The sequence below is a fragment of the Mobula birostris genome, chromosome 3, assembly GCF_030028105.1.
Source record: "Mobula birostris isolate sMobBir1 chromosome 3, sMobBir1.hap1, whole genome shotgun sequence".
In the NCBI taxonomy this organism is placed as follows: Eukaryota; Metazoa; Chordata; class Chondrichthyes; order Myliobatiformes; family Myliobatidae; genus Mobula; species Mobula birostris.
This window is the reverse complement of record NC_092372.1, coordinates 168,021,106-168,093,194: the sequence shown is the minus strand read 5'-3', so window position 1 is coordinate 168,093,194 and position 72,089 is coordinate 168,021,106. Positions and strand designations below refer to the sequence as shown.

The 72,089-nt window shown below is 40.5% G+C and overlaps 1 protein-coding gene across 1 annotated transcript; it reads left to right on the top strand.

The window, feature by feature from the left end:
* Positions 1-18,194: 18,194 nt before the first annotated feature.
* Positions 18,195-68,628, top strand: dazl (deleted in azoospermia-like). Its single transcript, XM_072254418.1, has 11 exons — positions 18,195-18,308; positions 46,712-46,762; positions 48,124-48,264; positions 51,016-51,107; positions 56,139-56,193; positions 62,039-62,105; positions 64,613-64,740; positions 66,594-66,668; positions 67,000-67,050; positions 68,078-68,200; positions 68,554-68,628. The coding sequence occupies exons 1-11, from the start codon at positions 18,195-18,197 to the stop codon at positions 68,626-68,628; spliced, it is 972 nt and encodes a 323-aa protein (XP_072110519.1).
* Positions 68,629-72,089: the final 3,461 nt, after the last annotated feature.

Below are 72,089 nucleotides of genomic sequence, written 5' to 3'. Positions count from 1 at the left end.
AGGTAGGTGCCCAACTCAGCAATGAATTGAATCACCTGGCAAAGTGAGAGTTGTGAGTGGAAAGCCAGGAGTAACCCAAGATGAGAGGAGTGTTGGGCAAGTTGATAAAAAGGAATTAGATGGACTCACAGTGCTCTCTATTGTTCAAGTGGACAATTTATGTGCGCATTCTGACCATCGCAGATTCCAAGGGAAGTTTGCCAATCACCGTGATGCAGAAGGGGTGAGAGATAGGCTCGGCAATGAATCTAAACTGCACACACAGAGTGAATCCCATCCTGTAAGTTGCATGCTGTACCAGAATACACCAGAGCCTCCTGTGTGTGTGTGTGTGGAGGAGGGCAGAGTGAGTTGAGCTATGGTGCTGGAATTAGAGGCCAGGGGTAGCTTACCAAGTAGAATGCCCTTCATCTCTACCTGGTGGTGCCGTTTTCCCAGATGCAGTGGCCATTTCAGGCGTGGATGATCGGTGACCCTGCAGTAAGTGCACAAGTTGTTTCTCCACCAATGCTCAAGCTCTTGTGGGGTGCGGGGGGGGGGGTTAACGGAGCTCTTGCTACCAGCATGGGTTCTGGAGGCATTCATGATGTGAGTGCTGCAGCCTGAAATGGTTCTGGGAATGGAACTGGGGTTCTGGCTGATGACCTGGAGGGTTATTCCATCAGATACTTATCAATTCAGAGGACCAGAGTGATGAGGATTTTGAGGTTGGTGGGCATCTCCCGGTTAGACAGCCTACCTTTCAAATACTCTAAGAGGCCATGATGGTCTTGGGCCAGCAGCATTTCCACATTCCAGCTCCACTCTGCCACAAGGGTCCTGAATTCCACAGTGTAATCCAGCATCGAGTGTGAGATTAATGTAGGCAAATTATCCAGTCAGCTGGCCCACTTCCATGTCCTGGATGGTTGAAAACTGAGCAACTGAGCAGTGAATTTCTTGTATTTATTGCAAATGGTGGTTTTACTGTCCCAGTTAGCAGTGGGCTCAATCAGAGCTCATCCAATCAGGAGAGAAATGACATAGGCAATTGTTACCAGCAAGGATGACAGGGAACATCTCCAAAATCTCAAGGCAGTGTTTAAAAAGAGTACAAGATTATGGGGTCAGAGCATGATGCAAGGCATCACTTACTGTATTCATGCCATTGATGCACAAGATTTACACAAATGTGCTGAGTAAATTCAAGCAGTGGTGGATGCCCCAAGCCCAAATAATGTGTCAGAGTTGTTGCAATCCTTTTTTAGAATTTGACAATTACTACAACAGGTTCCCGCCAAACCTGGCTACTGTGCTTCACCCCTTGAACTCATTACAACAGATTGGGAAGAAATGGCAATAGACAAAGTAGTGGAAGGTGGCTTTCCAAAAGGCAAAGGAAATCATGATGGCAGACACTGTACTCACACATTATGATCCACATCGTCCAGTGAAGTTTGCTCGTGATGCCTCACCTTCCAGAGAGAGTAGGTTACGTGGTCGGCACAACATTGTGGACCAAAGGGTCTGTAAATGTGCTGTAAATTTCCATGATCTACATTCTTTTGGTATAGGTGCAATCACTTCATATGTTATCAGTGATGGAAATGAACACCTCATAGCCGTTGCATCACATTTCCTTTTTGCTGCAGAGAAAAATTATGTACAGATTGACAGAGGCCTCAAGTTTAGTTTGGGGTGTAAGATGTTTCAACCAGTATTTGTATGGGAGAGAGTTTACCCTCATTTCTAACTATTGAACACTAGTGCCCATTTTCAATCCACAGAAGGGTATTCCACCAACAGCAGCAGCATGAATACTGAGATGGGCTCTGTTTCTTGGAGGACACAATTACAAGATCAAATTGAAGAGGATGACTAATCATGGAAATGCTGATGAATTGTCCCGTTTACCCTTGGAAAAGGAAATACTGGAAAAATTCACAAAATTTGCTCCTCCTGATGTATTCTCCCTAACACAAATCAAATGTCTCCCTATTATGGCAGGGATGATCCAAACATAAACCAGAAAAAAATCCCACATTGTCTCATGTCTATGTGGCCACCCAAAATGGTTGGAACATTCAGTAGAAATTCCAGTTCTCCTAGTTTCACCAGAGCTGGGTAGAATTTGCCCTTGACGGAAGTTGTATTATGTTGGGCATGAGAGTTTTTTTATGATCCAGGCTCAGAGCTAAAGTGTTGGAGGAACTACATGCAGGTTATCTAGGTGTGGTCAAAATAAAAACATTGGCTCAAAGCTTTGTCTGGTAGCCTGGGACAGATTAGCAGCTTGAGCAGCTTGCCATGCATTGTTCAGGATGCCAACACATCGAGAAAAAAGGTGTCCAGAGCAGTCAGGACCACTTCCGGCAGTCCCAGAGTCAACTCCTACAACCACCATGGAGGAGGCCCCAGAACATAAGATTGTTTCACAGCTACAAGTCTCATCTGTCAAACAGAGCGAACCACCCCCCCCCCCCCCCCAAAATCAGGAAAAATGTCATCCAACAAGAGTCAGAAATCCTCCACACATTGATTAAATATTTAGGCCTGAATTGGGCAATTTAAAATTTACTCTGCTGTAGATGTGCATATAGTAGTTGTATTATATTGTATACTGTGTGTATAAGACGACTAGAGAGTAATACATTACATTTTTGAGCAACACGCACAAAAAATGCTGGTGAACGCAGCAGGCCAGGCAGCATCTATAGGAAGAGGTACAGTCAACGTTTCGGGTCAAGACCCTTCACCTGGCCTGCTGCGTTCACTAGCATTTTTTGTGTATGTTGCTTGAATTTCCAGCATCTGCAGATTTCCTTGTGTTTGCATTACGTATTTAAATTGAGATGCATTTTATGTTGAGTTGGAGTTTGTGGAGTGTTGTGTATTTAATATATCAGTAATATTGTAAATACATTGTTTGATTAACCGTTCTTCACTTCTAATATACTTCACTGTGGGTTATTTTATAAAATATAAATGCCATACATGGCCACCATGGAATAAGTGCGCACCTTGCTTGAAGTAAAAAATGAAACTAAATACATAACTCTCCTGACTCCATGTTTTCATGCAATTAGTTTTATGTTTTGGAGTTACAAAACATAACAGAGACGAACTACGTGCAAAAGAACCAATCCACTACTGTCACGATCACTGTGGCTCCATTGGAAGATGGCAAACCCATGATGAAATACATGGCGATGTAGGACCATGGTCATAGAGATAGCAGGAGCCCAGTGGCCTGCTGGTTGGAGGAATTCTACTAGCTGCACTGAGGGCTGTCAGCGACAAACTGATGCACATCTGCAATCATGTTGGGCCACTAAAGCCGTCTTTGCAGAAAATCCAAAGTCCATGGATAGCCAGAGAAGAATGAGGAATGGGATCACTGGAGGGTATCAGAGCACAAGGACGGTGGCAGATACGTACATATGGTTGTCAGGTATGTTGGCTGGAGCTGGCTTGTGCTGTACAGCCAGGCGGATCTGGTTCTCAAGGTTCCAGATGACAGGGATAAGGGTCTGGGAGGATGGAATGATGAGTTGATAAATTGGTCTCTGGTTCAGTTGGGTTGAACTGTTGTGACAAGGTGTCTGTCTTTTTGTTCTTGGAACCAGGTCAGTAGAAGCAAATTGAATTGCTTGAGATGAGGACCCAGTGAGTCTGACATGGTTTGAGTGGGAGGGTCTGTTATGAGGTCAGATATGAGGTTCTGATGGTCATTCCAGATCAGGAAGGATTTAGTGTTTCCCATCAGCAAACATTTCCATTTATCCAAGGCCTATTTGATAGTGAGGAGCTCCCTTTCTTCTTCTCCATAGCAGTGCTGTTTAGGTTTGAATTGTACCCATTCAGCCCTCGTTAAGAGAGGATAGCCTCGGCACAGATGTCCAATGAGTTCACATCTATCACAAAAGGTCCAGAGGGATCCACAGAGAGTGAGACAGCCTATGGTACTGGAACAAAGGTCCAGGGAGAGCCTGCTAGCTAGGAGGCCCCTCATCTCTACCTTGAGGTGAGGTTCTTCTGGCCACAGTGGGCATTTGATACATTGGTGGTGGGGGCATGGAGGAGAGGAGGTTTGGGCTCTGTGCTTCAGTTGGAGAATAGGAAGGAACCAGATATTCATATTGGAGGTTTGGGAAACTGCACAAAGAAAATGTTTGAAGAGCATCATCTGCAGGCAAAAAAAACAATAGACACTTTAAAAAACAGAAGCATTTATTTGGACAGCAGGAAATGCAACATGGTAGAACGTTCTAGTGGCATCTAGTGGCTAGGATGTAGAACTGACTGCAGAGTCTGAAATATTTGTGCCTGCTAAATAAGACAAAGATCTGCCAGGCCTCAATTGGAAAATATACTCTGCCACATACAAAAAAGAACCATGAGTGAATTAGCACCATTAAGATTTAGAGTAAAATCAAAAATTGTTAGTATTAGGGAATTTGAAATAAAAACAGAAAAACAGAAAACAGACATTTATCAGGTCAGGCACCATATGCTTGCAGAGAAAGAGAGTTCATCAAAAGAACCCTCATCAGAACCCAAATAAAATTTTAAAAATGACAGGAACAATTTTTTTAATTAGTTTTTTAATAAGTTTTTACAATGCAGCAAAAAAAACAGTAAAAAAAAGATTTATACAGTGCAAAACAAACATATCAAATGTACAGTTTGTAACAATTAAGGAAAAGCACCCATAATAGAATCATATAAAGTTATTTACCACTCCAACGTCCCAATACCCAACTTCAAGCCAACCTTACAATATATAGAGAAGTTAATCAGAACTTCTATCACCACAGAGCTGTATCTATAAAAAGGAATATTGTCTACTACCTGAGCTATAATATGTTTACATTTCAAAAAAAAACTTAAGTCTTAACCAAAAGAAGCTGGAAGTAAGCGGACAGGAATAAATTTGCTGATTTTATAGTATTCTAGTCAATCATTCAGAATTTTACATATTAAACTGTCAGGAGATCACCAACTTTATGATTGGATCTGATGCCTTTACTGGTTCTCAGTCAATCATCCATTTATCTTCTTTTTGTCTTGCCCTCTTCAGATTGCTTCTTTTTTTCCTCTATTTCATTTTGTTAGGAAGTGGTTTGGAGCGCAAAAGAACATTTTGGGAGAGAGCCACCTAGACGATGCTGGTGACATTGTGAGAATCACATTTTTTGATTTCTCTAGTGCCTTCAACACAATCCAGCCACCACTTCTGAGCGAGAAGCTGCAAAGGATGAGCATAGCAAATCCACTAACTTCTGGATTACTGACTACCTGACGGATAGACCCCAACTTGTACAGCTGGGTAGTTCTCTGTCTGAGAGGGTGGTGAGTGGCACTGAAGCACCACAAGGGACTGTCCTGTCTCCATTTCTGCTCATACTGTACACCTCAGACTTTCAGTACAAATCTTGAGTCTTGTTATTTGTAGAAGTTCTCTGATGACTTTGCAGTGGTTGGATGTATTAGAGATAGGCAAGAGTCTGAGTACAGAAGTGTGGTGGACAAGTTTGTGGAGTGGTGTGAGAGGAATCACCTGCTCCTAAATGTGGCCAAAGCCAGGGAGATGCTGATTGGTTTTAAGAGGAAGGGGACTGTGATGAGTCCAGTATATATTCTGGGAGAAGAAGTTGTGGTGGTGGAGGAGTACAAATGCTTGGGTGTTCACCCCGACAACAGACTTGACTAGAAAACCAAGGCTGTTTACAAGGGAATGAACAGACTATTTCCTAAGGAAGCTAAAATCCTTCAATGTGTGCAGCAGGATGTTGGCCGGCTGGTGGCGCAATGGCATCAGCGCTGGACTCCGAAGCGAAGGCTCCTGAGTCGAATCCAAGTCCGGCCACCCCCCAAGCACGCTTTCCATCTGTGCCGGGTTGAGTGTCGAGCTAGCCACTTGGCCTCGTTAAAAAAAGGGTCCAGTCAGGAACGTGCATATCGCGACCCAGTTAATTAAAAAGGAGACCAATCCTGACACTACATGCCAGACAAGAATGGCTGACTCTCTGGTGCGACACGCTAAAAAAAAAGCAGGATGTTGGTGATGCTTCACCAGTCTGTTGTAGCAAGTGCGATCTTCTTTGTGGCATTATGTTGAGGGAGCAGCATCGGTGCCGGTGATGCAAAAAAGATATAAACTCATCAAAAAGCCTGGATCTGTCCTTGAAAACAACCCAGACTCCTTTGAGTTAGTAGTGGAGAGGAGGTCACTGAACAAACTGGTATCCATTATGGACAATCTGGCATATCTTCTCCATGACCTACTTTGAATAAGCAGTGCAGCACCCTTTTGAACAGACTCATTCAGCTGTCACAAGGATTTTTACAGAAAATCTTTCCTACTCGGGATCAATAAAGTATTTATTATTATTAAAAGTGGACCATGCCTCATTTCCTTTCAAACATTCTCTCCTCCCTATAGCTCCCATCATCTCCTTTACTGTCTGGCCTTCTGACCAGACTGTGCCTATCCTAATACCCTTGAGCTCACTGAAAATGTAAAGTTACATAAAATGAAACACACACTTCCCTGAGTAGCGCCATCGTTCCAATGTGCTTCAAGGCCGCCACATTCGTCCCCATGCCGAATAAGTCTTCAGTGTCCTGCCTCAACAACTACTGTCCCGTTGCACTCACATCCATCATCATGAAGTGTTTCGAGAGGCTCCTCATGAGGCACATCAAGACCCTGCTGCTCCCCTCACTGGACCCCCTGCAGTTCGCATATCGTCCCAACCACTCAACAGACGACACCATCGCCAGCACCATCCACCTGGCCAAAAAAGACACGTACGTTCGAATGCTGTTTATAGACTTCAGTTCAGCATTCAACACAATCATTCCACAGCACCTGATTGGAAAGCTGAAACCGCTAAACTTCCTGACTGGGAAACCTCAGTCAGGCCGGATCTGGAGCAGCATCTCCAACATCATCACACTGAGCACGGGGGCCCCCCAGGGCTGTGTGCTCAGTCCACTGCTATTCACTCTGCTGACCCACGACTGTGCAGTAATACACAGCTCAAATCACATCATCAAGTTCGCCGATGATACGACCATGGTGGGTCTCATTAATAAGAACAATGAGTCAGCATACAGAGAGGAGGTGCAGCGGCTAACAGACTGGTGCAGAGCTAACAACCTGTCTCTGAATGTGAACAAAAGAGATGGTTGTTGACTTCAGGAGAGCACGGAGTGAGCACTCTCTGCTGAACATTGATGGCTCCTCCATTGAGATCGTTAAGAGCACCAAATTTCTTGGTGTTCACCTGGCGGAGAATCTCACCTGGTCCCTCAACACCAGCTCCATAGCCAAGAAAGCACATCAGTGTCTCTACTTTCTGTGAAGGCTGAGAGAAGTCCATCTCCTACCCCCGTCCTCACCACATTCTACAGAGGATTTCTCGAGAGCATCCTGAGCAGCTGCATCACTGCTTGGTTCGGGAATTGCACCACCTCGGATCGCAAGATCCTGCAGCAGATAGTGAGGTCAGCTGAGAAGATCATCGGAGTCTCTCTTCCCGCCATCACAGACATTTACACTACACACTGCACCTGTAAAGCCAACAGCATTGTGAAGGTCCCCACACACCCCTCATACAAACTCTTCTCCCTCTTGCCATCTGGAAAAAGGTACCGAAGCATTCGGGCTCTCATGACCAGACTGTGGAACAGTTTCTTCCCCCAAGCCATCAGACTCCTTAATACCAGGACACTTGACTGACATCTACATCATTTATTATTATATTGTAATTTGTCCTCTACTGTGCCTATTGTCTTGTTTATTATTTATTGTACTGCCCTACACTGTTTTGTGCACTTTATGTAGTCCTGTGCAGGTCTGTAGTCTAGTGTAGCCTTGTGTTGTCTCACTTAGTCTAGTGTAGTTTTGTGTTGTTTCATGTAGCACCATGGTCCTGGAGGAATGTTGTTTCGTTTTTACTGTGTACTGTACCAGCAGTTTATGGTCGAAATGACAATAAAAAGCGATTTGACTTGACTTGACACCCTTAGCCTTCCTTTCTCTTTCAATCACCTTGACACTTGCTTACCGGGATCGGAATTTTGCTTCTAAGTAGAACTCCGAATTGCACATCACTGTCAGTGCCACGCTTGCATTTTGCCGAACATTGGCCCACACCTCTATTGGGTACAATCACCAACCCAGTGGATCGGGTGAGTTGGTCCCACTTTACTATTTATGCAAATTGCATTAATAAGATGAACATCACGCTTCTGACTTCTAGACCAAAGACCTGTGCGTTTTTTATACTCATTCTCGCAAATGACATTAATTTAAATCCAGGGCTGTATCAGCCAGAATTCCCTTGTATGGTTTGTAACAAAGCTGCTAAAGATGGGCAACAAGCAATTAAGTGTGAAACTTGTAATTTTTGGTTTCATCGTGCATGTATTGAAATGAATGTACAGATTTATAAGATTTTAGTTCAGCATCCATCTTACACCTGGACCTGTTGTAACTGTGGTCTCGCCAATTTTGAATTTTCCCTCTTCACTGTTGATAATATTGAAACTTATAATAGATTTGATTTACTTGCATCTCAGTCCTCGGATCCCTCAGAGTCAGAGTCGGACTTAAATGTCCCCCCAGATATTGGATCCCCTACCAAGGCATCCACACCATACTTTAAAATTAAAGGGAAGAGTCGTAGACCTACAAAGACGTGCAACCAGCAGAAGTTTAAGACTTTAAAAATTATAAACATGAATTGTCAGAGCTTGAGAGCAAAGAAAGCTAATTTTCAAGCCTTGATTAACAATGAAAACCCCGACATAATAGTTGGTACTGAGTCATGGCTCAACAACGATATTGCTTTGGGAGAAATCTTTCCCCCCTACTTCCAGGTTTTTAGGAAAGACAGGAAATCTAGCTCCCATGGTGGGGTGTTTATTGCAGTGAAAAATACTCACATAGTTACTGAAGAAAATACCCTAGACTCAAATTGTGAAATAAAGTGGATTGGTATTCATGTTAAATGGCTAAAACTGGTGTATGTTGGAGCATTCTATCGTCCTCCATCATCTGATGTTGATTACCTAAAGGAACTGGATTCATCTCTTTCAAAAATCCCTCAATCAGCATCTATTTGGCTTCTTGGAGATTTTAATTTGCCTAGTGTGGATTGGGACAACAGTACTGACCGCCAAGGGGGCAGTTAGTAAACTAATGCTTGATATTGTAGCTGATTTTAATTGGACACAAATTGTTAGACATCCAACTAAAGAAAGTAACGTACTGGATTTATGTTTTATGTCAAATCCAGCTTTAGTTGTGAATCACCATGTCACTGCAGGGATTAGCAACCATGATGTTATTGTAGTGAATGCAAAACTTACTGCAAAATTAATTAAACCCCTAAAAGGAAAATATTTCTGTATAGGAAAGCAGATTTTAGTGGAATTGCAAAACTTGTTAGTGATTTCAACCAGTCACTAACTAAGAAATATTTAGCATCGGTCAGTATTAATATTCTTTGGTCTAACTTCCAAGAGGTCCTTCAAGCAGCGATTGACAAATATGTCCCTTCTAAAATGAGCTCTTCCAGGTTCAACTTACCATGGGCAAACCAGTCCACCCGGCGTGCAATACGTAGAAAGCAAAGACTCTGTAATAAAGCTAGGAAATCCGGTCATAGCGAAGACTGGCAAAAGTTTAAATCCTTGCGCCGACTAATTGATAGAAACATCAGGAAAGCTCAGCATCAGTATGTTAATGAGGTAATAGGCGAGAGCTTAAACAGTGACAACACCAAACCCTTCTGGAGCTTTACTAAATCTACAAGGCAAGAAGTTTTTGGAATTTCTTCTCTCTCATCCGGGATCCGCATTGTATCTCTTGCTGCAGACAAAGCACAAGCATTTAACCAGCAGTTTTGCTCCGTGTTTACAAGGGAAAATTTGAATGAACTCCCCACTTTAGACCCCCATAATTCCCCAGACTTGCCAGATCTCATTATAACTGTAAAAGGTGTGAAGAAGCTTCTTGAGGAATTACAGCCTAAGAAAGCACCAGGACCTGATCAAATACCAGCTATGATTCTAAAGAGTTGTGCTTCCAGTCTAGCTCCTGTTTTGCAAAAGATATTCCAGAAGTCTATTGATACTGGGACATTACCGGGCTATTGGTTGAAAGCAAATGTCGTTCCAATTTATAAGAAAGGCGAGCGTACAAACCTGGGAAATTACAGACCGGTTTCACTCACTTCTATCCCTTGTAAAATTCTTGAACATATTATTCACTGTCACATTATGGACCATCTAGATGAACACAATGCTGTTACTCATCATCAACATGGATTCCGTCCGGGCAGATCTTGTGACACGCAACTTGCCGGGTTGGTCAACGACTTAGCAAAGATCCTTGACAATCGAAGCCAAGCATACTCGATCATACTCGACTTCAGTAAGGCATTTGACATGGTCCCCCACCAGAGATTGCTAGGTAAGCTTGCACATGTGGGCATTAACAACAGCTTTCTACATTGGTTAAACATGTTCCTTACCAACAGACAGCAACGTGTACTTCTTGAGGGGGCAGAGTCCCCTGAATCTCCAGTAACATCCGGAGTGCCCCAGGGGACCATGTTGGGACCCTTACTTTTTCTCATTTACATCAACGACTTGCCAAATATAGTCAAGTCCAAAGTCAGACTTTTTGCAGATGACTGCATAATCTACCATGAGATAAAAAAAATGACCAAAATGCTCAGCTGCTGCAAAACGATGTTGATACATTATGTCAATGGGAGTCTCAATGGCAAATGTCCTTCAACTCATTTAAATGTTATGCTACGCATGTTAGTCACAAAGTTAAACCAATCAACACGACATATGATATGAATGGACAGATTCTTGAAACAGTCACCCACCACCCATATCTTTGTGTTGAAATTAGCAAGGATCTTAACTAGGCATGCCACATCAATCAGATTACAGCCAAAGCAAACACCACGGCCTCCTCTACTGTAAAGATGAAGCCACACTCAAGTTGGAGGAACAACACCTTATATTCCGTCTGGGTAGCCTCCAACCTGATGGTATGAACATCGACTTCTCTAACTTCTGCTAAGGCCCCACCTCCCCCTCGTACCCCATCTGTTACTTATTCTTATGCACACATTCTTCCTCTCACTCTCCTTTTTCTCCCTCTGTCCCTCTGAATATACCTCTTGCCCATCCTCTGGGTCCCCCCCTCCCCGTCTTTCTTCCCGGACCTCCTGTCCCATGATCCTCTCGTATCCCCTTTTGCCAATCACCTGTCCAGCTCTTGGCTCTATCCCTCCCTCTCCTGTCTTCTCCTATCATTTTGGATCTCCCCCTCCCCCTCCAACTTTCAAATCCCTTACTCACTCTTCCTTCAGTTAGTCCTGATGAAGGGTCTCGGCCTGAAACGTCGACTGCACCTCTTCCTACAGATGCTGCCTGGCCTGCTGCGTTAAATGCTGGGTGTCCTGAGTAGAAGCCTTCACTCATGTAGTAAATCCATCAAGGACATGGCATATAAGCCACTCGTCCGTCCAAGCTTGAGTATTGCGTGGCCATATGGGGTCCCCATCAAGCTAACAATAAGAAGTCCATTGAAAAAATCCAACGCTGTGCTACTTGCTTTGTGTTAAACGATTATAGCAGGAAAACCAGTCTCACCAATATGCTCTCTAACCTTCAATGGGAACCATTTGAAAACCGACGTATTAAACTACGCAAACAACAGGAATTCTGCAGATGCTGGACATTCAAGCAACACACATCAAAGTTGCTGGTGAACGCAGCAGGCCAGGCAGCATCTGTAGGAAGAGGTGCAGTCGACGTTTCAGGCCGAGACCCTTCATCAGGACTAACTGAAGGAAGAGTGAGTAAGGGATTTGAAAGTTGGAGGGGGAGGGGGAGATCCAAAATGATAGGAGAAGACAGGAGGGGGAGGGATAGAGCCAAGAGCTGGACAGGTGATAGGCAAAAGGGGATACGAGGGGATAATGGGACAGAAGGTCTGGGAAGAAAGACAAGGGGTGGGGGGGGACCCAGAGGATGGGCAAGAGGTATATTCAGAGGGACAGAGGGAGAAAAAGGAGAGTGAGAGAAAGAATGTGTGCATAAAAATGAGTAACAGATGGGGTACGAGGGGGAGGTGGGGTCTTAGCGGAAGTTAGAGAAGTCGATGTTCATGCCATCAGGTTGGAGGCTACCCAGACGGAATATAAGGTGTTGTTCCTCCAACCTGAGTGTGGCTTCATCTTTACAGTAGAGGAGGCCGTGGATGGACATGTCAGAATGGGAATGGGATGCGGAATTAAAATGTGTGGCCACTGGGAGATCCTGCTTTCTCTGGCGGACAGAGCATAGATGTTCAGCAAAGCGTATCTTCTCGTATCCCCTTTTGCCTATCACCTGTCCAGCTCTTGGCTCTATCCCTCCCCCTCCTGTCTTCTCCTATCATTTTGGATCTCCCCCTCCCCCTCCAACTTTCAAATCCCTTACTCACTCTTCCTTCAGTTAGTCCTGACGAAGGGTCTCGGCCTGAAACGTCGACTGCACCTCTTCCTACAGATGCTGCCTGGCCTGCTGCGTTCACCAGCAACTTTGATGTGTGTATTAAACTACGGTTAATTTTCATTTTCAAAGTTCGCAACATCACTCCATCAAACATCCAAATTCATCACACCGTTCTCAACTCAACAGCAAACTAGACCTCACATATTGGAAACTCCTTCATTCAATAAGATTTGCTACCAGTACTCCCTCTACCCAAGATCAATAAGAGAGTGGAATCTTCTGCCGCCAGACCTGCGCAGTGTTTCTGACATTAATATTTTTAAAGATAGACTCAATCAAATCGATTTAAGGGACTTAGTCAAAAAAAGCTTACCTTCAATTTAACTCCCACTCTGTTCACACTGACTGCGCGTTATAACAGCCGTCCGGCAGTACTTGCGCAGTACCAAGCAGAAGCAGAAGTACTTCTCTTCTCACCAAACATAGAATATTCACATGTACAAAGTATGTTGTACATAAAAGCAAGTCTTAAAGCTCTGGATGGAGCAAAATTTATTAAGTGTGCCCAGGAAAGTCTTCTTAAGTAATATGTAGATACCACTACAGTATTAGAGAGGAGTAAGCACTAGCCTTCCTGATAGAAAAATGAGTCAGGGCAAGTGATTGAGACCATAGACCATAAGATATAGGATCAGAATTATGCCATTTGACCCATTGAGTCTGCTCTGCCACTTCATCATGGCTGATCCAATTTTCCTCTCAGCCCCAATCTCCTGCCTTCTCCCCATATCCTTTCATGCCCTGACCAATCAAGAATCTATCAACCTCTGTCTTAAATGTACATAAAAACTTAGCCTCCACAGCTGCCTGTGGCAAAGAATTCCACAGGTTTGCCACTCTCTGCCTAAAGAAATTCATCCTCACCTCCATTTTAAAATGACTCCTCTATTCTGAGGCTGTGTCCTCTGGTCTTAGACTCTCCTACTGCAGGAAACATCCTCTTCACATCCACTCTATCAAGGACTTTAACCACTCGATAGGTTTCAATGAGATCATCCCTCATTCTTCTGAATTCTACTGAATACAGGCCCAGAAACATCAAATGGTCTTCATATGACAAGCTGTTCAATCCTGGAATAATTTTCGTGAACCTCCTTTGAACCCTCTCTAGGTTCAGCACATCCTTTCTAAGATAAAGGGCCCAAAATGGCTCACAATATTTCAAGTGAGGCCTCACCAGTGCTTTATGAGGTCTCACCATTACATCCTTGCTTTTGTATTCTAGTCCTCTTGAAATAAATGCTAACATTGCATTTGCCTTCCTCACCACATACTCAACGTGCAAATTAACCTTTAGGGAATCCTGCACAAGCACTTTCAAATCTCTTTGCGTCTCATTTTTTTTTGTATTTTTTTCGCTATTTAGAAAATAGTCAACCCTTTCACTTCTTCTACCAAAGTGTATGACCGTACACTTCCTGACATTGTATTCTATCTACCATTTCTTTACCTACTCTCCTAATCTGTTTGTTCTTCTGTAGCCTCTCTACTTCTTCAAAACTATCTGCCCCTCCACTTATCTTCTTATCAGCTGCAAACTTTGCAACAAAGACAAACCATTTACATATTACAGAAAAAGAACCATGCTGCCCTTGTGCCCACAGCTTTGTCTCTTGGGTGATAGGACAATGATACCTAATGTAAGCAAAGACAAATTTACTATTTTAAAGGTGGGTCTCATCACAGTTGCAAGAATTATACAGGTTTCCCCCACCATCCAAAGGTAGAGCATTCCTATGAAATGGTTTGTAAGCCAGAATGTCGTAAAGTGAAGATGCAATTACCATTTATTTATATGGGAAAAATTTGTGAGCATTCACAGACCCAAAAAATAACCTACCAAATCATGCCAAATAACACATAAAACCTAACAGTAACATAAAGTAAAAGCAGGAATGATATGATAAATACACAGCCTATATAAAGTAGAAATTCTTTTCTGCAATCATTGCACTGACCACAGTTGCGAAAATCTCACGCAAGCGCTCTCGGCAGAAACACTCGGCGCAAGTGCTCTCGGCAGAAACACTCTCTCCAGTAATCTTTAAGCTATGAAACTGCCAAATCATACCAAATAACACATAAAAATGCACAGCCTATATACAGTAGAAATAATGTATGTACAGTGTAGTATCACTTACCGGAATCGGGAAGACAGCGAGCACACTGATGATGGTGTGTTAGGCTGAGTCGTCGGAAGTTGGGGTGGTGGGACACTGGGGTGTCATCTCATCGTCGTCTGTTTCCATCAGGGCAGGCAGGTGTCTATGTCTACATGTCTGTCTGCCTCAATGTCGAAGGTTGAGGTTCGTAGTCTGCTGTGGCTGATGTGGAAGGCTTGAAAAACGACAGTATGCTTGACTGCTTAGCCTTGCGCATTTTTCTATCATACAGTTCTTTGTAAGCACTCAAACCATCCTGCAAATATGCCCTAAATCTATGTACCTTTTCAAAATTAAAATCATACTTTTCTGCAATCATTGTTGTCAATTGCAGCAAAAATCTCACGCAGTTGCTTCACGTTCAGTTCCTGGATGATTTCACTTTCGGTCCATTCACTACTGCATTCAGTTTCGATTGTTATCCTTTCCTCTTCCAATTGCATCAGCTCTTCATCTATCAGTTCTTGGTCATAGGATGCCAAAACCTCTTCAACATTATCTTCGTCAACTTCCACAAGCCAAACTCACTTTGTCCTTACTTTGTTCACCACGATCGAAACGCTTAATTATGTCTAGTTTTACGCTAAATGTAACACCCTTATGAGCTCTTTTAGGCTTTTCTGATACCTTAGAACTCACCTTGCTAACGGATGCTCAAAATAAACCGACATAAAGCACGGATGCTCACAGGCACGTGTTTAAGCAATGCTGGCTAGAATGCAGTTCCAGGGGAGGAGCTTGGCTGCTCAGGGTGTGTGCTGCCTTTTTTCATAACAGTGAAAACACCTTCTGTTAGCGAAAACAGGTAACTAATGTAGGTCTTTTGTAATAGCGAAGTGTCGTAAAGCGAAAGTTCGAAAACTGAGGGACACCTGTATTGCAAAACTGGAAAAAACCCAGATGTCCCACTGTGAAGGAATGGACTGAGGAAATGATTAAAATTTCATCATATGAACACATGTTGGGAAAAATTAACAGTGAGGGAAAAGTGCAAGACATATGGGATTAATTTTGGTTGTACGTTAATTTAAAGGTAAATTAGAACTTCTTTCTGTCGCTAAGTTTTATTTGTTTTCCTGTCATGGGATGGCTCTGTAAATATGCTGTACTGTATCTGGTCTATGAAATGCTGTGATGCTTTGTAAAATAAGAATAAATAATAATAAAATTTTGAATTATAAAAAGAACCAGTCCCAACACAGAACCCTGTGGAATATAACAACTCACCGGCAGCCAAACAGAAGAGGCTCCTTTATTCCCACTCTTTGCCTCCTGCCAGTCAGCCACTGCTTTATCCATGCTGGAATCTTTCCTTGGGTTTATAGCTTGTTAAGCTGCCTCATGAGTGGCATCTTGTCAAAGGCTTTCTGAAAATCCAAGTACACTACATCAACCATTTTTCCTTTGTCTATCTTGCTTGTTATTTCTTCAAAGAATTCCAACAAGTTTATCAGGCGAGACTTTCTCTTGAGGAAACCATGCTGACTATGCCCTATTTTGTCATGTGCCTCCAAGTACTCTGAGACCTCATCCTTAATAATTGACTCCAATATCTTCCCCACCACTGAGGTCAGGCTAACTGCCCTATAGTTCCCTTCCTTCTACCTCTCTCCCTTTTTGAAGAGTGGAGTGATATTTGCAATTTCCAGTTTTCTGGAACTATTCCAGAACCTAATGATTCTTAAAAGAACATTCCACAGTGAAGACTGATGCAAAATACTTGTTCAGTTCATCCGCCATTTCCTTGTCCCCCATTACTACCTCTCCAGCATCGTTTTCCAGCGGTCCAATATCCATCCATCCTCTTTTTTACACTTTATGTATCTAGAGAAACTTTTGGTATCCTCTTTCATATTACTGGCTAGTCTACTATCATATTCCATCTTTACTTTCTCAATGACATTTTTAGTTGCCTTCTGTTGGTTTTTAAAAGCTTTCCAATCCTCTGACTTCCCATTAATTTTTGTTCTATTATATGCACTCTCTTTGGCTTCGACCTCTTGCTAGCCACGGTTATGTCATCATTCCTTTAGAATACTTCTTCCTCGTTGGGATGCAAATATCCTGTGCCTTCTGAATTGCTTCCTGAAATTTCAGCTATTGCTGTTCTTCCATCATTCCTACCAGTGTTCTTTTCCAATCAGTTCTAGCCATCTCCAATCTCATCCAAGCTATCTAATCAATTCCGGTTCATTACAAAACACCCAGTCTAGACTAGCTGATCCCCTGGTGGACTCAACACGAGCTGCTCTAAAAAGTTATCTCACAGGCACTCTAGAAATTCTCTGCTTTGGAATCCAGTACCATTCTGATTTTCCCAATCTACCTGCTTATTGAAGTCCCCCATGATTATTGTAACATTGCATTTTTGGCATAGATTTCGTATCTTGCACTGTAATTCGTAGACCACATCTTTACTATTGTTTTCGGGTCGGTATACAACTCCCATCAAGGCCTTTTTACTCTTGCAATTCCTTAGTTCTATCCACAAGGATTCAACATCTGCTGACCCAAGTCACTGCTTTCAAGTGCTTTAATTTCATTTTTTTTTTTTTACCAACACAGCAATGCCATCCGCTCTGTGTTGCTGCCTGTCCTTTCAATATAATGTGTATCCTAGGACATTAAGTTCCCACATCTTCTTTCAGCTATGATTCAGTGATGCCTACGACTGTGTGGAAAACATCATGTGTGGTCCCAGTACCCAAGAAGGGCCAACTGAAACTCTTGAATGACTACCATACAATGGCCCTGAACTCACATCATGAAGACACTAGGAAGGCTGGTCCTGGCTCACCTCCGACCCCTGGTCAAATTAGCCCATGATTCCTTGCAGTTTACCTACCTGGAGCATATGGAGTTGATGATGTTGTCATGCATCTGCTGAACAGAATCTACTCCCATTTGGATAAGCACGGCAGCACTGTGAAGATCATGTCTTTTGATTTCTCAACTGCCTTCAATACCATACAGTCCTCATTGCTGGGGGGAAAGCTCCATTCAATGCCGGTTGGCACTTGCATTGTATCCTGGATAATGGACTACCTGACTAGCATACCACAGTTTGTGTGGCTTCAGAGCTGTGTGTCAGACATGGCTATAAGCATTGGGGCCCCACAGGGAACTGCATTGGCTCCATTTCTGTTTACCCTGGACTTTAAATGCAACACTGAATCATCATCTCCAGAAATTCTCTGATAACTCAGCAAAAGTTGGATGAATAAAGGGAGGATAGGAGGATGATTTTGTCAAATACTGCAAGCAGAATCATCTGCAGCTCAATATCAGTTAGAAAAAGGAAATGGTGATGGACTTTAGGAAGACTAAGCCTGCACTGCTCCGTTACTATTGATGGTGAGGACGTAGATGTGGTGAGGGCCTCTCCTTCATATATTCTACCAGTCTGTTGTTGGCAGTACAATCTACTATGCAGTGGTGTGCTGGGGCAATGGCATCAACATGGGTGATGCCAACAGGATTAATAAAATGAATAGAAAGACTGGCTCTGTTATAGGAGTCAAGCTGGACACACTCGAGGTTGTGGTAGAACAAAGGACCCGATGGAAAATCCTGGTAATTCTGGACATTTCTCAACCTCTATATATGCCACCTTGCCTGAACAGAGCAGCACTTTTAGTATAGACTAAGACAACTGCGCTGCTAAAAAAACACTATGTGATGTCATTCTTACCCTCGGTCATTAATCTCTATAATGATGATCCACATTTAGTAACTTTTTGCAGAAAGGGAGGAAATAGTGGGTGTTTGCAGATGGAATGTTTTCTGCTTGGAGGTTGGTGATCTGTGGTGTTCTGCTGAGATCTGTTCTGGTACCTCTGCTCTTGGTGATTTTTGCAAATGATTTGGATGAGGAAGTAGAAGGGTAGGTTAGGAAGTTTTCAGGTGACACTTAGTTTGGTGTTGTTGTGGAAAGTGTAGAAAGCTGTCATCATCAATAATGGTATATTGATAGGACATAGAGCTGAGCTGAGAAGTGGCAGATGGAGTTCAACCCAGAAGTATGAAGTGATTCACTTTTAAAGGTCGAATTTGAAGGCAGAATACAAAGTTAATGGTAGAAATCTTGGCAGTGTGGAGTTACCAAGGTATCTTAGGGATCACACTATGGATCCCTCAAATTTGCAAGGCAAGTTGATAAGATAGTTAAGATATGATGTTTTGGCCTTCATTAGTCAGGGGATTGAGTTCAAGAGCCGCAAGTTAATGCTGCCGCTCTGTAAAACCCTGGCTAGACCACACTTAGAATTCTGTGCTTTAAGAAGCATGCAGAGGAAACTTACCAGGATGCTGCTGGATTAGACAGCATGTCTTATGAAGAAAGATTGAGCGAGCTTATGCTTTTTTATCCCCTCTGGAGAGGAGAATGAGAAGTGATTTGATGGAGGTGTACAAAATGATAAAAAGCGTAGATTGAGTGGCTAGCCAGAGAGTTTTCCCAGGTTGGGTGTGCCTAATACTGGGGTGATACTTTTAAGGCGATTGGAGAAAAGTATAGAGGAGATATCAGAGATGAGTTCTTTACCTCTATCTATCTCCCCCACATACAATGCATATAACATTTTTTTTTTGCTTAAATATTCTTCGGAGAAATTTAATTGACAACTTTTTCAATTTCTTTGGACTTCAGTCAACACTTAGAAAGAGGTTGAGTTGAAACTTAAAAAAAAACATTAGGATAGATAAGTCCTTGGGGCTAGATGGGATACATGCCAGGTTACAGTGAGTAATGAGGGAAGAGGTTGCTACACCATTGGCGGTGATCTTTGCGTCCTCACTGACCACAGGAATAGTACCAGATGAATGGAAGGTGGAAGATGTTATTCCTTTATTCAAAAAAGGTAATACGGATAAATCTGGGAATTACACTTTCATCAGTAATGGGTAAATTATTGGAGAAAATTCTTAAAGACAGATTCTTACAGACATTTGGAAAAGCATAGTCTGATTAGGGATAATCAACTTTGCTTTGTAAGGAGCAGGTCATGTCTCATAAGCCTGACTGAATTGAAAAGTGACCAAACAAACTGATGAAGATAGAACAATGGATGTGGGTATATGGATTTTAGTAAGCATTTGATAAGTTTCCCCATGACAGGCTCATTCAGAAAATCAGGTGACATGGGATCCAGGGAAACATGACTATGTAGATTCAGAGCTGGCTTACCCATAGAAGGCAGAGGATTGCTGTAGGTGGAGTGTATTGTGCCGAGAGGTTGGTGACCAGTGGTGTTCTGTTATGGATCCCTGCTCTTTGTGATTTTTATAAATGACTTAAATAAAGAAGTAGAAATGTGGTTTAGCAAGTTTGCAGATGGAACGAATGCTGGTAGAGTTGTAGATGGTGTAGAAGATTGCTGAGGGTTACAGGGGGATATTCATGAAATGCAGAGCTGGGCAGAGTAGTAGTGGATGGAGTTAAATCCAGGAAAGTGTGGTGATTCACTCTGGAAGGTCGAATTTGAATGCAGAATACAGGGTTAATGGTAGAATTCTTAGCGGTATGTAGGAACAGAGGGATTTTGGGGTCCATATCAATAGACCCTCAAAGTTGTGTGCTAGTTGATATGGCTATTAAGGAGGCAAATGGTGTGTAGGTCCTCAACAGTCAGGAGATTGAATTCAAGAACTGCGAGGTAATGTTGCAGCTCTATAAAACCCTGGTTATATCACACTAGAAATATTGTGTTCAGTTCTGGTCTCTTCATTCTCGGAAGGATATTGTAGCTTTAGAAACAGTGCATAGGAGATTTAACAGGATCCTGCCTGGATTGGAGAGCATGTTGCATGATTATAGGTTGAGCAAGCTAAAACTTTTCTCTTTGGAGTGAAGGAGGATGAGAAATGAGTTGGTAGAGGTGTACAAGATGATGAGGGGAATTGATTGAGTGGATAGCCAAGACTTTTCCCCAGAAGGAAATGGCTAATATGAGGAGGTATAATTTTAAGGTGATTGGAGGTAAGTATAGGGAAGATATCAGAGGTAAGTTTTTTTCTACACAGAGAGTTGTGGGTATGCAAAAAAGGCAGGTACATTAGGGACATTTAAGAGTCTCTCAGATAGGCACATGTACGATAGAAAAATGGAGAGTTATTTGGAAGTAATTGATCTTTGAGTAAGTTAAAGATCAGAGCTTATAAACTTACCAGGTGGCTGTTCCCAAGCTTCACATAATTTTGCAACTACCCTATTTCCATACTCCTTATAAATTCACCAGGATCCTGTTTCAAGCTTAGCTTTACAAACTCATCAAGACCTGTTCCCAGGATACTTATAAATTTATGGGGGCCACATTCCCATGCTTCCTTTAAACTCAGCAAGGCCTCATTTCCCATGCTCCCTTTAAGTCATTGAGTTTTGTTTTCCGCCCTCTCTTTTAACTCATCTTGTAACTGTCTCAGAGACATGTTTCATTGAGATTTATTTTATGTTTTTATCATAAATTCATGAATATTTCATCATCTTAAAATATTTTATGTAAGGTTTTATTTAACGTAGAGTTTAATGGGTCACATGACCAGAGTTTAATAAGCGCATGACTGTGGTATTATGGGTCAGAACCAACATGGAAGCAGAGAAAGACATACGGCCCTAAAATAACCTCATTCTGCATGTTGTCCAAAAGGCGAAAATGGTAATTGTTGTTTTTATTTGTTTAACATAATGTTGTTGATGTGCCTTTACATGGACAGTGTGATACATTTTTAGTGATTTTATTTGATTTCAGCACACTTTTGTTGTGCTGACGTGTTTTGGGGCCCTTTATCGGCGGACACTAGCTTGAGAAACTTTAAAAAACTGAGAGATGTACGTTTCAAACATTTTATGTCCTTTAATTTTCTTGTAGTTTTCACAGTGTCTACTGAAGAAAGAGAGAGAGGGAGAAATAAAAATAAATCTTCAAGGACATCTGTATGTTGCGTGGCCATTATTTCATTGGACCAGTGCAGTTACACATCTCATTCATTGAAAATATCACTATTCTCAAGTGTAACATCTGAAATAAATTCAATTAAAATGTGTTGGTGTTTTAATAGGGGTAAATTCAAATAGCCTAAAAATCTGCCAATCTGGCACCACCAATGTACTGATAATACAAAACCATTAGAGTTTTACAGTACAGAGATACTTATAGAATTGAAAATGTAGAATGTTCAACATTGCTGAATGAACAATATTGATAGACCATGGGAAGAAAGAACTCCGCCATGAACAGTCCCAAGCCCAGCTGCAAAAGGAGGATGGTTGGACATGGGGCTAGGAACCCTATCCCATGAAATCCCAATGCTACAGAAACGGCAACAGCGCTCCAAAGACCTCATTCCTGGGTGAGGAAGGATCTTCGCCTCAAAAACATACGAATTTCTGCTTTCCTGTTGTGAAAGCAGAAACCACAGGGATGAACAACCTTCTATAGTCCCAGAGGACTTTGGTGAGCTGCTTTCGGTGGCTTATGCCCTCTGAGCAGCAGACAGTGTAGGAGAGTAACATGCCTTGACTATTAAAATAGCTGTCACAATGTCACTACAGGAATAAAAGATATCTGCAATGAATTTCCAAAAAAATAGTGGCACATGAAACCTATTTACAAATTACTATATTGTATTTCAGCTTGAAATCAAAATAAAGATTGTTTAAAGAGAATAATTCTCTTTGATGTGAGGAAAGGAAAACTTGATGACAAAAAGATGGCTTTATCAAGTAAAATAAGGTATCAAACAGGTAAGGTAACTCTGATGATTTCAGAGTATGCTATAAGGTAGGACCAAATTACATTTTAAAGTGTTTATATTATGAAGAGCATATAACTTACAGATGATTGTGCAGAATAGTACAGTAGCAATTACATCTCAAAATAACCAATAAAAATCAACTGAGATAAATAACATTGGCAATGATGAAAGGATTGAAATCTTTCCTTCCACTAAGGCTGTCTGACTGTTAAGTATCTTTAGCAATTTCCATTACCTGCAATTTTCTTTCTACATGAGCAATCAATCCATAGGGGATTGTTGCTTAAAGGGAGTATTAATATGAGCAATTTTTCTGAATTTCACTGAAGCGCAGTTTGATATTTTACACTCACCTGAAGTAATTTTTCTATATAATTAATTAAATTGCTTACACGAACTTCCTGATTAACAACTAGTTGTCATGTTATTTGGCAACTATTCCACATGCTCTCATTTGTATTAGATCAAATTTTTAACTATATTTTATCTAAGCCCTATTATAATGTGAATAGCTGTTTGTGATCACAATGTACGTGTCAACGAATTCTGCCTTTTTTCTATGTACCTATTATATTGCACAAGTGGAAGATAATCACACATTCATTATATTTAACCTTGTAAAGTTCTCTCTCTCACTCAAATGAGAATGTGAAATAAGCCTAGGCCTTAAGATTACTTGTTCAATAACATAACCATTGCACCATCATCAGATCCATTGCAGGCATGGCATAAACATCAGAAATGTAGATTTAATAAATATATAAATTCACAGCAAAGATGAACGACATACAACACCATATGCATGTTACTAGATTTTCCAGGTGACTTTTGACTTCAGAGGATTTCCGATGCCTCAATATGGGTAGGTATCACTGATTTGCAGCCAACTATATTTATTAAACTCCATCTAATGGCTAACGTGAGATAATCAAAGAAGGTACAGGTGTTTTGGAAGGGTGAGTCTGTCAGGCGTATAACAGAATACAAGGTTTGAAATACACCTTACGTATGGAAGGTACTACCTAAAAGAGGAACTAGCAACAAATGAAAATCAGAATTAACCCACTGTAGTGAAGATTTACATGATTGGCATCAAATTGGCCAGTAACTATAACCGAACAACCTTCTATAGTCCCAGAACAGAGGACTTTGGTGAGCTGCTGTCGGTGGCTTATGCCCTCTGAGCAGCAGTGTAGGAGAGTAACATGCCTTGACTATTAAAATAGCTGTCACAACATCACTACAGGAATAAAAGATATCTACAATGAATTTCCAAAAAAATTGTGGCACATGAAACCTACGAGTAGAAAAGATTAACAGTGATAGCTACTTATGAAGACTGCTGAGTATGGCCAACTAGTCATAGGTTCAATACTAGCAAACTACTGAGTATTTGCATAGCATATAAGAGGGGTTTAGAAAGTACATTTGAAACATGCTATTATTCTCTTCTGTGCCTAGATGGGTAATGACCCATCAATAGTGTTTTCTGCACACTCAGCACGACAGCCAGATGACTGCAATAGACATTAAAGCTAATAGGAAGAAAAGTGAGGTTGCTGGGAGAGAGTATTGGGGCCTTAATATGCGAAATGGAGCATGAGTACCAGAGACTTCTGGAGGGGAGAGAAAGGGAGCTCCAAAGTTTACTGAAAGAAAATTAGAAGCCATGGCTAGAGAAATACAGTAAGGACGAGGGAGATGTCTTCATTTTTTAAAGAAAGGGGCTTCCCTTCCTCCACTATCAACTCTGCTCTTAAACGCATCTCCCCCATTTCACGTACATCTGCTCTCACTCCATCCTCCCGCCACCCCACTAGGAATAGGGTTCCCCTGGTCCTCACCTACCACCCCACCAGCCTCCGGGTCCAACATATTATTCTCCGTAACTTCCGCCACCTCCAACGGGATCCCACCACTAAGCACATCTTTCCCTCCCCCACTCTCTCTGCATTCCGCAGGGATTGCTCCCTACACAACTCCCTTGTCCATTCGTCCCCCCCATCCCTCCCCACTGATCTCCCTCCTGGCACTTATCCGTGTAAGCGGAACAAGTGCTACACATGCCCTTACACTTCCTCCCTTACCACCATTCAGGGCCCCAAACAGTCCTTCCAGGTGAGGCAACACTTCACCTGTGAGTCGACTGGGGTGATATACTGCGTCCGGTGCTCCCGATGTGGCCTTTTATATATTGGCGGGACCCGACGCAGACTGGGAGAGCGCTTTGCTGAACATCTACGCTCTGTCCGCCAGAGAAAGCAGGATCTCCCAGTGGCCACACATTTTAATTCCACATCCCATTCCCATTCTGACATGTCTATCCACGGCCTCCTCTACTGTAAAGATGAAGCCACACTCAGGTTGGAGGAACAACACCTTATATTCCGTCTGGGTAGCCTCCAACCTGATGGCATGAACATCGACTTCTCTAACTTCCGCTAGGCCCCACCTCCCCCTCGTTCCCCATCTGTTACTTATTTTTATGCACACATTCTTTCTCTCACTCTCCTTTTTCTCCCTCTGTCCCTCTGAATATACCACTTGCCCATCCTCTGGGTCCCCCCCACCCCTTGTCTTTCTTCCCGGACCTCCTGTCCCATGATCCTCTCGTATCCCCTTTTGCCAATCACCTGTCCAGCTCTTGGCTCCATCCCTCCCCCTCTTGTCTTCTCCTATCATTTTGGATCTTCCCCTCCCCCTCCAACTTTCAAATCCCTTACTCACTCTTCCTTCAGTTAGTCCTGACGAAGGGTCTCGGCCTGAAACGTCGACTGCACCTCTTCCTAGAGATGCTGCCTGGCCTGCTGCGTTCACCAGCAACTTTGATGTGTGTTGTAGGGAAATCTTGTACGCTTGCGTGGGTGAGGGAGCAACATGGACATCACCATTAAAAGACAGGATTTCGCTTGAATTGTCTTCTCCATGACTGATGATACAGCAATACTACAACAAATTTCATCATCTTACATGGTTCTCAATAATAGAATATAGATGGTAAAGCACAGGAATATAACAATACACCCTGAAGTCCTTCACCTCATCCATTTCAGTGAATCAGAGCTTTCTTGACTGGGGTGAAAAAAATCCAAGGTCAAAATAGAGGATTGGCTATTCATATATAGAACATATAGAATAGTACAGCACAGTACAGGCCTTTCGGCCCACAATGTTGTGCCAACCCTCAAACCCTGCCTCCCATATAACCTCCCACCTTAAATTCCTCCATATACCTGTCTAGTATTCTCTTAAATTTCACTAGTGTATCTGTCTCCACCACTGACTCAGGCAGTGCATTCCACGCACCAACCACTCTCTGAGTAAAAATCCTTCCTCTAATATCCCCCTTAAACTTCCCATCCCTTACCTTAAAGCCATGTCCTCTTGTATTGAGCAGTGGTGCTCTGGGGAAGAGGCACTGGCTGTCCACTTTATCTATTGCTCTTAACATTAATAATTCAGGTCTAACATGAGAGGAAATTTCTTCAACTAGAGTATAGTGAATCTATGAAGCTCTGTACCCAAGAGTGGTGTGGCGACACAGCAGTGAAACAAATTGAAGCTCGATTGTTGGATGTGAAGGGAATAAAAGATATGGGATAACAGGAGAATGGCACTGATGTAAAAGATCACCCACAATTTTGTTGAATGGTGGAGGAGAAACAAGGGTATGAAAAGCCCAATGCTGTTTCCATTTTTTTGTTTTAAAAGTCAGTATAATATAACCGTAGCCTTCAAGATTGACTCAGCAAAGTTATAGTTCACTATAAATTCAAATTATTAAAACTAGAATTCAATCTGATCACAGATAACTATACTTTTACAATGTAACTGCAAAATGAAAAGGTTCAGAAAAATTGCTGGTGGCATTGTCTACCTAAAGCAATTAAAATGTATTAATTGCAATAGATTCTCTCTCCATTTTTTCTTGACATTTCTTAATTATCACTCAATATTCAGAACATATTCAATCATTAACATTTGAAATAATCTTGAGTGTTTTTTATTTGGTCTGGTTATGTCATTATAATGGAAATATTCTGTGGTCAAACTGTTTAAAGAATCATAACATTACAAAAGAATGTGACATTTTATCAAATTAAAATTCTGTCTCTCCAAATAAGCTTACAGTTCCTAGTCCCTGGTTGCATTTATTATATTCATCAATTAAGTTTGTTCTGACTTTCACTTTCCATCTTTCATGATAATATTTTCATAGATGTCAATTAAAAGACCATGGACTCACAGAGCTACTTGGATTGTATTTCTTTTCCACTGGGAAGGGTTTCTTTTCATTTACTCTTTCTGAAGACACCATATTTTGGGCACTTTCAAACTATACCTAATCACCTTTCCCTTCAGGAGAATAATCCTAACTTCCCTGGTCCCTCAGCACCTGTAAATTTTCATTTCTATTCCCATTTCAGAAGATTTTTTCAAGATTTTGCCAACATCTTGTCATCCTTAAACTGTAGTAGCCAGAATTAGTAAAAACAAATGCCAGTTGGAGCCTATGTAACTTTTTTTTATAGATTTAGCATAAAGCCCTTGGTTTATTACTCCATTCCTCTTAATTCTAAGTAGCCAGAAAGGTTTTTAAACAATTTTGACATAATCCTCAATTTATCTAGTTCTATCCATCACTTACTAGCCACTATACAACACCTACCTTTCTTGTACTGCTATATATTGGCAATGTTTCTTTCGTCCCTCTCAGTCCTAATGCTAGGTCTCAATCCAAAAGACTGACTTACACATTTTGCCTCTACAGATACGGTTTGATCCATTGAATTCTTCCAGCTTTCTGACTTTGTGCAATACTGTCAAGTGCGTTTAAATTTAACGTCCACCTTTTTTAACATCTTGATTTAAATTCTGAAAAAAAGCATCATGTGTTACTTAGTCATATGCTATTTAAATCGTGCATACCCATTAACCACATTCCTCTTATCCAAAATGCCATTACAACAAATAATTTGTGTAAGTCAAAACCTGATCAACATCAGAGTTGTTGAAGAAGTTGCTTTAGAAATAATGATCATCATCTTTCAAAGTTCAATAGATTCCGAAATTGTGTCTGTGGGTAGATAGTAAAGTGATTTGACTGGTCATGCTGCTGTCTCATAGCTCCAGCAACCCATTTACAATACTAGCATTCTATGCGATCTGGTGGAATTCTCCGTAACCACATGGTTTTAACCGAGGTGCTCCAATTTTCACACACTCTTAAGGTGTGTAGGTTAATTGGCTATGGTAAATTGTTCTTTCTATATGAATCTGCGATAGAATTGTAGGATCTGTTGGGAATGTGGGAGCAATAGGATCAAGGGCTTGATGCACAGTATCAGTAGCTCAAAGAGTTTGTTTCCACACTGTATGACTCAAAAACATTCTATTACTCAAAAATAACCCTATTATTGAAAAAAGGAGAGGAGAAAGGAAGAACTGCAACCATTTGTAGCCAAGATGCTGGAATCAAAAATGATGATGTAGTAGCACAGAATCTTGAAATGAATGTTAGGATTGAACAGAATTGGGTTGAATTTATGGAAATCATGTCAGATGGATCCCATTAGAGCTAGTAGGAAAGAATCTCATCTTTGTTACGCATCAAGTTAAAAAGTAGCCTGCTGACTCTGGCCCCAGGTATCTAGCCTGACCCAGGTCTCCAGAAAGGTGACCCTCCCCCTACCCTGCCACTGTCCACAATTTATGGAGAGTTCCATAAATATGTGTGTCTGGGCCAGTCTGTTCCTATGTAATGTCGAATGGCCATGGCCTTCTTACCTTGTAGCCCAATCCAGTAGTTAGGATGGCTTGGTCTGTTCCCAGCATCTTTCAACCACAGGGGTGACCTCATTCTACTTCACCCAGTGGCTCCTAGGATGGGGCAATGGCCAGGGCCTCACCTCAGGCACTCATTAGTTGCCCCTTCCCTGGGCAGGTGGCCCTTGTGCTTTATGACTCTGTCACCTCAGTCACCTGACTCAGGCAAGTTGCCACCATCCTATCTTCCCGGCAGTCTCTCTCGGCCATCTCAGATTGGAGATCAGCTCATGGTAACTGTAACAAATGAAAACAAATTTCTCAACAGCACATTCATTGCATTAATTTCTGTATCTCAATCAGAAGAAACTCAGGTCTCCTATTACTTGAGTACGACAAAAAAAAAAACCTTGTCTATACCGTCCAAGTACTGCCAGGAAAATATGCCAACAGTTTACATCAAAACTCACCCTAACCTTGCCATCAATGATCAGAACTTCCATGGGGTCAAATATCATCCCTTCAAACTTCTGGTTAAGGTATGCTCCCTTGCAGTGTGCATCGCAATTTGAGAAATTAAATACTGTACATAAACACGGTGAGGATTTACTGCAGTCTCCAAAGCTCAAACTGCCCAAACTGTTCAATGATCAAATCCCCACCAGATACTAGCAGAAACTTTAAGCCGAAACTATCCAACTATTAACATCTGTGGGGAGACAAGAGTGGAACTGGACTGCTTAAATTAAACTGAGTTATTATGAAACGTCGCAACACCGTCAGATTTCTGCTCTTATCATAATTCCATGTTTTAATTGTAACATAGTGAGGCTATATTCGGCTATGGGGAAAATGTGAGATTTAATCATTAACTTGAGGTAAACCATTGTGAATCCCCTCTCCATGTTTGAACCACGGGCGTTAAGCGCTTCTTCGTGATTCAAGATGGCGTCAAGCAGCTGCCCGCGACAGGCCAACAGTTAAAGTGAGCGGCCCGAGGCCCTACCACCGCGCGCTTCCTAGGGGGGTGCAGTGAAAGTACACAAACTTCTACATTGGCGACTTTGGTTTGATATTGCGGTGGATCCGATTTCAGCGTAATTGTTGTTGCTTTTAGATTTGTGATCATTTACCAAAAAAAGGAGTGAATATTTATTGTATTCAGATGATTTGGTCAATGGCCCTCAGCAACCCCCCTCCCCTGCTTTTTAAAGAATGGTTGGAGCTGGGTATAAATAACGGGCGCGGCGGCGCGGCGCGGCGCGTGTTGTGTCCGCTCGGTGGTTGTGGAGAGGCGGGTGGTTGTGGAGAGGCGGTTGGTACTGGGCAAAATGGCTGAAATGGTAAAAGCACGAAGACCCCGAAAACAAATTATAATTATTCTCCGTATTCTGGCTTTAAGGGGGTGATTTTAATTAACTTTCGACAACGTAAATATAGAAACTTTCTTCACGTGTTGTGTGTCTTAAAGGACTCTAGTACTTCTGACTTTACCAAGTTTATATAAAGCGTCGACGATTTTTTCTTTGCTCTTTGAGATCTTAGTAATTTGTTCTTTAAATTCGCGTAGTTTTGAAAACTTGTTTTCTTAATATATACTGGCTACCTTTTGAATGAAGATAAATCATCCAATGATAGAATGTATTTTTAGCTGCTATTTTAAGAAATCTGGTAATACGTTTAAACGATGGCCTAATGGTGTCTGAGAGGACGGGTAGGCTGGAGCAGGAGCGGGAGATGACCTGAAGTTTTTGATAGAGATGATTGTATGGATAGTGCATAGCTGTTTATCATCTTCCAGCATTTTATAGACATTGAAATCGAAAGGTAGCATTAGGTTTCTTTTTGCTTTGATCGAAGGAAGAGAAAATGGAGAACATTTTGTTTTTCGGGAATTTCTAAAATGAAGTTCATGCTGACATTGTATGAGGAGTGGTTAAATGGATAGAAAAGGAACTGAATAAATGCTTGCTTTCAGTTTGAGAAGTTATGAGTAGTTGGGTACTGCAGTTTGAAATCAAGATCAATGCTGTTGTCAATCTGATTTCAGTAAGGTAGCACAATGGAAGAGGATTTAAGCCTTCAAGGCGTTACAAATAACTGAGTGACAAATGGAATATAGAAGAGAAAGGTCTTCAATGATTTAAAAAAGTGCTGTATCTGTTTTCAGTATTATGATAAATGTCGGTGTTCAGAGTAATCTGGTCTTGCACAAGAATTGCTGGAAGTTTATGTGTTTGTGAAAATTAGGAAGGTAATATGTTGATATTTATTACATAGTATAAATGCAGATGTGGATGTTGTGATAAAACCATACTCAAGTGATTATGCACAGATCTGGTCTCCCTATCTAAGAAGGAATGTGTGTGATCCAGTGCATCGTAGTTCACCAGGTTACTGAATGAGTAGGATGTTGGTGGGGCAACTGTTCTGTGAAAAAGAACTAATCAAGCTGTCTCTGTTACCCGGAATTTTGAAGAATGAGATCTCTCCAAAATAAAATTGTTTGGTGCCTGACAATGGTAGTGTAGTGGGTAGAGCAATGCTATTCCAGCTTGGGGTGTTAGAGTTTGAAGTTTAAATCTGATGCTATCTGCAAGAAGTTGATGATGTTCTTGTGAGCGTGTGGGTTTCCTCTGGATGCTCCGGTTTTCTCCTGCTTTCTAAAGATGAATAGGTTAGTACACTAATTGATCATGGTAAATTGTCCTGTGATTAGGCTTAGTTTAAATACATAGATTTCTGCACAGTGTGGCTTGCTGGACTGTACGGCCTGCTCCATATTGTATTTCTAAATGAAAATAAGTGCAGGGATGCTGTTTCCTGTCTCAGATACCTCAGACTGGTGTCACATTCCTAAAATATTGATTTGGTTATTAAGGACTGAAATCCAAAGAAATTACCCAGATGGAAATGAATCCTTAAAAATCTCTACCCAAGGACTCTGCCGTTGAGTATATTTAAATTGAGTTCATGGGTTTTTGGATTTTAAAAGAATCAAAAGGTAGTGGAAAAATGGTGCAGGGGTAAAGTGGTATGCTTAAGATGTTGCATTCCAAAGTAGAATATCCTTGAATATTAGTAAGGCACTAACTAGGTGGTTCAAAAGGTTCAAATGGCAGAGTAAATTGGTAAATTTAGATGGGCTTTGCTATGGTTGTCAATATAGGTGTGAGGGTAGAATGTCTTAGAAACAATCTTCTAAAGATCAATTTTATAAAAAGAAAGGCCATCCGGTCTTGCGTTTTAAAGATCAAGTTGAGAAATCTTTGGTTTGTTTTGGAGAAAAGCAGTTTAGAAAGGCTAGGGGAGCTAATAAGGTGGTTTGCAATGACAGCAGATCAGTTTGTTGGAGGTGATGTTAGGAGTCCTTTGGTTGAAGAGGAAAAATCAAGTTTTGATTTTTGAGTACACTGGAGTGTCAGTGTACTCCTAGAGATCCTAGAATTTTATAGATAATTATGACAATTTTCCGTATGCTGCCTGCATTGGGTTTCTTGAAAGGGCTACACACACACAGAAGCCTAGAGGAACTCAGCAGGCCAGGCAGCATCTATGGAAAAAAGCACAGTTGACGTTTCATGCCAAAACATCAACATTTGCTTTTTTCCATAGATGCTGTCTGGCCTGCTGAATTCCTCCAGCGTTTTGTGTGTGTTGCTAGATTTTCACCATCTGCAGATTTTCTCTTGTTTATTTCTTGAAAGGGCTCATTAATTAAGAAATCTTGTTGCTCATGTTCCTGCAATTTTTTTCATTTATTACCTAATGATAAATGTACTTCATTTACTTGAGTCTTTGTCCTTGAATCTGTCACTTCTGACTACTGCATGTACTTGTATCAGATTCTTCCTGCACTCCCTCCCCCAAGCCAAACTAAACTCTGCAGATGTATTCTGTCCTTGTAATTGACATGTTCTAGTCCAACAACACAAAACATCCTTGTGAGCCTCCTCCTCGCCCTCTGGTCCAATCTCATCTTTTTTGTAGTGTGGAGACATTAAACCACAGGAGTACTGAGAGCAGTTAATGTTTTATAAAGCTTCATATCATAACCTTGCCATTGTATTCTGTGCCCTGGCAAGCATCTTCTTCACTTAATAACCTTCCCTTCCCTTGGTGTTGCCTTGAGGGGTTTTTAAATTCAAATATTCCCTAGGGTGCTCTCATGCTTTGCAGGATCTCTTGATTCAGTTAGTCATCCCAAATTAATCACCTTGCAATTATTTACAATTGCTCTGCCCATTTTAGTAACTAATCAATATTGTCCTGTAGCCTAAGAATCTCCACCCCACTGTTAACACAACATGTATTATGTATCATGTTCTATTAGCAAATTGATATTGAAAAGTATACTGGCAGTATAGGTCAGGGATCAAAGAACTTAAATTGTGCCTTTGATTTCATATGTAAAGCTGTTGAGAGTGTCAGTTATCTGTAATAGTCTTGAAATAGTTATGGCATAATGCCTCTTAAAACATTTTTTGTGGTGCACTTTTTTATGATTTTTTTATATAACAGAACACAAGTTTAGGGTGAAATGAGGAAAGTTTAGTGGAGATGTCAGGGATTGGATTTTTACATAGAGTTGTGGGTGCCTGAAGCCCACTGCTGGGAGTGGTGGTAGAGCTGATAGAATAAGGACACTTCAGAGACTCTTGGACACATTGATGTAAGAAAAATGAAGGGTTATGAGCTGTGTAGGAGTATAGGGTTAACACACACAAAATGCTGGAGGAACTCAGCATTTATTTCTTCCTCCTCTCCCCCTATCTTCTTACTCTGACTTGCCATCTTTTGTTTTCTCCAGTTCTGAAGAAGAGTCTTGCCCCTAAACGTCAACTGTACTTTTTCCATAGATGCTGCCTGGCCTGCTGTTCCTCCAGCATTTTGTGTGTTGCTTGGATTTCCGGCATCTGAAGATTTTCTCTTGTTTGGAGTTTAGGGTTAGATTAATTGTGGAGTAGTTTTATATAGGATGTCACAACATTCTGCTGACTTTTAAACTGTGTACCGTTCTCTTCTGTTCTAGGTAAATGGAAAGGTTACATTGATTTATTTTGCTACAATCTTCAGAAGAAATCACGTTAATGGATTTGGTATTAATGGCAATAGAACTTCATGATCAATGTGAATTCAGCTTAGGTTTTTTTAGCAAAGCTAGTATTCAATTATCAGTAGCAAGTGAAAATCTGCCAATGCTGGAAATCCAGGCAACAGAGAGAGACACATAGAGAGACACGGAGCAACTCAGCAAGCCAGGCAGCCTTCAGGGGAAAAAAAAGTAAACAGTTGATGTTTTGGACTGAGACTCTTCATCAGAGCTGGAGAAAAAAGATGGGAAGTCAGTAAGAAGATGGGGGCAGGGAGGAAGAAATACAAGGTGATAGATGAAACTGGGAGGGGTGAAGTTAAGAGCTGGGAAGTCAATTGCTGAAAGAGATAAAGGGCTGGAGAAGGAGGAATCTAATAGAGGGCGGCAGGTGGCCTTAGAAGAAAGGGAAGGGGGAGGGGCACCAGAGGGAGGTGATGGACAGGTAAGCTGATAAAGGGAGAGAGGGAAACGGGAATGGTGAGGTGGTGGGGTCATTACTGGAAGTTTGAGAGAACGTTCATGCCATCAGGTTGGAGGCTACCCAGATGGGATACAATGTGTTGATCCTCCAACCTGAGTGGAGCCTCATTGCAGCAGTAGAGGAGTCCATGGATTGACATGTTGGAATGTGAATTACGGTTAAAATGGTGGTTACTTTTTCTGGTAGGTACTCGGCAAAGTGATCACCCAAACAACGTCGGGTCTCACGGAATTACAAGAAGATACACCCGGAGCACTGGATACAATAGATGACCCAACAGACTCTCAGGTGAAGTGTTGCCTCACCTGGAAGGACTGTTTGGAGCCCTGAATGGTACAGAGGAAGGTGGTGTAGGAGCAGGTGTAGCATTTGTTCTGCATGCTAGGATGAGTGCCAGAAGGGAGATCAGTGGGAAGGGATGAATGGGCAGGGTCTTTAATTTACCCCTCCCCCCAGTTTCACCTGTCACCTACTGCCTGTATTTCTTCCTCCCTACTGTATTTCTTCCTCCCTTCTCCCCACCTACTTATTCTGACTTCCCATCTTTTTTTCTCCAGATCTAATGAAGGGTCTTGGCCTGAAACATTGACTGTTTGCTCCTTTCCTTAGATGCTGCCTGGCCTGCTGAGTTCCTCCAGCATTTTGTGTGTTAATTTGATTATCAGTTCCTCCTTTTCCCTCACTTTTTTTTATTCTAGCATCTTCCCCCTTCCTTTTCAGTTCTGATGAAGGGTCTCAGCCTGAAATGTTGAGTATTTATTTCCATAGATGTGTCTTGACCTGCTGAGTTCCTCCAGCATTTTGTGTTGCTTTGAATTTCCAGCATCTGCTGACTTCCTTGTGTTTGGTTGGGGTTATAGGTTTAGGGTAAAAGCTAAATCTGAATCAAGTCAAGGGAATCTGAGGGGAACTACTTCACTCCGTGGTACGAGTGTGGAACAAGCTGTCAGTAGAAGTGGTAGATGTTGGTTTAATTGTAACATTTAAGAGAAATCTGGATCAGTACACAGATGAGAGAGGTATTGAGGGCTGTGGTCTTAAGTGCAGGTAGATGAGACTACGCAGAAAATCAGTGTGGCAGGTCTTAATGGGCCAAAAAGACTTCCTGTGTTGTAGTACTCCGTTATGTTGAAATTTGAGTGGCAGCAACCACTTGCAATGATGATGTTATATGTGCATCATACATTGAAACTTGCTGTTGACTAGCCTGAAGAACCAGAGGATGTTTAATGAAGCAAGGAGAAAGATTTGAGATTTACTGAGCGACCAAGGTGGCAAAGATCAGCATAAAATAACAAGGTAAAGGAGACTGTGTATTTGCAAGAGTCGTTATTGGAGAGAGATGATATTCAATATTGATGTAGCACAAGAGATCAGATGATTGGATAGGGCAGAAGCTAACATACATTAACATAGAAACATAGAAAACCTACAGCATAATACAAGCCCTTTGGCCTACAATGCTGTGCTGAACATATTCGTACTTTCAAAATTACCTAGGGCTACCCAAGGCCCTCTATTTTTCTAAGCTCCATGGACCTATTCAGGAGTATCTTAAAAGACCCGAATGTATCCGCCTCCACCACCGTCACCAGCAGCCCATTCCACTCACTGACCACTCTGCGTGTTTTTTTTTCAAAAAAAACAACTACTTTCCCCTGATATCTCCTTTGTACCTACTTCAAAGCACCTTAAAACTGTTTCAACCCTGGGGAAAAGCCTCTTACTATCCACATGATCAATGCCTCTCATCATCTTGTACACCTCTATCGGGTCACCTCTCATCCTCCGTTGCTCCAAGGAGAAAAGGCCGAGTTCAGTCAACCTGTCCTCATAAGGCATGCTCCCCAATCCAGACAGCATCCTTATAAATCTCCTCTGCACCCTTTCTATAGTTTTCACATCATTCCTGTAGTGAGGTGACCAGAACTGAGCACAGTACTCCACAAGTGGGGTCTGACCAGGGTCCTATGCAACTGTAACATTACTTCCCTGCTCTTGAACTCAATTCCATGGTTGATGAAGGCCAATGCACCATATACCTTCTTAACCCCACAGTCAACCTGTGCAGCAGTTTTGAGTGTCCTATGGACTTCGACCCCAAGATCCCTCTGATCCTCCACACTGCCAAGAGTCTTACCATTAATACTATATTCTGCCATCATATTTGATCTACCAAAATGAACCACTTCACACTTATCTGGGTTAAACTCCATCTGCCACTTCTCAGCCCAGTTTGGCATCCTATGGATGTCCTGCTGTAACCTCTGACAGCCCTCCACACTATCCACAACACCCTCAACCTTTGTGTCATCAGCAAGTTTACTAATCCATCCTTCTACTTCCTCATCCAGGCCATTTATAAAAATCACGAAGAGAAGGTGTCCCAGAGCAGATCCCTGAGGCACACCACTGGTCACTGACCTCCATGCTGAATATGACCCGTCTACAACTGCCCTTTGCCTTCTGCGGGCAAGCCAAATCTGGATCCACAAAGCAAGGTCTCCTTGGATCCCATGCCTCCTTACTTTCTCAATAAGCCTTGCATGGGGTACCTTATCAAATGTTTTGCTAAAATCCATATACACTACATCTTCTGCTCTACCTTCATCAACATGTTTAGTCACATCCTCAAAAAATTCAAACAGGCTCGTAAGGGACAACCTGCCTTTGAGAAAGCCATGCTGATTATTCTAAATCATATTGAGCCTCCCCAAATGTTTATAAATCCTGCCTCTCAAGATCTTTTCCATCAACTTACTAACCACTGAAGTAAGACTTACTGGTCTATAACTTGCTGGGCTATCTCTACTTCCTTTCTTGAATAAGGGAGGAACATCTGCAATCCTCCAATCCTCTGGAATCTCTCCCATCCCCATTGATGATGCAAATATCATCGCCAGAAGCTCAGCAATCTCCTCCTTCACCTCCTACAGTAGTTTGGTGTACATCTCGTCTGGTCCTGGAGACTTATCCAACTTAATGCCTTTACAAACGCTGCAGCACATCCTCTTTCTTAATGTCTATATGCTCAAGCTTTTCAATCCGCGGTAAGTCATCCCTATAATCACCAAAATCACTTCAGGCTGGCATGTTACATGCATCCTTTTTGATTCTGCAGACAGTGTGGATTGGAAATGCCTTCAGTCTTGTATTAAATTGGAAGTTAGTTTCACAACCAATCTTGTTGACAGAAGTAGTAGAGGAATGGACAGAGTTGTCCATTGGAATGGAGGAGTATAATTGTGATTCAACTGAACTTCCCTTCTTACCCATATCAGTGCCCATATCAGTGGGTCTTTAACATAGGGAGGAGTTTTTTACTTATCGATACAGCACAGTGAACAAGTCTGTGTCTCCTTTTAGCTGAAGGAGCCTGTGCTATCTAATTACATAATGAATCTAACTATACGTCTTTGGAATGTAGGTGGAAGCCAGAGTACCTGGAGGGTATCCACGTAGTTAGGGGAGAAGGTACCAATGCCTTGCAGTCAGTAGTGGGAAATGAACCCAGGTAGCTCGTGCTATAATAGCATTATGGTAATCTGAAAGCAGCTGAGTTTTGCTACAATTTGTGATAAAATTATTAGCAACATACACAAAATGCTTGTGAAACTCAGCGAGTCAGACAGCACCTATGGAAATGAATAAATAGTTGACATTTTGGGCTGAGACCGTTCATCAAGACTGGAAAGGAAGGAGAAAGAAGCCAGAATGAGAAGGTGGGGTAGTGGGAGGAGGACAAGCTAGAAGGTGATGGGTAAAGCCAAATGGTTGGGGGTAATGAAGTAAGAAGCTGGGAGGTGACATGGAAAAGGCAAAGGGCCAGAGAAGAAGAAATCTGATAGAGAAGAGTAGATCATGCAAGAAAGGGGTGGAGGAAGGTGATACAGGTGAGGAGAAGAGGTAAGTAGCCAGAGTGGGCAGACAGAAGAGTGAAAGGGGAGGGGAAAATCTGAAGTGGGAGAAATTGCTGATAATACCATCAGGTTGGAGGTTACCTTGACTGAATGAGATGTTGCTCCTTGAACCTGGGAGCATCCTCATCATGGCTGAAGAGTGACACCTTCTTTCTCCCATGATCCACTTTCCTATCAGATTACTCCTTTCTCTAGTCCTTTGCCTTTTCCACCTATCACCTCCCAGCTTCTTTCTTCATCTCCCTCCCCCCCTCCCCCACCCAGCTGGCTTCATCTATTACCTAGCTTGTCGTCCTCCCACCTCCTTATTCTGCTTCTTTTCCCCTTTCAGTGCTGAAGAAGAGTTTCGGTCTGAAACACCAACTGTTTATTCATTTCCATAGATGCTGCCTGACTTGCTGAGTTCCGCCAGCATTTTGTGTATATTGCTCTTGATTTCCAGCATCCGCAGGATCTCTGTGGTTTTGATATTATTAGGTTCCTCAGAACAGAATTCTAGGTTTTAAATGATAAGGAGTGAAAAACGCTTCCATAATGCAACTAAGAGACTTGACAGTGAGATTTTTCTAGTTTGTTTTCCTGATATTAAAGGCTGTGAATTTGAGTAAAGTTCATCAACATGATTCAGTGAATCCCTAAATGGTATTCACTGCAGCCTAAAAGGGGAATTGGGGAATATTATAGATTTGTGGATTGGGTACCAATCAGACTATCTAGATTTATGGAGTTTATTTTACAAGTGTTAGTGATGCACTAAGTCATTAGGTGGTAGAATATTTGAGTAAGGTAATGTTACTTGTGCCAATTATCCAGCTTCTGACCTTCTTGAATAGTGGTGACCCCAGCATGTTTTGTGTGGAGTTACATGATGGTAATTTAATTGAACATCAGTAAGGAAGTAGTCCATCAATAAGGTCTTGCTGCACCTCTTCCCTTCACCTGTCTATACTAGTTATTTCCTCCTCTCCAGGCCATGTGAGGAGTCTTGATACAAATAGCGACTATTCATTTCCTTCCATTGATGCCACCTGACTTGCTAAGTTCTTCCACTGCTTTCTTTCTGTGTTACGCCGGATTCACCAGAATGTTGCCTGGATTGAACTTCAACCTGAGAAAGTGATTTGGCTGGGTTTGTTTTTACTGTAAGGAAGGTTGAGGGTGAATCTGGTAGAGCTATATAAAATTACAAGGTGCATAGATAATGTAAAAATTTTCCCCTCAAATGTCAGACTAAAGGATGGGAGACTTGGAGGGGATCTGAGGAAGATTTTATTTTTCACTCATAGGGTGGTTGAAATCTGGACTACACTCAGGGATTGAGGAGGCAGGTACACTTGTATTTAATTGCTAGTATAGGTAAGTATTTGAAGCATTGTAGCATATAATGCCATGGGGTTTGAGTTGAGAAAAGGAATTATTGTTGGTAAATGTTTGATTTGCAGCTGCAGCGTTGATGGGCTAAAGGGCCTGTTTCCATTTTTTACTGACTCCATAAATATTAAAATTATGAAGCAAAGTGAACTCTTAAGAATATGTAAGCTCAGATTTATTTCTGGCAAATCCTGAGTGCTGTTTTAAAAGGCAAGTGAGATGTGCAGCTTTAAAGAAGCACACAGGTACAGAGCAAGGAAGTTATATTAACTTGTCTGAAACAGTAGACCCCAGATGTTGTATAGAGGAATTATATGCAGAATTAAAAGGGCTAAAACCTAACTGACTTATTGACAGTTTGACAAGTTGTGCTGTGAGACTAATGTATGAACAAAGAAGTGTTTGTTGCATGAGAAACTGCACTGTGTACCCTTATCAGTATGTATGTGATAATGAATGTTTTTAACAGCAGCTCAGACCATACTCGGATCACCTGGGTTGCAGATTTTCCCAAGCTCTGTGAGTGGGGACTCTGTAGTTCAACTGAACAGCGCAAGCTTGCTAATAAACAGTATGTAATTTTAAGTAAGCTGTGTTTGACGATTATTCCCTGGGTTTGAACCTGAAGGCCTCTAGTAGAGAGTCAGATGAACAGTTTTGCAGTCTATATTGTTTTCTCCACCTCTTTGGCTTGCAAGATGCAGAAAAGATACAAGACAAGATTTTGTCGAGCAACAAATTGAGGTGTTCATTGCTATGCATTATTTACTTTTCTATATGACATAATTTTAAAAACATGATTTGAATAAGAAATTTTAATCTTTTCTCATTGAAGTTGCTACCACATTTAATAGGATGCATTAATAATAGTATTGAAGGCATTGATATTGAAGTGTATGTTGAGCAAATAATATTGAATTGGACTATATATAAGCTTTACTCTGCAAACTTGTAACTGCTGCACCCAAGTAGTAATGGCGACAATGAGAGAAATAATTCATTGGTTTGGGATGTTCTGAGGTTGATTATTTGTATTTCATAATCTTTTTGGATAAAGGAAACTTGTAATGCTAATTGTACCAAATGTGTTTTGCTAAGTTTTAATTTTAATTGTAGCTTGTGTTTTTCTGGATAAGCTTTTAGAAACAATGAACTGTATCTGATTCAAGACTATTGCTTTTTAATAATAATTCGATTACTTTTGTAGAACTTCCCTTCTTGCATCTTCAGTATGAAGATGATTGTAAAGTTCCAGTTTTACTTTTAACAAACTGCAACCATAAATAAATTTTTGAAGTACGGCTAGCTAATCATTTGCCGATATTTTCAGAACATCTTGCGGCACAACTGAATTTGTTCTATGTAGCTTAAAAACTAATGAAATTTTAAAGTATTTGTAGCCAGTAATGAGTTTTAAATACTAATGTACATCAATGCCAATCTGTGCAGAACATTGCATAGTTGCGTAAGAGCAGCCACATCCCTCAATTTGAAGGTACTTATTGTTCAAGCTTTCAGGTGGGAGTGCATCATTCTAATGATTGTTGAATTGCTAGTAACAATTGAGGAGAAAAGGTTACTAGTCTGTTTCAACTATTTATCCAACTTTCATGACACTTGTTTTGTAGCTAATATTTAAGTGTAAAAGCTAAGCTTTTATTAATGCTGTGGTTTTCTTTGGTACTGTGCTAAAACATTTGGAGTATTATTTGCCATTTTAGTTAATTACAATTCCTTAGCAGTCTATTAAACAGTATCTCGCTCTTCCCCATCATGCTGCAGGAGCCAGCAGATCAGTCCCACTATAGATTCCCAACTACAGGAAACATCCTCTCCACATCCACTTAAAATATTAGATGGGTTGACTGTTATTTGCCATTTTAGTTAATTACAATTCCTTATCAGTCCATTAAGCAGTATCTGGCCCCTCATTCTTCTAAACTCCAATGAGTGCAGGCCCAGAGCTATCAAATGCTCCTTGTGTTAACCCTTTCATCCTCGGGATAATTCTCGTGGACGACCTCTGGACCCTCTCCAAAGCCAGCACAAGGAGCCCAAAGCTGTTCACAGTACTCAGTCTGACCATGCCTTATAAAGCCTCAACATTACATCTTGCTTTTGTATTCTAGTCCTCTCACAATGAATGCAAACATTGCATTTGCCTTCCGTATCATCGACTGAACTTGCAAGTTAATCTTTAGGGAATCCTGCACAAGGGCTCAAGTCCCTTTGCAGTTCTGAGTTTTGAATTTTCTCCCCACTTCGAATAAAGATATGGATTACATTGTATTTGCCAAAGTGCATAATAATGAACTTCCCTACATGATATTTTTTAAGTGACTTTGCCCATTCCACTGATCTGTCCAAGTCCTCCTTCAGCATCCCTGCTTCCTCAGCACTACCTGTCCCCTTTATCTTCTTCGTATTTTCCGCAAACTTGGCTGTGAAGCAATTAATTCCTTCATCCAAATCATTAACATACAACGTGATCCCAAAACTGACCCCTGAAGCACACCAGCAGTCAATTAAAAAAGGCTCCCTTCATTCCCACTTTTTTCCTCTTGCCAATCAGCCAGTGCTCTATTCATGTTGGTATCTTTCCTGTAATATGATGGGCTCTTGTTAAGCAGTCTTGTGTGGCACTTTGTCAGAGACCTTCTAAAAATCCAAATAAACATTCACTGTTTAGCCTGCCTGTTTTATTCGTCAAGGAATTCTAATGGATTTTTTAGGCAAGAATTCCCCATTAGAACAGTATGCTGACTTTGGCGTATTTTATCATGTGCCTCCAAATACCCTGAAACCTTAACTTTAATAATGGACTCCTGATATCTTTGCAACCACTGAGGTCAGGCTAACTGACCTATATTTCCCTTTCTTCTGCCTCCCTCATTTCTTAAAGAGTGGAGTAACATGCTGTTTTCCAGTCCTTGGGAACCATTCCAGAATCTAGTAATTCTTGAAAGTTCATTAATGTCTCCACAATGTCTTCAGTTACCTCTTTTAGAACCCTCCTATGTAGTCCATCTGGTCCAGGTAACTTGACTACATTCAGACTTTTCTGCTCAAGCATCTTCTCATTAGTATTATCAATGACACTCACTTCTGCCGCTGACATTCTCACATTTCTGGCATTCTGCTAGTATCTTCCACAGTGAAGGTTGACTTAAAATACTTAAGTTCCTCCGCCATTTCTTTGTCTCCATTACAACATCTCCAGCGGTCTGATACCCATTCTCATCTCTTTTACTCTTTACATGTCTGGAAAAACTTTGTATCACTTATGTTATTGGCTTTATTATTTATTATCTTGTTATGTTATTTCATGTCTTCTCTCTTTATGGCTTTTTAGTTGCATTCTGTTGGTTTTAAAAACTTTCCAATCCTTTACCTTCCCACTGATTTTTGCTATATTTTACACCCTCTCTTTTGCTTGCTGTCTTTGACTTCTCTTGTCAGCCATGGTTGCCTCATTGTCCTTTCAGAATACTTCAACTTTGAGGTGCATCTTTCCTGTGCCTTTTGAGTTTCTACCAGAAACAATAACCATTGCTATCCTAGCATTATCCCTGCTCATGTACCCTTCCAGTCAACTTTGGCCAATTCCTCTCTCATGCCTCTAATTTCCTTTACTCCACTGTAATACTGATACATCTGATTTTAGCCTCTCTCCCTCAAACCTCAGGATAAATTCTATAATATTATAATGTCTCCTAAGGGTTATTCTACCTTAAGCTCCCTGATCAAATTTGGTCTTCACATAACACCAATCCAGAATTGCTATTTCCATAGTGTGCTCAAACACAAACTTTTCTTAAAAAGCCATCTCGTAGGCATTCTGCAGATTCCTTCTTGGGATCCTGTTCCAACTGGATTTTCGCAATTTACTTGCATGTTGAAATTCTCATGATTATCACAACATTGCCCTTTTGACGTGCCCTTTCCATCTCACTTTGTAATTTATAGCCCATGTACTGGCTGCTGTTCAGAGATCTGTATACAGCTCCCTTCAGGATCTTTTTACCCTTACTGTTTCTTAACTCTCCCCACAAGGATTTTGCATCTTCCAGTCCTATGTCACTTCTTTCCAAGGATTTGATTTCATTTTTTAGTAACAGCTGTGGCACCCTCTCTGTCCACCCATCTGTCCTTTCAATACAATGTGTAACCTTGGATGTGAAGCTCCCATCTATTTACTTACTTTCAGCTACAACTCGATGCCCACACCGTACCTGCCAATCTTAAACTGCGCTGCGAGATCTTATGTCTTATTCAGTATAGTGTATGCATTCAAGTATAACATGTTCGGTCCTATATTAATCACTTTTTTGATTTTGACCCCCTGTTACACTTTAATTCATCCCACTGACCGCAATTTTACCCTGTCATCTGCCTGTCCTTCCTCACAGTCTCACTACACACTGCATCTAGTTGTAAACCAATTGCTCCATCCTCAGCCTGATGATTTCACATCCCCCTTTAACCCCTCCCGAACTGCTCTAGCAAATCTGCCTGCAAAGATATTGGTCCCCATCGGGTTCAGGTGTAATCCATCCTTTTTCTACAGGTCATACCTTCCCCAAAAGAGATCTCAGTTATCCAGAAATTTGAAACCTTGCCTCCACGCCAATTTTTAAGCCACACCTTCATCTACCAAATCATTTTATTCTTGCCTTCACAGGCATGTGCACAGGCCACAATCCTGAGATTATTAACCGGGGGTCCTGCATTTCAGTTTTCTGCCTAACTTGCTATATTCTGACTTCAAGACCTGATCCCGTTTCCTACCTATGTTTTTGACCCCAATATAAATTATGACTTCAGGTAGTTCACTCTTCCCTCTTTAGAATGCTGTGAACCTGATCCGAGACCATTTCTGACTGGCACCTGGAAGGAAACATACATCTGTACGTCTCTTTTACGTCCACAGAATCTGCTTTCTGCTCTTCTAATTATGGAATCCACTTTTGTTACCACACTCCTCACCCCTTCCCTTCTGAGCCACCGAACCAGACTGTGTGCCAGAGACCTGCTTGCAGCAGCTACTTTTTAGTAGATTGTTCTCCTCCTCCCCGCAACGGTATCCAAAGCCATATAGTTATTATTGAGGGGAACAGCCACAGGGGTACTCTACAATGGCTGCCTGTTCCCTTTCCCTCTACTGACAGTCACCCAGGTACCTGCCTCCTGCAATTCAGAGATGATTACCTGACTAGCTCCTATCACCATCTCATTTTGCCCATATGAGCCGAAGGTCATTCTGTTGCATCTCTAGTTCCTTAACGTGGTCACTAAGGAGCTGCAGCTCAACGCACTTCATTTGTTCATTTACAGTTGGCCAAGTAAATACGGCAGCAGACACTGGATGAATTCTTTATTGATGACTGAGGAACTAATACAGTTGTATCGTACTGTAGTAGTATTGGTAATGTCCTAACTTGTTCTGTATTTCATTTAAGTATGTAATTTGTTACTCAGTTTTCTTTTGTATCTTTTTGAAACTTTAGTTAATTGGGGCAGCCACTTGGGCCAAAATGTACAGGTCCTAATGTGTCCTAATTAACTGGAATTCACTATTTGCTTTTTGAGTGTGGTGGGGGAAAGATTGGAGGATGAGGTGGGGTAGGTGAAGGGGATGGGGTGAGAAAACTTAAACTCTGGCAAGTATTTTGAACACAACAGTATTTTGATTTCTGGGGTATATTTACAACTTTTAAAATTTGTTTTTTGTTCACGTGTTCTCCATTATTCTCTGATAATTAAATTTGCAGAAACATATTGAATGGCTTCGGCATCAGCATTAAAACTAAACTCTTTCCTCACTTTCATGATATTTGAATGTAACAGGTATACTTGGGTTTTGTTTAATTTGTTTATACAATGTGGCTAGTACTATCTAGCACAGGGGTAGGCAACCTACGGCCCACGGGCCAGATCCGGCCCGTGAAGGTATTTTGACTGGCTTGCAAGCAAATATTGAGGTACTATGCTTATCCGGCCCGCGAGCGATTTTTCCTTATTCTGAGTATTTCACACGGCCACACTGATGGACATGCATGGTGTCTTGTTACACTGGCCCCAGGTTCCGTTTTGTTCCAAACCCAACACTGGTATATACAAATGACAGGATGGCAGACTACCTTATTAATATGTATTAGCTACTCTCCATGCACGCGCAGGTTTTCAGATGGGATCGTTCAAATTTATAAACAGAAACAGTGTCGCTGTGTTTTAACAAGAAATTCACGTTAAATATCCAGATATTTACATGTGCTACGATACTTGTTGAATAACTTGCGTTTTGAAATAAAATCAAAGAAAAAAATTCCAATGGCAATGAATGCAAAATGCAGGAAGGTAGATGCTGAGTGCTGAAAAAGCAGTGAAAATGAAGGAAATACCCTGCTACGAAGCCTCAAAACGTATTGCAGAAAAGATAAAGCCTTTTACAAATGGAGAGTTTGTCAAAAAATGTTTACTGGCAGTGGTGAATATTGTTTGTCCTGAAAAGAAATCTTTATTTGCATCTATCAGCCTGTCAGGAAGAATGATCATACGGTGAGTTGAAGAAATGTCAGCAGATATTAAAAGTTGTTTAAGGGATGCCTGCAACGAATTGCATTTGTTTCCAATCGCGCTTGATGAGAGTACAGACTTGAGAGACACTGCTCAACTTGCAGTGTTTGTGCGAGGAGTGACCTCAACTTTTCAAATTTTTAAAGAGTTGATTCAATTAATTCCTATGAAGGACACGGTTACTGGAGCAGACGTTTTTGAAGCTTTGCTGAAAATGATGTCAGAAATGAAAATTAATGTGTCGAAGCTAATTGGCATCACAACTGATAGGGTACCAGCAATGGTGGGACAGAAAAACTAAACTGAGTTCTTTGATTACTAATTGGCATCCTTGGTTAAGCACAAATGATTTTCTAGCATGTGTTATTCATTAAGTTGAGGCAAAACATAACTAGATGTATTTAAATGGATAATTCCCATATTTCAATTTTTTTATGGCATTTATCTGGCCCACAGTCCGCTCATTAATACGCGATCCGGCCCACAGAGGCAGAAAGGTTGCTGATCCCGGATCTGGCATATCATTTATTGTCAATCTACCTAATCCTTGAAATGAACAGCTTGCTACAGGCTGTGTTGGTCCCCTCTCCAGCAAAGCCTTGTTTTTATATAAGCTTCCAAACCTCCTTAAATCTCTCCACAGCCTTATCTAGCTCTCTGATATCAGTATGTATCAGTTTCTCAGTATAGTCAAAAATAAGATGGCATAGCGGTTAGCACAGACTATTGCCATGCTATTACAGCTGAGGGACATAGGAATTTGGAGTTCAATCCTTGTGTCCTCCAAGGAGTCTTTGTATGACCTCATGGAATGCGTGGGCTTTCTTTAGGTGCTCTGATTTCCTCACAAAGTCTAAAGACATACTAGTTAGGTTAATTGGTCATTGTGAATTATCTCAATTTGGTTAGGGCTAAGTTGGAGTTGTCGAGGGTTGCTGGGTTACACAGCTTTAAGAGCCAGGAGGGCCTATTTCCTGCTGTATCTCTAAATAAAAAAAAAATAAATAAATTTAAGTGCTGTGGAGTCCTTAGTGTCTGGTCTTGTATAACATGTCCAATCACTCTGGTGAGCAGGTCAAATTTATTTGAGTTGATTCTAGATTTCCTTTGTTTATTCAAAGAAAAGTTGTCTTTGGAGGAGATTGCTCAAATTGTTTTTGCAATCATCTTTTGGGATGGTGTGTGAGAGTAGTGGTAAAATGTGACTTGCTGATGAAATAAACCAATTTAGAACACTTACTAATGCTGATAACTGGTGTGGATGAGGTTTACACTAAATATACACAGTTTCATTTTGATTTTGAGGAATTTGACTTTGGGCTGCATATAGTATTATATCCAGCTGAGTGGAGGTTCGAGAGAGTTCCTTGGTTAATCAAGCTTTGTGTTCACAAAGCAAATTTTTATGCACCTAATTTTTTTATAACATCACCCATTTTCTGGCAAAATACTTTGGATTTTTTAAACATTTGATAATTTTGTAACATATAATGTATGTTGCTGTGAGTGTTCCTGGCTCCACCTCCAGCTCATAGGTGGTTGCCAATAAATATTCTTTCTTGAACAGTCTTTGACTGGTTCACTAGGGTGAGTGTGCATTTTTCTTGTATGATGCATTTCATGTTGTCTTTGTAGCAAACATTTTGGTCACTTGGGTGACAATGAAAAGGAGGTGGAGAAGTGACATGATGATTATATGAAATTGAGGCATAGGTAGATAGCTAGAGTTCCCCGTGTTAGAGGTGTCTAAAACTAGAGAACATAAGTTGAAGCTGAAAGGAAAGAAGTTTAATGGGGATCTAAGGGATAATTTTAGAGTAGTTGATATCTGGAATGAGCTGCCAGAGGTGGTGATAGAGGCAGGAGCGGTACAACATTTGAGACATCCAGGCAGATCCTTGAATAAGCAGAACATAGAGTGATTTTGACTAAAGTGAGATTAGTAAAGATGGCATGATGGTTGCATAACATAGTGGACTTGTGAATCTATTTGTCATATGCAGCTCTGACTCATCTATCCCAAAATGGGTACAAAAGTTTATTTAGTATTTGAAAAAAGTTGATCTTGGCTTAGACTTAACTGTGTGCTATTGCTTTTTAAAAATTTCATTACAGTCTCTCATTCCCAAACCTACACTTCAATTAGCTGTAAATTTGAAAATGACACTGGGTGTCCTTGGCAAATACATCGGTAAAATAATATAGCTGGGGCTGAGAGATCCTGAGGGGAACTACGAGTTGCAACCTGCCAACCTGAGAAAAATCCACCTGTTCAGAAAGTGTCTTCGGTCTAACAACTAGTTCTTGGCCCACATTGGTATATTGCCTTCAATTCCATGTGCTCTGTAACTTCGACCAACATACTTAGAACCTAAAATAGGTTGAATTGTTTTCATGTTATTCCTGAACACTTCCTTTTGTTTGCAGTCTGGAAGAATCATTGAATCACAAGATGTCAATCAGGAATTGGACAGCCAGTCTTCAGCATCTGCTGTGAATCGAAGATATGTTTTGCCAAGTGGAAAAATCATGCCAAACACTATTTTTGTTGGTGGAATTGATTTTGAGGTATGTTTTTACTTTGCTAGATTGTGACATTCTTTCATCCCCTCAATTTTAGCACCTCTGTAGCTAAGAGAATAACAGGACTAAAATCTATACCTTCCTTCCACAACTTTTCACTGCTGGAGAACTTGGTCTAAATATACCAAGCAAAACAACAATTCTTCTATTTGGAATCACTGAGCTTTCCTTTGTTTCGTGATTCTGAAGAAAAGAAGCAAAGTAGACATTCAACAGCAGAGGTAAGGAGGAGGGAGTCTCTGAGAAGCTTTTCAACAAAGGCAAGTTTCATTGAGAGAGTGAATCTGCATCTAGCTAAGGAAGTAAAGGATAGGACAAAATCTGAAGAAAAGACACATTCTGTAGATTAGTAATATGCCAAAAGAAAAGTTAAAATTGGCAACTTCTGAATTACACGAAGGTACGAATATGGAAATAAGAAAGCTCTTGGGTGCAAAGGTTGCAGTGCTGTAAACCTGGTGTGAATTCCCAGTTTAATCTGTTCACTGCTTTAAATGCTTTAAAACAATCTCAGCTGTATAGCTCTGTGTGGAGTGGGCCTCTGAGGAAATGGATGACTACCTGAGATGGTTGTCATAGAGCAGGTTGGAATGAGCATTGCAATCACTCGCACTGAGATCTGTTGCTCAGGACTGCAGGCCAGAATGGTGAATATGGGCCACTAGCAGTTGCTATTTCTGCCATGTGGTCTCATGTAACCTTCCTATTTGGTGTGATGGAAGCTTCTGTCTACCCATCCGTGGCCACGAAACTCTCCTTTGCCTGGAGACCTATCTATAGTAACAACCACCCAGTATTAAGGTTGATAATTAAATGAAGTAAAGAGCACCTGGAGGAATTGTGAAAGTTCCTGAAGATTGCAGGCTTTGAGGTTAACCAGGATTATGATGTCTAAAGTGTGAGGACAGATCTCCTGGTAGGCACCGAAATGTATGGTTTCTTCAAGAAAAATAGTCACATGGCTGGGGTGCAGCAAGGCTAGAAAAAGAAATCTTAAAGGAAACCTGGAGTATGAACATAGACCATGGGCTTTGTTTCCCTAACACCATTATTATATCCTTTACAAAGAAAAATACTATAAGATATTCTGGTGAAAATTTGTAGGAATTGAGAGAAAATCAAGCTGCTTAGCCTATAACTGCTCTGCATTTGATGTGATTGTAATCTGAACTCCAAATTCTTGTCTACCATTGGTAACTATTCACCCCTTTGCTTGGCTATCTGCTTCTATCTTAAAATATTTTTATATTCTGCTTCAATCAAATCTTGGAGAAGATTTCACCGATCTTAAATTAGTGATCTTTTTCCAGCTTATCCAATAAGAGGGAACATTCTTCATAAGCACCTCTCAAGACCCCCCAGAATCTTGTTTTTGATTTCAAGTTGTTTCACTTTCTAAACTGCTGGTTTCAAATCTTAACTATACAGCCTGTCCTCAAAGACAGTCTACTCATTTCAGACCTAGTGGTGGGTCCTTAAAAAATAAAAAATTAAAAAAAAAAAAAATTGGGCATCATATAATGTTGCACATTGAATAATTTTGCAGTTGATTGAGTTTTTAAATGCTACAGATAATTAAGTCTCAAACGGACTTCTGAAAGCTGTGGTCATAGTCATACAGCATGGAAATGGACTCTTTGGCCTAATTGGTTCACGTTGACTAAGATTTCCATCTAAGCCAGTTCATTTTGCTAGCATTTGGCCTATATCCCTCACATCTTTTTATATTTATGTATGTGCTTGAGTGCTTTTTTAAACGTTAGTACAACACAGGAATGGGCCCCTTGGCACATGATGTTGTGCTGAAGTAATTAAATTAGTAATTAAACCGTTCACTACACTAAAACCTATTGCCTATATAATGCCCATATCCTTCCATTCGCTGAATATTCATGGGTCTACCTAAAAGCCTCCTTAAGTACATCTATCATATCTCCACTACCACCTCTGGCAGTGTATTCCAAGCACCCACCATTCTGTGTGCCCCTCAGAACTCCTTTACACTTAGCCAAAAGTGAAAAGGAAATTACACTTCGTGAATTGTACATGGAGATAGGAGGAGAAAATAATGCCCTTGTCTAGTGTGATAACTTAAAGCTAGGAAAAATCAGGAGGATGGTTGTTTTTTGTGCTGTTGTGTCAAGCAAATCTATTAGCTGTAGAAAACTGTTCTCAAGCCAGAAGTAATGAGATGGGGAACATATACAACAGCCTCCATTGAGTAATATTTTGATTTTTGCAAGCAACACTGCAGAAAGTCTGTCTTCTGTTCCGTGGTGAAGTAAAACTTCACAATTTTCTAATCCTGACTTAATTTTGGGCTTAATGTTGCACCTTTGAGTGTTTCCAATTTTTTTAAATGTTCTGTGTTCTCAGTTCCATTGTTACAGATATTTGTTGGCTTCTGTGCAGTCATTCAGGGTTGATGTTCATAATTCTCACTCGATCCTCATTGACTACTGTTGTGGTCGCCTAGGCTTGTTCTTTACTAACCAGCCTTCAGCATGATACTTCATTATTTTGTCACTAGGCCCATCTGAAGAATACCTTTGAGTCATTTGTGAGTTGTACATTTGTTCAATTGTCTTTACGTAGAATCGATCAGTCTTGAGGTTTCAGTAGTTTTCTGGAGCTGTGCAGACCCAAAAGATATGTAAAGATTACCTAATTTTAGTAATGCGTAAACATTTAAATCTCTATTAAACAAATGCTACTGATTTTTATTTTTCATGATAGATGGGTGAGGATGAAATGCGAAACTTCTTTACAAAGTATGGTGCTGTGAAGCAAGTTAAAATAATCAGTGATGGAGGTGGTGTTTCAAGAGGGTAAGAAGTTCCTTATTTGAAGTTAATTATTACACTATGGTCTTGGTGACTATGAAAGATTGGGAAGAAGTGTTGATTGACTAAATTCCAGCATTTGGCATAATTTATTAAAAGCAGATCTATTCATAACCCTCTATATAGTGGCAAAACACTTGGAAAATCAAAATACACAAGTGGAATTGACTGGTTAAAAAATTAGTGTTTGACAAATTTGAGCTATACTGAGTCGATAAAGGGGAAATAAGTGGATGTAATGTATTTGAATTTTGTATATATAAAGAAAAAAGCATTTAATAGTGTAGTGATGTTAGAACTCCAGTGTCAGGAGAAATGTTTGTGTAGGGAAATTGCAGTGGGGTAAATGAATTTTGTGTGAATTCTAATATATAGAATGAGATAGGACTGTGCAATCTACAAATTGTATTGCTTCCCCACAAGTAATTTCTTCCTAACTGGTATGTCAAATTAAACTTTCTGTGACTCTTGTATTCTGGAGTACATTGCTTGCTCTGTATTTTACACTGGAAATCATGCCAATCTTCATTACATTTTGGCTGCTAAGTATTGTCTTCTGCTTTACAAGTTTAAAAGTCTTTGGAGCGTAGAAGGTTGAGGGGGGACTTGATAGAGGTATTTAAAATTATGAGGGGGATAGAGTTGACGTGGATAGGCTTTTTTCATTGAGAGTGGGGGAAATTCAAACAAGAGGACATGAGTTGAGAGTTAGGGGGCAAAAGTTTAGGGGTAACATGAGGGGGAACTTTACTCAGAGAGTGGTAGCTGTGTGGAATGAGCTTCCAGCAGAACTGGTTGAGGCAGGTTCGATGTTGTAATTTAAAGTTAGATTGGAGAGCTACATGGACAGGAAAGGAATGGAGGGTTATGGGCTGAGTGTAGGTCGGTGGGACTAGGTGAGAGTAAGAGTTCGGCATGGACTAGAAGGGCCGAGATGGCCTGTTTCCGTGCTATAATTGTTATATGGTTATAAATCATTTTTGTGGACAGCATAGCACACATCTAATTTTATGCAATTATTTCATCAGTTCAAATGAATAAATGGAATTCTAGGTTCAAAGAAGGTAACCAATGTTTTATTTAAATGCCTTTTCTGCTCTGAAAAAATTGATATTATGAGTAGGTGGCAGTGAATTTGTAGGGAGCTGGGGGAGTGTGTTGTGGACATTGGAATGCCGATATTTCTTTTGCATTCAGCCAGTCATCAGGATAATAATCCTGAAATCCAAGCTCTGTGGCTGATTTAAAAGAATTAAGAAGCAACAAAGTTGCATCTGAATGTATTTGTTTAGTCATAGTCATACTTTATTGATCCTGAGGGAAATTGGTTTTTGTTACAGTTGTACCTTAAATAATTAAATAGTAATAAAACCATAAATAATTAAATAGTAATATGTAAATTATGCCAGGAAATAAGTCCAGGACCAGCCTATTGGCTCAGGGTGTCTGACCCTCCAAGGGAGGAGTTGTAAAGTTTGATGGCCACAGGCAGGAATGACTTCCTATGACGCTCTGTGTTGCCTCTCGGTGGAATGAGTCTCTGGCTGAATGTACTCCTGTGCCCACCCAGTACATTATGTAGTGGATGGGAGACATTGTCCAAGATGGCATGCAACTTGGACAGCATCCTCTTTTCAGACAGCACCGTGAGAGTGTCCAGTTCCATCCCCACAACATCACTGGCCTTACGAATGAGCTTGTTGATTCTGTTGGAGTCTGCTACCCTCAGCCTGCTGCCCCAGCACACAACAGCAAACATGATCGCACTGGCCACCACAGACTCATAGAACATCCTCAGCATCATCCGACAGATGTTAAAGGACCTCATTCTCCTCAGGAAATAGAGACGGCTCTGACCCTTCTTGTAGACAGCCTCAGTGTTCTTTGACCAGTCCAGTTTATTGTCAATTCGTATCCCCAGGTATTTGTAATCCTCCACCATGTCCACACTGACCCCCTGGATGGAAACAGGGGTCACCAGTACCTTAGCTCTCCTCAGGTCTACCACCAGCTCCTTAGTCTTTTTCACATAAAGCTGCAGGTAATTCTGCTCACACCATGTGACAAAGTTTCCTACCATAGCCCTGTGCTCAGCCTCAGCTCCCTTGCTGTTGTATCCAACTATGGCAGAGTCATCAGAAAACTTCTGAAGATGACAAGACTCTGTGCAGTAGTTGAAGTCCGCGGTGTAAATGGTGAAGAGAAAGGGAGACAAGACAGTCCCCTGTGGAGCCTCAGTGCTGCTGATCACTTAATAATTGGTTTTGATTTCCTTCTGTGAAGTTAGACTGTAAAAATCAAAATGATCCTTTCCGTTAGGCAAGTTTACCTTGGATAGTCCACTTGAGAAACTTGGATCCAAACCTCTCAATATCGCTGCACCTGGCAGATGATTTTTAAGATAAACTGTTAAACTTTGGTTATCATCTCTGCTTTATTAAATAAAAATCAAATATAGAATAATATAACCCGTCAGAAAAAGTAAAGGTAACAAGTGTAGGGTACCTTGGTTTTCAAGAGGTATTGAGTGTGTACTTAAGAGAAAAAAAAAAATGATGTATAGCAAGTATAGGCAAGTGGGAACAAATGAGGTGCTTATGGAGTGCAAGAAATGCAAGATAAGACAAGAAAGAAATCAGGAAGGCTAAAAGAAGGCATGAAGTTGCTTTAGCAGATAAGTTGTAGGAGATTATACAGATATGTTAAGAGCAAAAGGATTGCAAAGGACAAAATTCGCCCTCTGGAACACAAGAATGGCAATCCAAGTGTGGATCCAAAACAGATGTAGGAGATATTAAATTCATTCTTTGCATCTATATATACTTAGGCAGTTACAGAGTCTATAGAAGTGAGGCAAAGCAGCATCAACTTCATGGACCCTGTATAGATTAAGGAGGAGGTCTTTGCTATCCTGAGGCAAATCTGGCTGGATAAATCCCCAGGGCCTGTCATGGTGTTCCTCGGACTCTATAGGAGACATGCAGAAATTGCTAGAGCCCTAGCAGAGATATTTTAAAAATTCTGAGCAACAGGAGAAGTATCAGAGGATTGGAGGGATAGCCAATGATATTCCACTTTTTTTTAAAAAAAGGTTGTAAACAGAGACCAGGAAATTATGGGCGAGTCTGACATCAGTGTTGGAAGGAATTCTAAAGAACTGGGTATATAAGTAGTTGGATAAACATGGACTGATTAAGGATATTTGGCACAGCATCGTGCATGGTAGGTCATGTCTAGCCAATCTTAGGTCTTTCGAGGAAGTTCGTCGTCTTGGCTATCCCTCGAGGTCGAGGATGATGATCTTCATTCTGAAGAAGTGGCCCACAGAGTGAAGACGCCTGTGCGTGTATTTGTTTTACGTGTACTTGATGTTGCACACCAAGAAGCACACGATACTTCACAAGTCAACCAACTGATTCCAATGGCATGGAAACCACGACAATTGGAGCTGATGGATTTGTTGCAGCCTTCATCTGTCTTCATAGTCGTTGAGTTTGAAGTAACTTTGTCCGCCTGTTCCACCGTTGAGGTCTTGGATGGATTGTTCTTTGTCAGGGACCTCACCCTTGACCTTACCTCCATGGGTGTCCCTACCAGGAGCATAGCTCCAGACGGCATTGCTCTCGGGATCACGGGACCACACAAGCTTCTCCACCACGACAAGGTGACAATCCACGGAGAAGAAGTTACCAGGAAAGTTAATGAAGGCAAAGCAGTGGATGTTGTGTACATGGACTTTAGTAAGGCCTTTGGCAAGGTCTCGCATGGGATGTTGGTGAAGAAGGATCAGAAGGTCAGCATTCAAGATGAGGTAGTAAAATGGATTAGGTATTAGCTTTGTAGAACTAGCCAGAGAGTGATAGTAGAGTGCTGCCTCTCTCATTAGAGACCTGTGACTAGTGGTGTGCTGCAGGAATCAGCGCTGGATCCGTTGTTGTTTTTCATCTATTATCAATTATCTGGGTGATAATGTAGTTAACTGAATCAGCAAGTTTGCAGATGACACTAGTATTGGGGGTGTAATGGACAGTGAGGAAGGCTGTCATGGCTTGCAGAGGGATCTACATCAGCTGGGAAAATGGGCTGAAAAATGGCAGGTGGAATTTAATGCAGACAAGTGAAGTTTTGCACTTTGCTAGGACCAACCAGGGAAGGACTTGCACAGAGAACAATAGTACACTGAGTGTGGTAACATAAAGTGATCTGGGAATACAGGTACATAATTCGTTGAAAGTGGTGTCACAAGTAGATAGGGCCGTGAAAAAAGCTTTTGGCACATTAGCCTTTATAAATCAATATAAAGTGCAGAAGATGGGATATTATGTGAAGGATATTGCTATGTCTGGAGAACCCAAATTATAAGGAAAGATTGATTAGGTTAGGACTGTGTTCTGTAGAACATAGAAAATTGAGAGCAGATTTGATAGGTATATAAAATTATGAGGGGTATAGATAGGCTATAAATACAAGCAGGCTTTTTCCACTGAGGTTGAGTTGGGAGTACAGGTAGAGGCCATGGCTGAAGGGTGAAAGGTGAGGTTTAAAGGGAATGTGTGGGGGTGGGGGGAAACTTCACTCAGAAGGTCGTGAGAGTGTGGAATTAGCTGCCAGTGCAAGTGGTGCATGTGAGCTAGATTTCAACCTTGAAGAGAAGTTTGGATAGTAGGGTTATGGAGGGCTGTGGTCCTGGTCCAGGTAGATGAGAGTAGGCAGTTTAATGGCTTTGGCATGAACTAGATGGGCCAAGGGACCTGTTCCTGTGCTGTACTTCTGACTCCATGACTCTAAGTAAAAACTGAGGTGGTGTAACGGAGTGCCATGGATTGCTTCTTGTTCCCTATACAATATTTCTGCTTCAATATCAGTCCATGCAACTTAAGTGCCATGTTTCCTCCTTTACAACAGTGATTACATGTGGTTTTTGGAAGTAAATCACCTTGTCTTGAGTTTGTTGATTGTACCTTTTATGTGATACTAATTAAATCATGAATTTAAACTATCTTTCTTTGTATTCAGATATGGTTTTGTTTCATTTCACAATGATGTGGATGTACAGAAGATTATTTCAGAAGTAAGTGAAGTTTTCCACAAAGATGATTTAAGATGATAAAGTTCAACTACAGTATGTTGAGTCTTTAAGTTAAAATTGTTTGAATGAAAGTAATTAAACATTAATTTTAATTGAGACTGCATTTGAAAATTAATCAGTATATTTAATTAATCACTTGCAAAAAGTCTGGAATTTTTGTAATTGAAGCTTAAAAGATATACTAGATTCATTGCAGAGGAAATAGATTTTGTTCAAAATAGATATCTGTATCTTTAAAGGAGCCAAGCTTACAACAAAATTTTGAATTGGTCCCCTCCTAACTATGTAGGTAGAGTTGCACAATTTTATCCTTTCAAAATCGGGGGCGACACACAATACCAGTGTTGTCTTAAATTATCCATCTGGTCCCTGCCCTGTTCTTGTCTCCTAAGCCTGCACAAACTATTTAAAATTCGGTTTGAAACTATCATTTACTTGGCTATCATTTTCTAAAAGTACTTACCAAATTATCATTAACCTGTTGCTTATTTTTTTTCTTCGTGGTACATTCGCACCCATGTACCTGTTAGTGACTAGAATAAAAAGAAAATAGAAATAGGAAGCTTTAGGCCTGTCAAGCCATTTTTGCCTTAGTTTTGTTTTCTTTCCGAGTCCTCATATTGTGAACTAACAAGTAACCAATACACTTGAATATAATATTCGGCATTTACAGTTCTGAAATAGATTAGTTGAATCATTTTTGACCTGCTTGTAATTTAAGTACGTTAAGGAGATCAATAGTTTATGCAGTGCAGCAGGTATGGTGTACTGTGAAAAGTTTTTTTGTTCCATTACTGTTCAGTGAACACTGACATTCCATCTTTCTCATTTGCTTACTATGCTGCCTGCCAGCTTTTTTTGTATGTGATTTCCAAGCATGCCTGTACAAATGTTTTTTTTCATGTCGTATCTGATTCCACAACCCACTGTGGTATTATGTTCCAAGGTGTGTGGGAGTTTAAAGTAGATGTGCAGGGTAAATTTTAAATATGCACATGCACACTATTTGACATTTCTGCCCTAGAGGGGAAAGTAACTGTGCTTACCCTATGTCCCTCATAAACTTCGTATATTTCTATTTGGTCACGCCTCAGCATCCAGTGCTCCAGAGAAACAATCCAGGTTTGTCCAACCTCTCATTATAGATAATAGTCTCCAATCCAGACAAAGTTACTTCATCCTCCTCATAATATGGTGAACATACAGTGCCTATAAAAATGAATCACAGTGGATTTAATTCCACTTTTTTTTTTGACACTGATCAACATAAAAAGACTTTTGTATCAAAATAAAAACAGATCTCTACAAAGTGATCTAAATTAATTGTAAATAAAAACACAAAATAATTGATTGTTTGAGTATTCTTCCCCCTCTTAATATGACACACCAAATCATCACTTGTGCTGCCAATTGCTTTTAGAAGTCATATAATTAGTTAAATAGAGATCACCTATGTGCAGTCAAGTTGTTTCAATTGATTGTAGTAAAAGTACACCTGAATCTGGAACACCCAACTGCTGGCGGGTCAGTATCCTGGCAAAAACTACACCATAAAGGCAAGCGAGCACTCCAAATAACTCCACAAAAAGATAATTGAAAAGCACAAGTCAGATGGATACAAGAAAATTTCCAAGTTTCTAAATGTTCCTTGGAGTACAGTTAAGTCAGTCATCAAGAAATGGAAAGAATATGGCACAGTTGTAAATCTACCTAGAGCAGGCCATCCTCAAAGCAAAGTGACTATGCAAGAAGGGGACTAATGAGGGAGGCCACCAAGAGACTGATGATATTTCTGGAGAGTTACAAGTTTCAGTGGCGGAGATTCTGCGCATACAACTGTTGCATTGGTGCATCACCAATTGCAGCTTTATAGGAGAGTGGCAAAGGGAAAGTCGCTGTTGGAAAAACTCACGAAATCTCAGATAGAGATTGCCAGACGGCATGTGGGAGACTCTGAAGTCAGCTGGAAGAAGGTCCTGTAGTCTGATGAAACCAAAATTGAGCATTTAGTCTGATGGCCAAAAAGCTATACATATTTGACATAAGCCAAACACTGAACCATCATCAAAAGTACGCCATCCCTAACTTGAAGCATAGTGGTGACTGCATCATGCTGTAGGGATGCTTCACTGCAGCAGGCCCTGGAAGGCTTGTGAAGGTAGAGGGTAAAATGAATGCAGCAAAATTACAGGGAAATTTTGGAGGAAAACCTGATGCAATCTGCAAGAGAACTGCGACTTGGGAGAAGATTTGTTTTCCAGCAAGACAATGATCCTAAGCGTAACGCCAAAGCTTCACAGAAATAGCTTGAAATCAACAAAGTTAATGTCCTAGAGTGGCCAAATCAGGGTCAAGACCTCAATCCAATTGCTAATTTGTGGCTGGACTTGAAAAGGGCTGTTCACTCACAATCCCTGTGCAACTTGACAGAGCTTGAGCAGTCTTTTTAAGAAGAATGGGGAGAGAAATTGCAGGGTCTAGATGTGCAAAGCTGATGGAGACCTATCCTAGGCTGTAATTGCTGCCAAAGATGCATCTACTAAATACATACTTGAAGTAGGTGAATACTTCTGCATTCAATTATTTTGTGTTTTATATTTGTAATTAGTTTATTTCACTTTGTAAAAATTTGTTTTCACTGTGACACGAAGGAGTCTTTTCTGTTGATCAGTGTCAAAAAAGCCAAATTAAATTAAAACAATAAAACATGAAAACTTCTAAGGGGGAGGTGTGAATACTTCTAATAGACACTGTAATTGTACATAGTATACCCAACTTTTGTATCTGGTCTCCTGACCAATGAAGGCATGCTACCCTTAATCTTTCCACCCTGTCTACTTGTGTTGCCTCTTTAAGAGCGCTATGGACTTGTACTCCAAGATCTCACTGTACATCACTACTAAGGATTCTGCCATTTACTGTATACTTTTGCATTTGACCTCCTACAGTGCAATACCTTGTTGAACTATATCTACTATTTTTCCACTTGTATTTCAATATTCTGCTGTATCTTTTGACAGCCTTCCTTGCTATCCAGAGGTCCCAGCATTGACCCCCTCTCTTCCTTGGCAATTTTTAAATCCGGTCTTCCAAATTATGATGGATCTTTGGCCCTCTTTTTTGGGTTGGCCTTCTGTTAAGGAACTTGTTGAAAGTGTTACCAAAGTCATTGCCCTATGTTCATCAATCTTCTTTATCTTCATTGCACACTTCAAGTTCTTAAGACATGAAGTCCCTGACGGTTATTGCCTATCTGTAATGTTTATGCTTTTCCAAATACAAGCAAGTTCTATCCTGAATGATCTTCTATTTTCCCTACACCCACTTGCTCTTCAGATGCTGTTTACTCTAATTACACTTCTTTCAGCCCATTCCCACGTCAGTTAAGTCAACATTGTTATCATTGGCAATCTGTATGTCATGAAATTTGATTTATGGCAGCAGTACAGTGCAATGCATAAGCATTGCTATAAATAGCAATAAGAATATATAGAAGTACAAAAATGTGAAGCAGTCTTCATGGGTTAATGGACCATTCAGAAATGTGATGGCAGAGGGCAAGTGGCTATTCCTAAAGAGTGAGTGAGTGTGTGTATCTTCGGGCTCCTCTGCCACCTCGAGGATAGTAGTGTTGCAAAGAAGGCATATTCTGGATGGTGAGAGCCCTTAATGATGGAAGTGGCTGAGTTTACAACACTCTGGAGCTTTTTTTCTAATGCTGTGCATTGGCATGTCTGTACCAGATGGTGATGCAACCAGTCAGAGTGCTCTCCCCAGTACATGTATATAGAATTTTGCTAGAGTATTTGACATGCCAAATCTCCTTAAACTCCTAATGAAATATAGCCGCTGGCATGCCTTCTTTGTAAATATGTTGAGCCCAGGGTAGATCTTCAGAGATGTTGACACACTGGAATTGAATTGAAACTGCTCATGCTTTCCATTTTTGGACCCATCTATGAAAACTGCTGTGTTCTCCAAATTTTCCCCTTTCTGAAGTCCATAATAAGTTCCTTGCTGTTACTGACATTTGAGTGAAAGGTAGTTGCTGTGAAGCCATCAATTAGCTGATTTATTTCACTCTTGTATACCACCTCACCACCAGCTGAGATACTGCCAACATTAGTGCCATCGGTGAATTTGTAGATAGCACTTGAATTGTACCTAGCCGTACAGTCACGTGTAGAGAGAATAGAGCATTGGGCTAAGCATGCATCCTTCAGCTGCACCTTTGTCGATTGTGGAGGAGATGTTATGTCTGATCTGCACTGATAGTGGTGAGGAAGTCAAGGATCCACTTGCTATAACTTCTAATATTCTGCCCAGTCACTGATTCCCAAGGGCAGTCTACACCTTATTTCCCACTACATCTCCATTGTTTTTTTTTTTGTCACCCATCATGATCTTGAGCTCTTTCACTGATGAAGTTGTCAAAGCATTGCATCTCATTTCTGGACTATGAACTCTTTTCCTGTATATCCAGAACTTCTAATCCAATTAAAAATGTTATGGATTCCTTGCTCAATTTATGTAAGATCAATTGTTCTGTGCCTTTTAGTCACTCTCGGGTAATCATCCTGCTGAACTGGCAGAACTTGCTCACTAGCTCCAACACTGTTAGGGGTTGAAACATGTTGATGAAAGCAGTGCTGTTGTCGTTTAGTGAACTGACTCCTTCCTTGCGAAGCCTGATGTCAGTTCTGTAACACTTTATACCCCATTGGATGGTGACCTTTGCATTGAACATGGGCTTTTTAAAATCCTAGACAGCAACTGATATTTCTTTCTAGCCTCGTTTCTTCCCCAGCTCTACAGCTTACTTCTACTTCCTCCTAAGATCTGACCCTTGTATCAGTCTGCTTTTGATCCACAGAATGTTTCTTCCAATATCATTTATTTTCCAAGCCTTTACCATGTACAATGGAATCATTGTCAAGGGTATCGCCAGTAGTTGAAAAGCTGTTCTCAGCTTGATTGCTAAAATTGGGGGAGAATTTAGGATGGTATTGAGAATCTTGAAGTCATCACTGGGGAAAACAAAGGCCCTAAGCAGTGAGAGGAGAAAACTCCCTCAAGCTTACCTAGCTCTCTGCCCCTGAGTAACCACCTGCACAATCTGCATTTCCCCCATTTTACTTGTTGGCTACCTTGGAATCCACAAAACTAGTGGAATCAAGTCATTCCCTATTCCTTGTGGACTGTAAAAGAACAACATCTGTGATTTAGCCTATCATCTTTTACCATGTCTGCCAGCTGCAACGAGATGCCGCTGTCAGCCACAACTTCTCCATACCATTTCTTGCCTTCTGTGGAAGCCACTTAATCTGTGGCTCCCTTGTCTGCTCATTTCTCCCTGACTGTGGCACTTCTCCCTGCAATTGCAGGAGGTGTAACACTTAATCTTACCTAATCTGTACTTTCTGATGAGGCATCCTCCACTTGCCATGTCTTTATCTACTTGACTATACCTGTTATAGTCTGTCTTTTTGCAACCTTTCTATCTTTATGACATCAGCAAATTTAGCCAATTAATCTTCAATGTCTACATCCAAGTAACTTACTGAACTTTCGAGTTGAACTTGAAATGATTAAGCTATCCCTAACTTGCTTTGTAAACCACTTCACTATTCCTAGTGAAACGACATGATTTTTTTCTCTTTACCAAGGAATTTGTAATATTAAAAATGAAGGGTGTTAGAACTTCTATCTAGTAGTTCAGGCAAATTACTTCAGTTGCATTGCTAGATATACTGGAAAATGGAGTATCTTTTGTAATTTCTATTATGCAATAATTCAGGGTATGAAAAAATGTGTTCTTTGTTTGTAGTCTCAGATTAACTTCAAGGGGAAGAAGTTGAAGATTGGACCGGCAATCAGGAAGCACCAAGACTCGTGTAAGTGGAATTCTGCCTTAAACCTGAAGGTTATATGCATTCCATTGATTATTCTGTATAGATACAGTGCAACTCTTATTAGGGTCAGTTGCTTCAATTATAATAGATGTTGATTTAATTATGGATATCACAATTCTGTTGTATCTCAGATACTTGACGTGGGGTATGCACAGCAGTAATTTTGCCTTTATCAAGTACAAAAATATTTTCAATGTTCTTTCCTCTGTACATCTCTACCTTCATTCTCAAGGTGATTCCAGGATTGAGGGTACTAATGGAATCCATGGTGTTTAGTTTGATATAAAAGTGATTCCTCTATGATGGAAGAGTTGGTTCTAGAAAATACTTGGTATCATGATTCTGTATACAGGTTTCCCCCGCCATCCAAAGGTAGAGTGTTCCTATGAAACTGTTCATAAGCCAGAATGTTGTAAAGCGAAGAAGCAATTACCATTTATTTATATGGGAAAATTTTGTGAGCGTTCGCAGACCCAAAAATAACCTACCAAATCATGCCAAATAACACATAAAACCTAAAATAACAGTAACATATAGTAAAAGCAGGAATGATATGATGAATACACAACCTATATAAAGTAGAAATACTTTTCCACAATAATTGCCACACCGTTCTCCATAGTGAAAATCTCAGGCAGCACTCTCGGCAAAAACACCGCGCAAGCGCTCTCCAGTAACCTTTAAGCTATGAAGCTGCCAAATCATACCAAATAACATAAAAATACACAGCCGATATGAAGTAGAAATAGAAATAATGTATGTACAGTGTAGTATCACTTACCGGAATTGGGACAGCGCCGAGCACACTGATGGTGTGTTAGGCTGAGTCGTCGGAGGTTGGGGTGGTGCAGTGGCTCCCAACCTCTGGGCAGTGACCCAATACCGATCCGCGAAGTATGCAGGGGTACAGCGGTGCCTGGGACGCACCCAACACATCTTTAAGAAAAAAGCCAAAACAAACAAGCTAATTAATTAGGTGCCGCCCGGCACGTAAATATCGGCCCAGATCAGAGGCGACGCAATCGGCAATTGCCTCTGATTGCAGCGAAAATCTCATGCAGTTGCCTCACGTTCATTTCCTAGATGACTTCACTTTCGGTCCGTTCGCTACTGCGTTCGGTTTTGATTGTTATCCTTTTTTCTTTCAATTGCATCAGCTCTTCATCAATCAGTTCTTGGTCAGGGAATGCCAAAACCTCTTCAACATGATCTTCGTCAACTTTCACAAGCCAAACTCACTTTGTCCTTATTTCGTTCACCACGACCGAAACGCTTAATTATGTCTGGTTTTACGCTAAGTGTAGCACTCTTACGAGCTCTTTCAGGCTTTTCCGATACCCTCGAACTCATCTTGCTAACGGCTGTTCACAGGCACGTGTTTAAGCAATGCCGGCGAGAATGCCATTCCAAATCCGGGGCAGAGCGGCTGCTTTTTATCGTGCGCTGCTTTTTATTCGCATGCTGCCTTTTTTCATAACAGTGAAAACACCTGTTAGCGAAAGCAGGTAACTAATGTAGGTCCTTCGTAACAGTGAGGTTTCGAGTGGGGGACACCTGTAATGCAAAACCCTATTTCCCACTGCACCGAATTTATAATCGCAGTTGTATTCTTCCAAGATTTATTTTCTCTTAATGGTAAAGGAAGTACCACAGCTGCTGGTTTATAGTGGAGGAAAAGCCTTAAGTATCCAGACCAATTCCTTTAAGAGGCCATTAGCTATATTTGGAGAAGTAAGCAATTCCAGATGCTGCTTTGTGGAGCAAGAATTACCTTATGTGTGATGGGTAGAGAGATAATAAATTTGTGGAGGGGGAAGCACAGGAAGAGCAGAGGCATCTAGGAGAGGGGGGGGGGGGTGACAGCAGGAGCAGCCTCTTGTGATTCCACTTGCCACCTTCCGGCCTTCAGTTTGAATGGAGGTACAAACTTATAAACATGCATCTCATATTAGTTTGATGAAAATCTCAACTGGTAATAACATGGAAAGCTCTTTGGAGGAGGACATGGAGAGTGAGGAGAGGACATTGCTAGGCAGTGTATATAATATATGTATGCGTATATAGAGTAATATAGCATTATCTAAATGTGTTAAAAGTATTTGGGGTGTGGGCAAAACAGAAATGTTTCTTTTGTACTGTTTATTTAACACCCCTCTCCACCCTCCACAGATTTCTTTTTGGGAACTATTTATACTGTTACTCAAATTCTTGTATAGTGATTTGTCTGCATAGTTTTCCATAAAATTGTATTTTGTTCCTGTAAATTCAAGAAAATGTATCTTAAGAAAATGCAAGAATGCAAAGTATCTCAAGGTGGTAATGCATGTATAATATGTTTTGATAATTTTATTTTGAAGTTTGAATTCTACACTGTGAACTTCCACAACCTAAATGTCATAATGTAAGAGTTTATTTCCTGCATTGAACTTTCCATTTTGAGGTTTTTATTTTTCTTTTTGAATAATCAAATTTATTTTTCCTTTTATCAGATCCAATTCATTTGGTCCAGGCAAGATCAGCTCCCATTATTACATCACCACCTTCCTGTGTGTGCCAAAACACAGACACCTATTTTCATTCTCCTACATTTCCTGGGTCAGCTCTTCAGTATGTACAGGCAAGTTAAAGAGACTTCCTGTGTGTACATGTGTATGCACTTTGAACATTTTAAACATCTTGCTGCATTAGAAGTTTGGTGTCTTTGTATTAGATCTGTCTGTCCTAGTAACAGGTGAGGATTCAGAAAATTAAGGATGGACTCTGTTTTGTAAATATCCCAACAATGTTTGATTTAATTGCATTTGCAGTTTAGGAGCATTATAAGTGATCAAATGTTATCCCTTAGCAACTTATGAATTCAACTCATCTTACTCAGTATTTGCATAGATGTACTATTCTCTACTTTTCCAGCTGATTATACTAGAGTACACTGAAGTTGGTCATAAAATTGAGGTGCAGAAGAAACAGGATACTGGCGAAAAATAACAAGGTGTAATTCATTGTTTTCATCATTTGTTTATGGGCACTTTGCAAATCTGATTAGCATTATTACAGACTTCATCATGATATACAGTATGCTGGATGATTTGGCAATTAACAGAAGTCAGTCCCTATAGAAATACATCAAGGAGAAATCCTGGCATTATTTACATATTACTATTTAACTATTTATGGTTTTATTACTATTTAATTATTTATGGTGCAACTGTAACGAAAACCAATTTTCCCCGGGATCAATAAAGTATGACTATGAGGTGTAGAGCCAGAGTCTACTGTGCATAGCCTGAGAACTATCGGAGGAAAATGTGAGTCTTGTTTATTCAGCGTCCTTTGTCTTATTTCCCAGCTATTGGGGAAAAGAATTCTCAGGGACAGCATCTATGAAATGGCGAGGGTTGGTGAGATATTGTCTGCAAGGCTTTGTTCTTGGGAAATCCTATTCTGAAATTGGATTGAATTATTAAGGAGACAAACCATATTTTGAGTGAGGTAGGGGTAGATATGATTGCAGTAGATATCATGGAGGTTAGTAAGGCTATTAATGATGTTATGAGAGAGGCTGACAAATTGATTCTGAAAATAATTTAGTAATAGAAGGCCAAAGGTGGTTGAAGAGAGATTTTCCTTAGTGGAAGACTGGTAGTGAATAATGAAGTTTTTGTTCCTGTAAGATATGATAAGTAACTGTATGATAAATTTGTAGGTGTTACAAAGCTTGGTGGAGATTGCAAAGAACTTTAGGGCTGCAGCTTAATATTGATCAGGTGGACGGTTAGATGGAACAATGACAAATGGAATTCCATCTCAAAGTGCAAGGTCCTGAATTTTGGGAGGACAGAAAAAGGTAGGATATGCACAATTAAATGATAGGGCTCCATTGAGTATTGAATCCAGCAACCTTTGGGTACAAATCCACTGATACAAAAAATGGTAGTAGAATGAAAAGGTAAAGGTATATTAGGTTTCAGCCTTCATTGGCTGTTGCATAAAAGAGATGGGAAGTCGTATTACAATTTACTAGGCCACACCTGGAGCATCGTGTATTTGAGGTTATCGCATCTACGAAGGATGTGATTGTGCTAGATCGGGATTCACTGGTATTGCCTGGATTAGAGCATTTCAGTTGTAAGGAGATACTGGATAAGGTGGGATTGATTTTTCCCTAGAGTGGAAGAGCCGGATGGGTTGCATGATGGAGGTGTACAAAATTGAGGGAATAGATGAGGTGGATGACTTTCTTTTTCTTTTCCTATGGTGGGGTTATTGTAGATGGGTGCATGAACATGGTGAACAGTAAAGTCATTCACTTAGACTCTACTGTCCAAAACTGACTGTACATGGTCCTCTAATTCATTTTTCAAATATTTTAGTTAACCTTTGGTTACAGTATTGTGATCACTAACTACATTTTCAAATTGCTCTGTAGTTGTACCCGAAGGAAAATAAGTTTTGCATGATTTTGTTCTGCAGACCTATTCGTATCCCAGTTCTCAGACAGTACCACAAATTCAAGTGGGTTATTCACATCCCATGTATAATTATCAGGTAATATTTTGTATAAGAATGTATTTCTTTTGACGTGAAATAAACAGGACATGGAGTTGGCAGTAATAAGAAACTTTAAAGATTATTTTTGGATTTGGTAGAGAATTTAATGGATTGCTAACTTGTGTTGGATTTGCTTGGATTATTTAAAGGAGGAAGATGATTCCTGAAAGTGGACTTTTGGAGTGCAAAAGCAAACCTTCAGAATAACAATTATCAAGCTTTAGTTCTTTAATGTTTATTAAAAATGCTAATGTTATGCCTGCAAAACAGATATCAAATTGGCTTCATATTATACTTTGAAGTTTTACTTTTTTTGCTATCATTACAGGCAGCGACGCAGTGGTCACCAGGTGGTCAATGGAGATGGATGATGCCTCAGGTGAAATTAATAGACAAATCTATTAAGTTGTACTTTTAACTAACGTGTTCTTTCCTGTATATCGAACATAACATTGGAAGTAATTGTCAAATAGGGTGGGCTATCACAAATGCAAGTTGATTAAAGACGGTGATCATTTCATGTATGTTTCTTAATATAAAGGTTCCTTACTTTATAGCGTCCAGTAATGTTAGTACTAACAGTAAATTTGAGTGCATTCATTTTAATTCATTCATTGAGGTATCTTGATTATGAAAAAGAATAAGTAAAATTTAATTTAAAATCTGTGCCTGTAGGATGCAACAAATTGCATCTGCAGTAATAGAGTACATAATGTATTGGTTTACATTTACATTTGACAGACGTGAAGGAAATTCAAAAATATTAACTGGATGTAGCTGTCATACAGTAAGCATGCACTTAATGTGTATTAATGAAGCGAAATAGAGGACAAGATGGTACTTTATAACATCGTATAATAAATCAATACATATAGATTAATTCTGATTAAATTAAAATTGGGCTGTTGCTAATGCAAGGAAACATTACTTTTGTTTTCATTGCAAGGGCTAAATATTTGTCAGAGATATTTTAGGGATCCATGAGTTCTGAGGCCCATATATTCCAGTTAGTGTGAATGAAAAATTGCATTCAAAATTTTATTGGCCCGATATTTGCTCGGGAGCAGTTTTTCATTTTGGAAGCATCCTAGGTGTAATCCACAGTACTTTAACTTGCGAAAGTAACAGTTCTTTTGTTTTTTTCTCTTTTCAGCAATAAAGGAGCATTGCACTCAAGCGAAATTACTGGCTTCAATTATTTCATTGCCTTTATTTTTGTTTTGTGCTTAGAAAATATGACATCTTCTTTGAAGTAGCATTTGAGTATGAGCTGAAATTAACTAGAATATATTTAGATAATAGAATTGAGGTTCCTACATAGATTTTCTTAAGCTTAAGTGTAAAGGACTAAAATTTCTGTAACTCCTATTCTTCTCCACCTCTCTTGCCCCTTCTCGCATTATTAGCCTACCACAGGGGGATATGCAAACTTTCCCTGTTCTGAAATGATTAATCCAGGAACTGTATTTGTGCAGAGGGAATGTGATGTACAACAAACTTCAACATCACCGCCAGACACTGTAGAAAAGGTAATTAACAAATCTATAAAGGCTGTTCTTGTGAAACTGCATGAAATCAATTTTAAGAGGAAAGAGGGTTATTTTCAGCCAAATTTCCATTTTATTTTCGTTCTGTTGTCTGTCCCCTTGGCTTGAACGTCAAATGTTGATAGCCTTGCATAATTGTTTTAATTTCTGCACAGATTGAATTTTGTGGTATTAATATGAAATAGCCTCCTATACTGCTTGAAATGACTGAAATTTTATTTGGATTCTTTTTCCTCGCTTTCCTTGTTCCTTCACTGCTTCTCTCCAATAATGCATCTGCTGGTTCATGCTAATTCTTGTTTTAGTTCCTTACTCATATGTGATTATTTTTTTAGTGGGCAGAACTGGTATCCTATCCCTGCTCCATAGAGGCTGAGTTAATGCATGTTGAGCAGCTACAGCCTTGGTAGACATTATTGGGAGGGAACATCAAGGTAAGGAGGACCAATAATCCCGCAGGGAAATTTTCTTGTGCTGCATGGGAAGGTTTAAACTAGAATGGTGAGTGCATTGGGGCTTTGAGCAGGAATAAAGCAGTATCCAGTGAGTGCAAGTCTAGTGATCAGGATAGCCAGGACACAGTTAAGGCAGGGAAAGGAATACTCAATTAAGTGGTATTTATTTCAATGCCTGAGGTTTAACACGCAAGGCAGATGAACTCAAGTGTGGATTGACTGAGGACTAGGATGTTATAGTCATAATAGTAACATGGCTAAGTAAAGGGCAGTACTGTCAGCTCAATATTCAGGATACCAGTGCTGCACATGTGACAGATGTATAAGTAAGTGAGGAAAAAATGTAGCATTTTTGATAAGGGAGGGCATTCTTGGGGGATTGTCCATTGAGACCATATGGGTAGAATGTAAAAACAAAAAGAATCATTCTAGTGGAGCTGTATTATAGACCCCACAATCGTCAGTGGGAAGTCGAGCAGCATGTGTGTAGAGAATTTTCTCAGTTGTAAGAATAATGGGGTTGTATAAGTGGTAGACTTTATTTTTCCCACTATTTTCCCATATTTCCCACTATGTGTTAGGAACCTGAATGATGTTGACTTTGTGAATTGTGACCAGGAAAGCTTCTTGAGTCAACGTACAGAAGGCCTTACTTGGAAGGGTGCAATAACTGGATCTTGTTGGGGAACAAAGCAGGACAAGTACCTGAATGGCACCAGTGATCATATTTGTATTGGTTTTAAGCTGGTAATGAACATTACTATGTAGGTACGCAGGAGAGGTTTCTAAACTGAAGCAGGGCTAATTTTGAGGGAGTTGGACCCAATCCAGCAGATGTCAATTATTTCAAAGTGAATGAATGGTAAGTGGAAGAACTTTGAGTGTGAGATCAAGTATCCTGGAGAGGCATGTTTCTGTTAAGGTGAATGGTAAACCTGGCTAGTTCCCATGATAAAGTTGGCAGAATTTGCAACCTTCTGCAGCCTTTTCTGGTCCTGTGCAGTTGCTGTTCCTTTTCGTGCCTTGTGGCACATTGGGCAGCAACCTTGCCATTTCTTTAGCATTTTTGTCTGTTTTCTGAGGCAGAGTTGCTAGCTTAGTGCTCAAATCAGCACATGTGGAAAGCATGCAAGGAGCTGACCAGATTCAAACCCGGGACCACTTGCCTTGAAGAATGGTGAGGATGCCACTACATGCAGGCTAATCCTGTGCAGTGGTACCTCCATATCAGAGGGTGGTACTACCACTTAGAATGCTCTCCATGGTACGTCTTTAGAAATTTGTGAGCGTCTTTGCTGACATACCAAATCTCTTCCAATTCCTAATGGAATATAGCCACTGATCATTCATAATGGCATCAATAGGTTGGAGCTTGGGTGGATCTTTCAAGATGTTGACACCCAGGACCTTGAAATCCCTCTCCCTTTCCACTGCTTTATCCCTCAGAGGACCAGGGTGTGTTTCCTTGACTTCCTCTACCTAAAGTCCATAGGCAGTTCCTTGGTCTTACTGACATTAAGTGCAAGGTTGTTGTTGCAACACTGCTCAGCTAGTTGATCTCCCTCATTCCTGTACACCACCTCGTCACTATCTGAGATTTTGCCAACAAACAGGTGTCATTGGCAAATTTATAGATCACATTTGAGTTTGTGCCTTACCACACAATCATGGGTGTAGAGAGAATAGAGCAGCGGGTTTAACGCAGTCTTTGAAGTGCACTGTTGTCAGTGAGGAGGAGATGTTGCAGTTAAATAAGTCATTAATGTGGCTGCATTTGGAAAACTGTGTGCAGTTTTGGTTATCCTATAACAAATTTTGCTATGGGGAATGTGTGGTTATACTGGAAAGAGTGAAGAAAAGATTTGAGGATGTTGCTAGGACTAAAGGGCCTGAGTCATAGGGAAAGGTTGGTCAGACTAGTTTTTAATTCCTCAGAATGTAGCAAAATGAAAGACCACCTGATATAATTTCAAACATTTCTTAGGCATAGGTGGGATAGACAGCAACAATCTTTACCCCCAGGATAAAGGAGTCCAAAACTAGAGGATACAGGTTTTGAGTGAAAGGAAAAATTTGAAATGGACTTGAGGGGTAACTAATTTTGTAAAGCATGATGAGCATGTGGTTTCTGCAGGTACAATAGTATCATTTAACATACACTTGGATAAGTATGAGGAAGGGTAGGGCTTGGAGGAATATGAACTAAATGTAGGAAGTTGGGCCAAACAGTCCGTGTCAGTGCTGCAGTGCTCTATGACTCTGACTCTAATACATTAATTATGAATAAATGCTGATGTAAGTTCAAACTGATTGTAGGAGTCACCAAAGTGGTTATGCTGGGGATATTGTTGCTGTAATTTTTAGAGGGAAAAGGGGCCACTGTCAGAACTGTGTAGTGAATAGTTTTGTTCATCCTTAATCCTTTCCACTTTAATTTCAGGATAAGGATGGAATTAGAGGCCATATTTTAGTAATCTTAGTTATCCAAAGAAAGTGATAATTAGTCTTATCCAATGTGGTCTTTGATACTTCCACATTGATGTTAGAACGCATATTCCAATATTGACCCAGCAGCAATAAAACTAACACTATATGTCCTAGTCAAGATAGTGGACCGACAGTAATAGTGATTCTAGTATGAAATAGTTGCAGATTCTTTTAAAGATGCGTAAGTGCAGGGTAAGGTGAGGTAGCTTCTGGCTTGATATGGTTCCTTGCACAACATCAGAGTTAAGTTGGTTTATGGTAGGAGACTCTGTGCTGTTGGGTCTTCGAAAGGTCAAATAACAATAGCTCATATTTATTTTGTAAAAAGGTGATGAATGCTTAGGGCACAGCATAATAACTGCTATCCTTAAGCTAGCAAATGTAAAACAAATTGGTTAATATAGTGGAAAATGAGTCCTTTATTTTCTGTACTATTGGTTTCCTCAGCTTTCCCTGAGTAGTCCTCAACTGGAAGATTACTGCGTTTTCAGTGTAAAGAATGTTAATTCTAATTTGAACTTAGTCTTTTCTTAATTTGAAGTCTCAACATTAGTTGCCTGGAATTGATGTGCATTTTGGATAGTGACCTTGAGAATATGGATTCCATAAAATCTGAAGATATCAGCTCGGGTAGCAAAAAACTTCCTACATGTTTGTAATCTACTGTCCATCAGCTGAAGAATCAGTAGTGCTTCATGTTGAACATCATTTAGAAGCATAGAGTAGCTAGATATTTCCTGGGAAAATGACATTGATATTCATCGTAGTGTGAAGTTTCTAGACTGAAAAGGTACTGAGAAACAGCAGCCAAGGTAAACCAGCTGTCCATTCTGGTAATTTCCCCCGGGATCAATAAAGTATGACTATTAACTGTTGCACCTGTCATGATATTTGTAAGAGTAATCATTATTCTGAACTTCTGATGGTCT

Bases quoted from the DNA above. Each gene is read 5' to 3' on its own strand.
- dazl (XM_072254418.1), top strand. From the start codon at position 18,195: ATGGGTGATGCCAACAGGATTAATAAAATGAATAGAAAGACTGGCTCT. The intron at 48,265-51,015 runs GTATGTTTTTAC...TTTTCATGATAG, and splicing joins TTGGTGGAATTGATTTTGAG to ATGGGTGAGGATGAAATGCG. The intron at 67,051-68,077 runs GTGAAATTAATA...TCGCATTATTAG, and splicing joins GGAGATGGATGATGCCTCAG to CCTACCACAGGGGGATATGC.